The following is a 60,948-nucleotide window of genomic DNA, read 5'->3' as shown; positions in this document are numbered from 1 at the left end:
GCAGGGTAGACTATTGCTGATGGCAAGGTGGATGTGGAGCCCCCAGACAGTGAGTACCCTAATGGGTGGGGACAATAGACCCTCTGGTGAGCAGAAAGCATAGTGCTCATGTGCCCACGACTGATCACATAGAGTGCCAGACGATGAGTAGTCAGAAGGATGTGTCGGAACGCACAATACCCTCTCATCACTCTTCTTGCATATATAACCTGCAGGAGAGAGAAGGGACAGCCTTCCACCTGAGGAGGAGACCTCAGAGGATGCAGTGTCATATCAATCCCCTGCAGCCTACGCCAGTGCAGATACTCCCATATCACAGGGCAATCACACGCGAGTAGCAAAGGGTTAACAGTCTGGCGAGCACAGGCAAATAAATAAATCTTCTACCTTCTATAGACCTGTTGCCCTTCTAGCGCCAGGCTGATGACATGCCTCTGGAGTCAACAAGGCATCAGATGCTAGAGCTGCAGCATGAGGTTCACGAACAGAGCTTACAGATGCTATGGGCACCCATGTGCGAACGATGGCAGAGTCCATCCAGGCTATGAATCTAGCCACGTCTCTGGCGTGCGCACACATGGCATCATCCATTAAGAGAGTGGCGACCCTCTGAGAGCCGCATCTAGCATGCCACACAGTGGATGTCGAGATGCACGCAGCCTTGCATGCCATCACCGCCTCCATGAGCTCTGTGGAGCAATGCCTGGGTGAGAGGGATATGAGATACTTGGAGTCATCACCAGGTGCTCAAACTCAAGTGAACAGGGTGGGACAAGTGTGACCTTAAAGGGTAGAGGAGCAGCTGCCTGAAGAGCGTGGAAACGCCTCTCAGGGTGCTCCTGGCATGGACAGTGGATCCTCATTCCCTTTGACAGTGACATTACTGCCTCAGGAAGCCACAAAGACTGCACCTGTGTAGGAGGCCTGCAGCGTGCTGGCTCTAGGCCTCAGGTATCCAGAGAACAACTGCCATGGCTATCGAAAGTCATGGAGCAAAACGGTCAGCAGCCTGCCCCCACCTCAGCTGACAGCACAGGGAGAGCACCATGTTGGACTACCCGCAAGCACATGAGAAAGTCCACCTAGCTGCACTTGGGTTTTACAAGATTATATTATGTAGTTCGATGTTGCCTTACTGTTTATTTGTCTTTAATGAAATCTGAGATGCTGTGCCACAAGAAGAATCCTTTACTCACTTATCAACTTCTGAACTATTACCAGTTTAATGGCTCTTGCACAGTGTGATGGAAAGGACCACACATCAGGTCAATGCATTTCTCATGCTGTGGCCTGATGTAATGATCGGTCCAGTGAGATAGTAAGGGCATTCAAGAAAGGGCAACAGGGCGACAGAAGGTGCAAGGTTTATTTGTTTGCATGGGCATGTAAGGAAGGCTCATGAGAAATGTGTCTGTATGTGAGTTGTGAGCCTCCCTTGCACCTTGCCTGCCGTTCCTCAGCTTCTTCACCATATTACACCTGGTCAGCCATGCCCTCCATATCCTCATCATTGGAGGAGGCATCACACTCCAGGCTATCCTCATTGTTCAAAGTTTCTCCTGTCTGTAGCGAAAGATTATGCAGAGCACACCACACACCACAAAACACAAGACCCTTGCTGCAGCATATTGAAGGACTCTACAAGATCTCTCAAGGCATCTGAACCACATCTTCAGAAGCCCTACGGCCTGCTCTGTGTTTGTTGGAGTTGTCACATGGCAGCTGTTGTATTTCTCCTCTGCATGTGTTGGGATTCTGCACAGGAGTAAGGAGCCACATCTTCAACAGGTAGCCCTTTTCAACAGGCAGCCCTTTTCAACCAGTATCCACCTTGAAATTACGGGGTGGGTGGGGGGGGGGGGAGGAAGAGCCGGAAAAGGTCAGGCACCTGGTATTGCCCTGGTATGAAGGTGCGTGACAGCTTCCTGGGAACCTTGCACAGACCTGAAGGATCTATTTCTGGTGGTTGCAAACCAGTTGTACATTGAGTGAGTGGCAGCCCTTCCTATTGATGAAGGCCGCTGGCCAGTCTGTGGGAACCTTGATGGCCACATGCGTGCAGTCGGTGACACCCTGCACCTGGGGGAATCCAGCGATGGGTCTAAATCTGATTGCTCTCTCAGCCTGACTATCCAGATCAGTGCAAAATCACAGTACTGGCAGATCCTCTTGAACGTGGCATTGGTGACCACCTTGATGCAAGATTGAGCTGCAGCCTGGGGAATCCCACAGGCTCCCTGGAATGATTCTGCGACAGACATTCAGCGCCACAGCCAATGGGTGTTCATCACTTCCCATTGGGCTCAGATCCTCCTCCATCATGGTGATGGCCTCCCTGGAGAGGCGCAGTCGTCGGCAACACATTTGCAGGAAGCAAAGCTTGCGACGGCGAACACTCTAGTGGGTAGTGCCTTCTGCACACAAGAGGCTGGTTACATGCCCCTCTGTGCCCTCATTGTCTGTGCCCCCTTTCCACCCTCATCATCTGGGTGCTGCAGCCAGCTCCTGGAGGCTGCAGCTCTCTTCCTCTCTGATGCTCCTTCTAACTGGAGGTCTCAAAGCCTGCATAAATGAGATCCATTGCAAATTGCTGCACTTATTTCTCAATGCCTCTAACTCCCCTTACTCTGAACACACAAATACAAGTCAGAGAGGACATTCAATCAGAATGCCTCCGCTGTACTCGCCAAGTAATTACTTACAGATTGTTCTTAAATAAAAAAAGAAATCACCTAAGTAAATGTTACAGTGAGAATGTAACAAAGTGCATTACTTCATCCTGGAATCAAGTGTCCTTTTAATAGTTTGGTTTCTTTCCCATCACCAAAGAACTGTTTGTTTCATTTATAATTCTTCAGCATAAAATGCACACAGTTACACAATTATCTATAGTTCACCGAATGTGACTGACTGACGTTATTTAGCAAAAAAAAGTTTTTTAAATGAAAAAAAATGAACATTTCCCTTTTTATCTTGATTGTAACATCTTGTAAATTGCAACCTCACCCGGCAGTAGTTAATACTCAACTACTATCTCTAGATTTCAGGTGGGTTGAATCAACAAAGCTCATTTCCATTGCCACTTTTTAGACATTTAGAAATTTACAAGTATGTGCTGTGGGTGTGCACCTTTTCACACTGGGAGCACACACTAAAAAATTGTGCATACGCCTAAACACAATTTTCAGTCAGGAGCACGCATGCATAAAACATATTCAAGTCTCAATAGCTAGGTACTGAACGTTAGCTTTCTAACAATAGTCTCTCCCAATTTGACTCCTTATAAAATAGACTATTTTTCTTTCCTTTTTTTAAGCACGTAATCTTCAAAATTCTGAAAATGGGATACACTGTGTTTGTAGTTTCAGATGGGTTAATCACAAAGTAGAAAAATACTTTTTTTTTTATAAAAGAAAAGAGACACACTTCTGAAAGACATTAATTATGCTCTGGGTTTTTTCCTTGCCTCGTCTTCCCAGTCAAAATCCAGAATACAATCATCTTCCAACTCATCAGTAGAAAAGAGGTATTTGCTCATAACACCTGCTGGAGTGCCAGCTGATGGAAATCCAAAGGTCTTCCTTTTTCTAGAATATGCTGCAGAGTCAATATCTGCATGTTCTGTCACACTGTTCAACTGCTCAACAGTTACCTTCTTTTCATTTGTGTTCTTTTCAGTTTTCTTTTCAGAAGGTGGACTAAAAGAGAAACTGGCAAGTTTTGCTAATGTACTGGAGGACACTTTCGCCTGGCTTGTAGCTGAACTTTGACTAGTTTGTCGGTCTGTATTGGACTCTGTAGGAAGTGGATATTTTGATTTATGTAGTGTCAATTGTTGTACCTCGTGTGTGGCATTAAAACTCTTATGCAATTCAAGGGAGGGTTCGGTTCTACTGCAGTCTACAATAGGTGGCCCTTTGCTTGTTTTTTTGGGTGGGATTCTACTTTTAGAGCTGCACTCATGTGTTTGGGGATTTTTTCTGCGATTTCTGGCTTGTGTTAGGTACTCAGACGCATGCAGCAACTCAGTATTTAATTCTCTAACTTCAGTAGTCTCAGAACACAGGATCAGAGAGTCAGAAGTAGAATTATCTACAGCCGAATGGCTTAGCTTCTGCCTTGGTTTGAATGCAAACGTTTTCAGTTTGGTCAGTAGACAGCTAGAATTCCCATTAGTTTCGGAATCCGGGTAAGTGGTGCCACTGTCCTGCACTGCGTTCTTTGTTCCAAATGGATATATTGACTTATTTGCTGCAGCCTGCATTCCATATGAAGGACCTTGGTCTGAACTGCCACTATTTGATGTACAGAGGCCATCGGAACAAGTGTTAGCCAGATTCTGAAATCCACTATTTTCACTTAATTCAGTTGAATGACTTTTGCTAAAGATTTTGTCACTTTTGTACAACATTCCACTTTGTGAAACCCGGGAAGCATGAAGCTTTTTTGACACCCGCACTGTTACAGCGGAATTGGATATGTTTGAAGCACAAACCGCATTATTTGTCTGTCTTTTTAAGTGGTCAGTGCAAGCTGTTTTATCAATTTCTGAATTCTCGATAGCTGGACCAGCAGAATTCACATTAATTGGACCACAAGAACTTTCAGGTTGGAAAATCCTGTTAGAAGTGTTTGCATTTGCTGCAACACCTTCCGTACTTTTCATTGGCTGTGGACTGGCATTTAATTCAGGAAAAAGGCTTTGATAAGAATTATCTGCTGGTACTTCTTGTGTGGGGGATTTGTTCTGTACAGTTTCATCTCCCTTTGGCTCCATTTCATGATTTTCACTTTGAAAATCAACAAACCAGGTCAGACCACCATCAGTTTGATCAACATCTTGAACAGCACGAGGCTTCACTTCTTCATTTTTTGAATAAAGAACAGAATCAGAAAATTGATCAGATTTGTAACTTGAGTTTGTACTTTGAGTAGGCAGCTGGTGTCCTTTTTCATTGTGAACTCTGAAAGGAAACAGTATCGTACTGTTATAAAATATATTTATAGGTGTAAAAAAATCATAACTGCATTCACAGAAATTAATGTCCAATCAAAAACAAGGACATCTCCCCCCCCCCGCTCACCCCTCAAGTTACTCAGGGTATTCCCTGGTGAGCAGAAATTACTTTGTGGTGCATTGCAAAGCTGTGTTTCAAGTTTTTGTTTGAAAACATTATAGGCTGGATTTTACAGCCCCCCCCTGACGTCGGGGGTCATGGTGGGGGGGCGGGGGTGGAAAATGTCTCCAGGAGAGGTCCGTCACGGGCCTCGACGCCGGGAAGGCCCGGCCTGATACTGCTAGCGGCGGTGAGGCCTCATGGCAGCCCCCATTCCCCACCCCCCGCTGACCGCGACGGGAGGCCAAACTAAATATGTAAATTTATTAAAATAAATGAATTAAATATTTACCTGCTCCCACTGTCCGTCCCGTTCTGATATTGTAGCCAGTGGCTAGCACCCCCGCGCCTTCGGAGATCCGATTTGCAGGGCACTGATGGGGAGGGGGGAGCAGGCAAGTATTTCAGTGAAGGAGGGGGAGAGTGGGTCAAAATAATCTGACAGGTGGACGGGATGGTGAGAAGGGTTAAAGATAAAAGTATGAGAACTTTGGTGGGGGGGGGGGGGGAAACAGGTCAGGTACACAAGTTAAGTATTTTAGGGCGGAGGGGAAAGAGGGCACGGAATGAAGTGTATATTTATTGGGGGGGTGGGAGAGGGGCTAGAAACATTCATTTTTTAAAAAATAAAGCTTAATCTGATGTTTCTTTAAATATTTAAATTGTCATGTCGGGCTGAAAGCCCTTTAAAAATGGCGTCAGCACCTTCGCAGTGGCGCCTGACGCCATTGCTGGGGACGTACTGCCCGCCCCCTCCATGCCATCGGCAGGGTGGGCAGTCCACCACGGCCATTTAAATGAGCCGCCGCGTTTAATATTACCATCTCGGTGGCGGCGATGTAAAATTCAGCCTTGTGTATGTAACTTTATTAAGGAGGTAAGTAGCAACTGACCACCTCCAGGCGCGTATCCATTGTCTCTCGAGATAAGGAGGCCCAAAAGAAAGAAAAAGAAAGAAAAAAGAAAGTAGCAAAGTATATTCACGATCGTGATACTTCGTTTTCTCTGATTCTAAAGCAGTTTCAATTCTGGATGCAACATTTTGATGATGTTTTGTCAGCTTCAGGGTCATTAAAATAGCTGTTAATCAAACCAGATAAACAGTTAATAGATCCTGCTCTGACAATGTTACATGCTTATGAAAGATACAGCGGTTTTGTTTTCCTTGTTTTTGATAACTAGCGAATTTACTATTTCATAACATTCGAACGACCGAATGGCCTACTCCTGCTCCTATTTTCTATGTATAATCTTAAAGAAATAAAGTAAATCTTTGTAATGTTCCTCAGCCTCCTGTGGGCTGAGTCTGACATTTTACCTGTCAAGTCTTTGTAGCTCTTGATGGAGAATATCATTTAGGCCCAATCTTTCTAGCAACAGCTCACATTGCATTTTGTATTGCTCTTTCGGGTTTTCTGGAAAGGAAGTGTGCAATGCATTCACACCACCAAGCAGAGCACCTCCCTGGAAATGAGAAACATCAGAACATTTACTATTATGATCATATAAACTATATAAAAGAACATCCAACCCTTCAAACCCATCCCGTCTCAGTATGTTACAATCCACCTGCACCATTTAGATCCACCTCCCTCCCCCAGCACCCTGCAGTTTATCATAATAATCAGTTTGGTCTGAATCCAGCATTCTTATGTTATCTTTATATGCGCCTTATTGAAAATGAAAAATTATCATAGATCACGAAAAGTGGATACAGAAGGAAATAACTTTCTGTTGATTTGACTTTATTGGAATGAATCCGATTTTCAATTTCACTTCTGCTGACCGTTCGACTTTGTGTCCTTCACATGGGATGACCATTTTTATTCTCATTTCTACAAAAAAATGTTTTTAATCTTTGTAACAAGACCATACCTGCATGGAAGATTCCATTACAGAGATAACAGTGATGGCATCTTCAACAGTTACCGTATCCCTAAACATCAGCCTTGCGTGAGCTGAAAAACAGTTTTTAGAAATTGCAAAGAAATAGAAAACAGATCACAATTACAACGTAATTGAACCTACATCACCTAAATTATACCAGCAAATAATTATGATTTGAAAATGCAGTGGAGGGAAATTGTCTCTATCTGCTAGCCATAATTAAATCATAAACCCATTTATAAAAATGTGTACAATTTCACTGCATCTGAATACACAGAGGAAATCTCCCCACAATATTGTTGATATTAAAAATAAAAAAAGCCCGTAAGGCTTTCATTACTTTTTTTGGGGATCCTGGCAGTTTCCAACATGTTTTGCTATATTGAAACATAAATTATTAATCACTTCACCTATTTGAATAAACCCTTTCTACACGAGAACCCAAGCACATAGGAAATAGGAGCAGGAGTAGGCCATTCAGCCCATCGAGCCTGCTCTGCCATTCAAACAGATCATGGCTGATCATCTACCTCTATGCCATTTTTTCCCATCAATCCTTTGGAGGCTTAAGAATTACACAAATAATGATGAACACATTTGAGGGAGTTTATCTCAGTTGCAAGTAATCTTGGATTCGTTTATTATTTTCCCTTTTATCCATTTTGTACAGAAGCGTTTTCTCAGAACTAATGGGTCTTTACTAATTATAGGTGTCATTTCAGTTCATGAATGTAACTCAAGAGTGCTTACAAGGCAGCCGGCTCTTCAAAGGACTCTGATAACTATGTAATCTAAAAATGGGACTACTGAATAGAATTTAGTAGCATCTGGAGCTGATGAGGTCAGTTTTAGTTAATCTTATTTCCTTCAATGTTGGCCTCCAAACAGGTCTCATGGGGGACACTGGTAGCTACAATGACCATGTAGTTCATGCATTCCAACATTTATAATGAAGCATCAATGGTGATGTAAATGAAGCAGTCCATACCTAAGCATGGCTTAGACAGCATCGAGGCTTGGGATGGTAAGTGGTAAGTAATATTCCCATCATACAAGAACCAGACAATCACCATCTCCAACAAGAGAGAGCCTAACCACTTCTCTTTGATATTCAATGGTATTCCCATCACCAAATCCCTCACCATCAATATCCTGAGGGTGTTGGTGACCATTGACTTGAACCTCAGCTGGACCAACCACTTAAATTTGATGACTCCATTAGGTCAGAGGCTGGGTATTATGTGGCGAGTGGCTCACCTCCTGACTCCCCAAAGCCTCTCCACCAACTGCAAAGCATAGGTCAGGAGGGTGATGGAATATGTTTTTGCTTATATGGGTGCAGCTGCAACACTCAAGAAGTCTAAACCATCCAGGACAAAGCAGTCCACCTAATCAGCACCAAGCTTAAACATCCACTGGTGTACCATGGCTGCAGTGTATAACTATCGGTAGGACGCAATGCAGTAACTCGCTGTGGCTTTTTCCCAACCCCTGACCTCCATTACCTAGAATGGGAACACCATCAGCTCCAAGCTTCACTCCAAATCATATTGCATCCTGACTTGGCCATCTATCAATTTTCCTTCATTGTCACTGGGTCCAAATCCTGGAATTTCTGAGCAGTATTGTGGGAGTACCTTCACCATATGGAATGCAGAAGGCCCACCATCACTTTCTCAAGGTCAACTAAGGATTGGCATAAGTGACGGCCAGCAGCATAGTTCTAAAGACCTAGTTGCACATATTTCAATGATGCCACCGAATGTATACCTTAGGAAGCTCCATTCACATCTCATTGCTTTAAATGTGAAGGGCATGATCAGTGATCTCACCCTTATACAATCAGCAAGTTTCCCATGTTAACCTATTATGTAGTAGGGTAATCTTTGCTGGCCCTCCTTCTTGTTTTCCTCATTTCCTCACCACCTCCAACATTACAGCATTTTCTGAGTGCTGCACTCAAGTGTCTACCTAAACGACATGGAGTGAGGCATGGATCCATAACGTTTTGACTCAGGAGGTAAAAGTGCTACCACTAAACCACGCCGACATCATGGTCGCCATGTGCACTGGCAAAATAGCCAGAGGAATGGTATGGCTGAGGATTCATGGTCAGCTTTTCATAAACTACTCCTTCATTCACTACCTCATCCAATCCAACCACATCAGAGACAAATATTAATACCTAGTCTGTCATTCCTTTGGTGTACCTCCTGCAGCAGCACCTCCAACACTATGGCAGTAAAGGGCATTGGTTGTTATTGTGAAAAATTAATATACTTCTTTGTCAGCATCAAAACTTACCCTTTTACAGCAAGCAGCAGCCCTATATGATCTGTAACTTCAGTAAATGTTGTGTTCCACAGCTAAGCGTGGTACAGGCAAACCTCCCTGAGCCATCATGATATGTGCCAGCAGCCCATTTAAGTTAGCATGAGGAATTCTCCTTGCAAAGTCTGATGTGGCCAACCCTCTGAGCTGCTGGTGCAGGTATGGCCAACACAACCACACTTTGCTGGGCTTGCAGAACAGGGCTTTGTAGCATAAAATAGATTAAATATTACATAAATATATTGAGTTAATGTGAGAAGTTTTAGATTCGGCAAAGAGAAAGTGAGAAGTAAAATTAATGCTTGTACATGCATTTGGAGCCCGGAGTTGTGCTCTTGACAGCTAAATGGGCAACAGTGGCATTTTGCAGCAGCACCATGCAGAACATGACAGGAGTCGTCGTTGCACCAGCAGGATTTAGTGGTCTATTCTACAGTTGTGATCTTTGCAGACTGCACAGTAATAAACTTTTCTTTCAATGTTCACGTGACTAAAAGCTCTTTTCAAGCATCTTTACTACAAACCTGGTGTTCATTTTAAAAATGAATGACCCATTGACATTTCATAAAATGAAACAGCCTCAATTTAATGTTGGGAGAAGAAAGGCTGTTGCATGAAAAACTATCATAACTTCAATCTTATCAATGTACATTTTATATCCAGGATTTGTTGGTGAAGCTATGTAACAGGCAGTTTTCAAAAACTCCATTAAGGTAGTAATCTCTCAAGTGGCTACAAACTAATCATTTTTGCATCAAGACCAATTTATTTTTATACAGAGGAAAAATTGTACCTCATAAGCTCAAATTACTGTCAGTTTTCCTATGTACTATATTTATTTTAAAGTGTAATTCAAACATATTCAGAAAAACAGTTTGTACATCCACAAAAACTGAATTGATTATTAAAAATCCAAAGAATCTTACCTTCAGCTAAACGGACCAAGCTCTCGAGCATGCGTATTGTGGTTCTTGCTGCATTTCTGAACCCACTTTGACGTTGTACTTGATAATATTTCACAAGGATTTTATCTGCTTCTCCAGAAATTTTAGGTTGTAAAGTTTTGATGAGACAGAAGTAAGTTTTCATTTTCTCCATGCTCCACAATTTGTCAGAGACTGTTGGGCAGGCTAAATAATTTTATGAAAATAAGATATATTGATCGAGAATCAATACCAAACTATTTTATGCAACCTGCAAATATATGTTAAAATAATTAAAATGTCACTGCAAGTGTATGAAATATAAACCACAAAAAGGAAGAAAAAAAATGTTTATTTTAAATGCAGACCTTTGTTTTCCAGAATGAAAGAAGCTATGACTTTGTCCCATTCTTCATTTTTGGTATCCAGCAGTACCAATACCAGATCAAATCTGCTCAGGAGTGGGCTAGCGAGTGCTGTATTTACAGTAATAGATTCATTGGGATCATACTGGCCTTTTGGATTTGTAGCTGCTAGTACAGTGGTTCTTGTGTTGAGCTTGCATACTAGACTAAATGTGTAGAAAAGATAGTGATGATGTTAGAATATTGCAAGGGAAAAAAGTCCTGTTCACACTTTTTAAATACAGTTTTAGTGGAATTGTTACTCACCCGAGTTCTTCTATTGGACCAGTTACAACTACAGACACAGTGTTTTTTTCACATAGTGCTTCTCATATAGAAATAATGGGCTCCATCTGAACCTGCTCGTCTCCAATTAATGACCGGTTAGGTTCCTCGAGGGGCTTGTTAATGAGCTGGTGAGGGCCAGAAGGCAATTTTGAAACTGCAGATCGGCAAACCCGAACATTAGTGCACAGTTGTCGGGTGCAATGCAGGGAGCCATCAATTCATGTTAACGGTGAAGAAAATGTTTTGACAAAAAGGGTTACTGTCTCAGAGTGGATGCAGCACCTTTTCATTGGCCATTTGGCCACTTCTCTACACTGTGATGCTGCTGGCCCTCTGATCTCCTGTCTCCTCTATTTTGCAAGGCAGCGGCATGCACAGTTATGGCTGCTGTCTGCCTTTGAGGATTCCTGACCCGGACTGAAAAAGAAGCCTGCACAGACCAGGACCGAGAAGGAAGAAATTTAATATACAAGACACATCACATTATCGTGACATAGAAAAGCTACTTAACCAAAATATATCTTTTAAACTTCCAGCAAGTTGTCCTGAACCACCCCAAGGCCCTTCATAAATTGAGGCTTAAGCCTGGGTATGAGTAGAGGGTTGAATCAGGCAAGGTCACCAAAGATATAATCAAAGAGGTAGGTTTTAAAGGGTATTTTTAAATGTGAAGAGTAACGTAGAAAGGGTAAAGGTTTAGGAAGAGAAATGCAGAGTGTTGTGATTAACTACACTGCTACTGATGGTGGAGAGAGGAAAGAAGAGACCCTGGTGGCCCAGAGTATGAAAAGCAGAGTATGCGAGCAGGGATGTAGAGCTAGAACAGGCTGCAGCAGTAGGCCAGAATTAAGTTATGCAGGAATTTGTAAATGAAGGCCAGAAAAATCACAAGGATTGGGCGGCGATGGGAGAGGTGGGTGGTGGGGGGAAGCAGGAGTAATAGGCATGCAAGATTAATAAGTACAGGACGTGACCATGAGAATGCTGGATAAATTGGAGCATGGGAATCCAGCACGCAGAATGTTGGAAAACTTATGCCTGGATGTGGCAAAGGCATGGATTTCAGCAAGGTAAGCGCGAAAGTGAAGCAGAAACAGAGACTGTAATTAGGGTTTGAAGTGCAGCTCAGGGTTAAATTGGATGCTGAGATTGTGCAAAATCATCTTCTACCAGTAAGCAGCCAGAAAGGGGGATACAATTGAGGGATAAGGTGCAACATTTCTGGCAGGAGCCTAACAGAATGGTTTTAGTCTTTCCAAATGTTATGTTGCACAAGGTGCTAATTCACCTATGTTTTGATGCGGGACAAGCAGTTGGTTAAGAGAGTTTGCAGTACAGTTTCACCTCCTCCCCCACTATTAAAAGCTCATCTCTCTGCCCAATCAATCTCAAGATGGAGTGATTCCAAGATGTCAGTTTTCAAAATTATTTAGAATTACTGGTAGGAAGGGAATGGAGTCCAAGTCAGACAGGCAGAAGAGAAAGGGCTCTTTTTCCATTTGTTCTCAGGATATAGGTGATACAGGAAAGGCAGCATTTATTGCCAATGCCCAGTTGCCCTGAAAGTATTTAGAGTCAACTACATATTATGGAATTGGAGTTCCCTGAAAGATATTAGCAAACTAATGGGATTTTTACAACAATCTGACAGCTAGCTCACAGATTGATTGAATTCAATTTCACAATTTTCCACGATGGGATTTAAATCTTCAATCTCTGAGTTGCTAGTTCAATATCGTAATCACTAGGCCACTGTACATGCAACATCACTTCCAGATGCATGATAGCCGTAGATCAGAAATGCACTGTTAGAGCCTTGCATGGAAAGTGTGTTCAGTGGTCGCCATGCCAGCTGAGAAATTGTAGTAATATTAAAATAAGTTACACAGTAAATGGATCACATAGCACCAAATACCAATATGAAATTTGGGCAAAATTGTTTTAATGGCTCTTCATTCTGCAAGTTAATTAAATAATCAACCATGAATAAATTGTATGCATATAATGAAGTTAACTTTGCAAAAATTCTGTACAACATTCCACCTTTTAATCCAAGATCATTTAGGATATGTGGATCAAATGGTGATCATACAATTGCCTTCAGAACTGTCCTACGTTTATACTACTAATATTTGGCTGGTTATCCAAATGACCATACAAATAGTTTGTAGTTATATTTTCATTGATTGATAATTTTTGTGCTGTCAGATATGCTGATTGCACAGATACTTTAAGATTTTGAAGACCAATCTGAAAGCAAATGTGACAGTATTTTAGTCTTTGAAGGAAACAACCCCAAGAGATGGGAATAAGCATCTTACCCTGCCTTTGCTACACTTATAGTTTGCTGCTCCATTGCTTCATGGATGCTGCTTTTATCATGCTCTTTAATACTGTTAAACTCATCAATACAGCACAGACCTCCATCTGCTAGAACCAGTGCTCCCGCCTCCAAGTTCCACTCACCAGAGTCCTTTACTGCAGTCACAGTCAAACCTACAAGAGAGGGACAAATATATACACTAATCTCAGTGGCAATTCACACAGAGAGTGAAGGCCAATTGTCAAACAGTTCCTACCAACTTTTTAAAAATTCATTCATTCTCCAGATGTGGGCATTGCTAGCAAGACCAGCATTTATTACCCATATCTCATTGCCCCTGAGGTGGTGGAATGAGCCTTCTTCTCAAACCACTGCAGTCCATGTGATAAATATACCCCACAGTGCTGTTAGTTCAGCGTTCAGGTTTTTGATCCAGCGACCATCAAGAGTGATAGACGTCTAACTCGGGATGGTGTGTGCTTCGAAGGTGAACCCATGCAGCTGCTGCTAATAAACTTCTAACCATCATGTTTAAATGGGGGATATAGCACTAACTAATTACCATTATTGCCAATTACAAAATCACTGCTTACAGTGTATTAAATGCACTGGTTATTTTGGGCAGAAGTAAATGCTCAATAATTAGTACAGTTTAACAAAGCGCAAACTAAGTAAAGTACACGACAACAACCAGCTTTTCTTAACAGTCAATTTTTATCTTTGGTATTTGTTGTCTGCCTGATACTGATGCTACTGCCGCTGCTGCCCTTATTGCAAGCAATCATTGAGAGATAAGAAAGTTATGACAAATAAGCAATACAGATTAAATCAGTTTATGCCTTTTCTGTGCGAAGTGCCAATGGCACTATGCAGTTTCTCTTTGTCCATTTCAAGGTTTAATTAGCGTCCGAATTTTTTGATCACATAAACTATCCAATGTATAAAGGGAGCAAATTGTGTTAGCAATGTGCTCGCTATAAGCAGTGGGGTGGTATTCAGAATATAGGGGTTTGGATAACTGGACCAGACTGTGCAACGGTAATTCTTTCCCCATTTTAAAGTCATACATTGACATTTTTATACAATACTTCCACAAAACTTACAGAAATTTAAGACACAGAGAAGTGGAGGTGATTGTTGTACAGGCTGAGGGGATGGGAAATGGAAAATTGAAGCACTACAGTAACACTGCTGACAGGAGGGTATAACTACAGCACGACAGTCTACGAAGGCAGTGCCTATTGTAAATATGAACTTAAGACAGGAAGGCTGGAAATTTATGGTAGGCAGGAGGTCCCGCCCACCAGCCAAAATGTCAGGGCCGGGGAGCCACACTGGGATTTTATGCTCCCTAGGCCCTTAATTGGCCTTGTGTGGGACTTTCGCTCCTCTGAGGTGGGAAGTCCTGCCTAATGAAGCTATGGAGATGCTGACCAATCAGCGGGCCAGTAGCTCTCTGTCCCAGCAGCGCCACCAGGAGCAGTGGTCACTGCTGGGACTGCAGCCAGCCAACAGCAGGATTGTGGATGTCGACCCCAGAAGAGAGGAAAGATTTGGGGCCTTGCCAGGTACGATTAGCCAGGCCCCAGCAGATGGGGGGTAGGCAGGGGAAGTATCATGCAGTGAGGCGGTTGGGCCATGCGGGTGGGGGGGCCCCTCCATGGGCACAGAGTGTCCGATCAAGAGGAACCCCCCCCCCTGCCCCACCCCCACAAGCCCGCAATGAGGTTGCCAGGTTTTACTTGGCAGCCTCCTGCGGGACCTCAGCCACCCACCGGTCGCTGGTAAAATACCAGCGGCGGCAGAAGGAGGCCTTAAGTGGCAGTTAATTGGCCAGTTTAGGGTCTTGATTGGCCTGGGGCGGGCGGGCCATTTCACGCCACCGCCCCAGTAAAATTGCAGTGGGGCGGGAAGGCATTGGGAACAGCACCTCCCAGCTTTCCACTCAATTTTACGATTTCCCATGCTACCAGCCTGCTCCTGTGGGGTGGTGTGAGGGGGTGGCGGTGTAAAATTCCAGCCAAAAGCTGACAGGACATGTATGCAGGCAAAATGTTTTTTTAATGTACAGATATTATTCATTTTCCTTAGCTAATTTATTTTGGTACACAGGATAACTATTGTAGGAGCAGGACATTAGGGTTTGCTGGCTAATGAACCAAAAGTTGAGAATCTCTGCAATTAACTATTCCACTGCATGTTACGGAATACACCATGATATTGTATTTCCTGTAATAGTCTGCACATAATAATGCAGGACATAATACTAACTTTGGCCACTGACAGAGTCTTGAAAAACACAGTTGTAAACATAAGGGTAAATGTTCTGAATAGAAACAGTCTAGTAAACAAATAGTGCAAAGGAGATAAATAAATGTTTCAGCCCCAGTATTGTCTGATTGAAAGGAATGATTTATAATTATTAAAAAGTGAGTTTTTCCAATGGGCAAGTGCAACACATATACTGAAGCATACAGATTAGGAAAGTCCCAGATTTAATTACTGGCCTGTGTTGTATCAGTCAATGTCACGCAGGGCAAGTATAGAAATTGCCTATATTGAAAAAACAGCCAGTGATCACTGCTGGAAAGTATACATCATGTGAGAGCAGGCGCAGGTTTTGCTGTGGGACGGACACTGTCCAGACTCTCAGGTGGAGAATGGGTGCTTGGGCAGGATTAAAGATGGCTACTATACGAGTACCCCAGCTTTCACGAGAGGAAGTGTAACAAAAACACTAGGGAGGAGGAGAATACGTGCCAACAGCTTCATCAAACTCTGGTCAAAATAAGCATTCTTGCATAATTTGGTATCTGTCTGAAACAGTTACACTGCTGCCACTCCTTGCAGAAGATGCATGCTATTAATCAGTAGCTCAGAGTGGCACTAGCAAAGTTCATCGGCCATGCCAACTCACTGTTGGGAAGTGTGTGTGGGGGGGGTGGGTGGTGCTGTGGAGAAAGATGAAGTAAAAGTAATTGAACCAGTAACGAGTTAAGGTTATGTTTTCATCCTTGAATAACAGTTAGGCTCATCATGTCTGACAAATGGTGATAATCTTATAAATTGGCAAATGGAGCTTTTTCTCTCCCTTTTCCACAGTACTGATCCAATTAGAATAAAACAATTTAGTATGAGTGGTGTCTACCGATATGCACTGTCATTACTGCAATAGTGATACCATTTGGCATTTCTCTGAAGTCCAGATCACACCAAATGAAAAATGTAGTAAATCAGGGAGTTCAAATAACTGAAAATTAAAATAAAAAGCACCTCAAGCCATGCAATTCACAAACAGAACTACTTCTTGTATAAATTGGATACAGATGGGCCATGAAGAGGTTACTCTGCAAGTAATGTCTTCAAACCAAATGATCTATAGCTAAAACCTCAGATATAAAATAAATCAAATCTGTAGAATCTCAGGGATTTTAAGTTCATAGTTGATGGTGTCATGTTCTATGCAGCTTTCGCTGCTGGTAGTTCAATGTAATTCTTTTCCCCAAAACATGTCACAAATTATCAGCTTTAAAAAGCTATGCATTCACAATGAAAATTAGATGACATAAAGCTGTACATGGGTTACACTTAAGGAATTTCAGAAAATCCAATTGAGTTTGTTCTTTCCAACAAACCACATACAATTTTGCTGACATCAAATTTTAAGGAATGAATACAGGCAAGAGGTGGGAGGAGGTTGATGGTTGGAGTGGAGGGTAGTGCAAAGGAAATGAGTTATTTCAGCCAAACTACTGGCGTGATTGAAAGAATCATTTGCAATACGAACACAGTAAACTCTATGATGTCTCAGTGGATAACTGCACCCCCTCATGCAGAACAATTTAAACCAGGAAAGCCCAAAATTTAAGCAGTGGTACGTGCTGGGCTAGTGTAGCAATAGAAGCTAAAATCGATCTTAAAGGTGCAGGGGTGGAGAGGGAAAGAAAAAGAAAAAAAGCATTGATGTCCCCAACATAGCGAAACATGGAAAACATAATCTGGCTTAAGGTCAGAAATTAACCCAAAAGCAAACAGAATACTCGAAAAGACCTGACCACCCACCAAAAAATAATGAGAACCAAGATTCGAACAAAAGTCAGATGCAAAATTTATCTTTCAAGAAAACACCTGTTTCACTCAGGAATTAACAATCTAACAACAAACTGCATTTTTGCAAGACGCACCTTTGCATAATTTTTGGATCATTAATCGTAGAGAAAGTCAGCCATCCTGATTTTATTTGTTAAAATAGGAATTTGAGGTCCCCCATTATACACATCTTACAAGGCTTTAAATGTGTTAAAAGATATGCTTCATGTTCCTTGTCAATCTTTCTCCCAAGAGAACAAATTCAGGCTCTCAACAGAAATAGTCATTTTGAAACTGGAATTATCCTTATGGCCGCCATACCATATTATCCTCATCACACTCCTATCAACTTTTGGCAATGCATCAGTATGCTTTTGTAGACAAGATTACAATGATTTCAAGTTTCCTTAATAATAGAAGGCTAAAATAACTTCTTTTGACTTACAATCAAGGACTCTCAAGTTCCATCTCAGGACTTCACTTTCATTTTTAGCAACAGTCTAAAACTGTGAACAATTTCCGTGCACTATGAATAATCACACTCAAATCTTACTTCTTTCTTCCATATCTATCACTTGCATACCCATTTAATGTATTCTGTATTAATTTGCATTACCTTCCATTTTTCTATCATAATATCCATTTACCTAATTTTCTAGACTGTTGAACACTACCAGTCTCTCCTATAATCATCATAGCTTGATGTAATACACAAAACTCTACCTCACAAAAGTCCTAGCTTGCATAATTGAAAGCTAGTCTCCGTAATGGTGCCATGAAACTATCATCGATTGACATAAAAACCCATCTGGTTCACAGGCGCCCTTTAGGGAAGGAAATCTGCCGTCCTTACCTGTTCTGGCCTCTATGTGACTCTAGATCCACAGCAATGTCGTTGAGTCTTAACTGCCCTCTGAAATGGCCTAGCAAGCCACTCAAGGACAATTAGGGATGGGCAACAAATGCCGGCCTGCCAGTTACACCCATGTCCCATGAAAAAAAAATTATTTCTGTACGTACTTCTCGCAATCAAGTCTGGCAACGCCCTTTATTAAAGTATACTATGTCATCTTTACATTATTCCATTTTCCCTTTTATAATTATCAGACTCATTTGCTCCATGCTACACAGAAAATCACAACTAGTAAGGCCAAAATACAAGCAAAGCAAATGTCAAAACAAAATACTATAAAAGTAATTGAGAATATTGGATATATCATGTAAATTTCTTAATATTAAATTGCAAAATACATTGTTAAGATCTTTTTAATTGCATAATATTTAAATATTTCACTTGCCTGCACTGGTAGATCCAATTCCAGCTGTCAGTACTGACCGGGGCACAATTTTTGCTGCATATTTAAGAAATTGCGATTTCCCAGTACCAGGATCCCCTACCAGTAAGAGATGGGGTTCCCCTTCAAAACAAAGGTCGAATATTGATGAACATATATTCGTTTATTAATTAGACACAATCAAACTGTACCAGGAAATTAAACATGCATCACTTATTGAAGGGTGAAACAGTCAGGTGAAGAACAGATAGACGAGTCGGTGATCAAAATCTCCAGAAGGGAATAACAAACGTGGGCAAAACATCTCGGGAAATCAGGGGTTGCACATGCCTGCAAGTTTCCAAAAAGCAGTATGTACATAGACCACTCCTCTCTGGGAGTGCCAGATTGTGGAATTACCACTCGTACTCAAATTTTTTTTTGGGGGGGAAAACAAAAAGAGTTGCAACAATATACTATTTTGTACCACTGTGGATAGTTAGTTCAGAAGAGCAGTCAAACTGTGGATTTATATATCTAATTATATTTGAATCCAAGAACATATTTTTGAATATATCACAGGGCATTTTTATTAGGTCACAAAACACCAGATAAAAATTCTTGAATTACACTCATTTTAAGTTTTTAAAAGACACATTTACAAATGCACTGAAGGTCACCTTTTGTGGGCTATCAGCAAAGAAGTACAGAAATAAAGACAAGGCAAGCATTGAGCCATGTGTTATGGCCAATCACTAATCAGGGTCAGAGCTAAGGAATCATTCATCGTCACTGGCCAAATAGATCAACTTAACATTTCTTAGAAAAACACTCCGCCATAGAAATCCCTAACTATCTTTCCAAGAATCAACATTACAAGGTTCAGATTCTAATTCAGCTGCACACTTCAGAAAAGGTTTGTCAAGATGCAGCTTCCTAAGCACTAGCCATTCACTCATATATACCAGATTCTGCAAGGAGCTCTTTAGCCACAGGGTGGAAGTGGTTGAGAAGGATTCTTGCGATGACCTTCCTTGTGGCGGACAGCAGGGACACCCCTCTGTAGTTACCGCAGTCGGTCTTGTCACCTTTTTTGAAGATGGTCACAATTACGGTGTCTCGGAGATCCCCTGGCATGCTCCCCTCCTTCCAGATGAGGGAGATGAGTCCATGTATTTGTGTCAAGAGTGCCTCTCTGCTGTATATTTCAATCTCATGTCGGGCTGGGGTTGTGCTGAGGTTGTGGCGGGTAGCATGCTGTGGAATGTGGTCGAGGTCACTCGCATCAAGGACTGAGTTGCGATTGAGGAGATCTTCGAAGTGCTCCCTCCAATGAGCACTGACTGCCTCTCTGCCCTTGATCAGCGCTGCTCTTTTGCTCTCAGTGGGATAGGTCCTTGGGTGCTTGGGTCATAAATGGTCTTGACCTCGCTGAAGAATCCACGCATGTCGTGGCTGTCGGTAAGTTGCTGTATTTACTGCGGTCTTTCAGCTCACCAGCTGTTCTTTAGGTCACGGGTTTTTTGTTGAACCTCAGCCTTCAATTATCTGTATAGCTGCTTTTCTCCCCCTCGAATTCTGGTGATGCTTCCAGTTCAGGAAAGCCTTGCGCTTGCGATTTAGTAGCTCCTGGATCTCCTGGTTGTTCTCATCAAATCAGTCTTGATGTTTCCTAGTCGAGAAACCAAGAGTATCTTCGCAAGTGCTGATTATGGTAGCTTTGAGGGCAGACCAGGCATTGTGGACATTCTGTGGTTCCTGTTCATTGAGCGTCGCCAAGTTGCTTGTAAGATGCTGCCTGAGTAGGTCCTTCTTCGCAGAGTCTTTGATGCCATCGACATTGATTTTCCTATGGCAATGCTTCGGCTGCCACTGTCATTTTTGGACTGAGTTTATGGAAATAGTAGCCCGGGATTAGGCGATGGTCAGTCCAACAGTCATCAGCAATCACAATGTGGATTCCATCCATCACGAGGCACAGTGGACATGATCTTAAAGCAAGACAACTCCAAGAAAAATGTAGGGAGCAGCAGCAACCTTTATATATGGCCTTCTTTGACCTCACAAGACCTTCGACTCTATCAACCGGGAGGGATTATTGAACATCCTCCTCAAATTTGTCTGCCCGGAGAAATTTGTCACCATCCTCCGCCTGCTGCACAGCGACATGCAAGCTGTAATCCTTGCTGACGGATCTGCGACTGACCCAATCTGAGTGCAAACTGGGGTCAAGCAAGGCTGTGTCATCGCACCAACGCTCTTTTCCATCATCCTCGCTACAACCCACCACCTCACCTCCAGGAAGTTCCCTACTGGAGTAGATCTACTCTACAGGACGAGTTGGAAACGATTTAACCTACTTCGCCCCCAGTCCAAAACCAAGGTCACCCCGGCTTCCATCATCGAGCTGCAGTATGCTGACGACGCTTGCGTATGCGCACACTCAGAGGCCGAGCTTCAAACCCTCGTCGATGCATTCACAGAGGTGTATGAAAGAATGGGCCTTAAGCTAAACATCTGGAAGACAAAGGCCCTCTACCAGCCTGCTCCCACAGTGCAACACTGCCCAACTATCAAAATCCACGGCAAATCACTGGAAAATGTGGATCACTTCCCATACCTTGGGAGCCTCTTCTCAGCAAGGGCAGACATTGATGATGAAATTCAGCATCACCTCCAGTCTGCCAGCACAAAAGAGTGACGACAGAGACCTCAAACCTGGCACCAAGCTCATGATCTACAGGGCCGCAGTGTTACCTGCCCTCCTGTACGCGGCGGAAACGTGGACACTGTACAGCAGACATCACAAAGTCTTGGAGAGATATCGCCAGCAGTGCCTCCGCAAGATCCTGCAAATTCAGTGGCAGGACAGGTGCTCCAATATCAGTGTCCTCTCCCAAGCCAACATCCCCAGTATCGAGACACTGGTCATGGCTAGTCAGTTACGCTGGGTTGGCCACATCGCCTGCATGCCTGACACAAGACTCCCAAAACAAGCTTTCTACTCCGAGCTCCGTCACGGCAAGAGATCCCCAGGAGGGCAGAGGAAACACTACAAGGATGTCCTTAAAGCCTCCCTGAAATAATGTGACATCTCCACCGATTCGTGGGAATCTCTTGCCAGAGACCACCCAAAATGGAGAAGAAGGTGCCAGTTCGAACAATGTCGACACGCACAGACAGCAACTAAGCGCAAACAGCAGAAGGAGCATTCGGAATTTCGAGCATCCCATTCACTTGCCTCACCAAACACCACCTGTCTCACCTGTGACAGAGTGTGCGGATCCAGAATTGGACTACTCAGTCATCCAAGGACCCACAACCCTGGAGTGGATGAAAGTCATCCTCGTTCCCGAGGGACTGCCCAATAAGAGAAGATATGCTAGATATGATGGCTGCCTTATATCACTTGCAAAGAATGTATGCAGGCCTTCAGACATCCAGATTCCCCACAATTTCTTCACAATAAACAGTTAACAATCTATTAACTCCTATATTTCTTACTTGATGAAGTTAGATTAGGCCTCTAGGTTTCACAGCCTGGGAACTATTCCTCATCACTGACTATCAACTTAACAGTTTGTTTGCTTCTTTGATACATCACATTGTTAATGCTGTTTAACTCTAAATTATGGGATGTTGGAACATTCTTTGCCAACAGAGTCCTGGAATAAACATTTTTTCTTTATACTGACATTAGGCCTCCTCAACCTGACCCACCATCAGGTCTCCAGGTGTCTAAGTATTTGCAGCATGCTTGACAACAACTCTAGGGTAATTTTTCAGCTGGTGCAGTCTTCCACTTAAAAATAATCCATAAGCTTCATGCTATCAACATTAATATACATGCCAATGCTATGGCAAAGTTGGTCTGTTATAGGGCACTGGTTACTACCAATTTCGTGGTGCAAAGCTCACTAAAATTCTGTCCCTTTTTATATTTTCCTGATTGAAACTGATGCTTTCCATGTTCTGTAAAACTGAGCTCTGAAAACTGGTCATCATCTCCAGATAGTCAGGTAGCAATAGCAGGCACAGTAACCGAGTATGAACTTTCAGCCCATTCTTCAAAAATTGAAATAAAACCAGGCTGGGTTGCAGCTAAAACTTGAGGTTCATCTTTGTAGCATGCAGTTACATTTTGGCAGTGATAACTGATGTTTCCACCAGTCTTTTTATCGCCACTTAGATTAGTTTAGATTAGATTAGAGATACAGCACTGAAACAGGCCCTTCGGCCCACCGAGTCTGTGCCGAACATCAACCACCCATTTATACTAATCCTACACTAATCCCATATTCCTACCAAACATCCCCACCTGTCCCTATATTTCCCTACCACCTACCTATACTAGTGACAATTTATAATGGCCAATTTACCTATCAACCTGCAAGTCTTTTGGCTTGTGGGAGGAAACCGGAGCACCCGGAGAAAACCCACGCAGACACAGGGAGAGCTTGCAAACTCCACACAGGCAGTACCCAGAATTGAACCCGGGTCGCTGGAGCTGTGAGGCTGCGGTGCTAACCACTGCGCCACTGTGCCGCTCCAAATGACTTAGTCCATCATTTTCTTTTTCAGGTCATTTTTTAGACCATTTTGAGCTCGTTCATGTTGAACTGATATGTTGTTGCTCTCTGTTCCTTTTCTCAGCTGCTTCTATTTCCTCCTCAAAGCCTGAAGGTCGAGTACCTCCTTCTTCTCTGGGCCAAAATTTAAATCTTGCACTGCGCATAAGCATTATCAAATGCCCCCATTTGTCTTCACATTGTGCTGTGCAAAAAAAAATTGAAGTACTATAGATGTCTGCAGCAAACACCATGGGAAGACACATGAGCTCTATATGTGAAATTGCTTTGATTAAAATGCTCACAGATTGCAAATATTCATATATCAAGCATACCTAGACCTTGTACCCATTTAACCAAAATAGAGTTATAGATGGGACAAAGTAGGGCTATTCACCCTTGAAAGAAAGAGACTAAGAGGTGATCTTTCAGATATATGCAAGATAATAAAAGGTATAGATAATAAAAAGTATAGATAAAGTAAATCTAGAATATTACCTTGAATCACACTGTATCAGTAGGACAATGGCAGTGAAGTTTCAATTGGTGAACTATGACAATTTAGGAAACGACTTTTGAGTAAGGGATCAATGCGTGGAATAGACTTCAGATTCAGGTAGTGGAAGTAAAAACCAGAATCATTTAAGAAACAGCCAGATAGGGAGATTGTGTTTTTTTTTGTTGCATAGGCTAAGCCCCATCTCCAACCTCCCTTTCCTCTCCAAAGTCCTTGAACGTTTTGTCGCCTCCCAAATCCTTGTCCATCTGTCCCAGAACTCTAAATTTGAATCCCTCCAATCAAGTTTCCAGCTGTCACATAACTGAAACAGCTGTCACCAAAGTCAAAAAAAAATTCTATGTGACTGTGACAAAGGCAAACTAGCCCTGCTCATTCTTCTCGACTTGTCGGCAGTCTTTAACACTGTTGATCACACCATCGTATTCCAACACCCCTCCACTGTTGTCCAGCTAGATGGGACTGCACTCGCCTGGTTCCATTCTTATCTATCTGATCATAGCCAGAGAATTGCCATCAATGGCTTCTCTTCCCATTCCTGCAATTACCTCTGGTGTCCCCCAAAGCTATCCTTGGATCTATCCTTGGACCCCTATATCTCATCTACATGCTGCCCCTCGGCGACATCATCCGAAAACACATCAAATTCCACAGGTAGGCTGACAACACCCAGCTCTACTTCACCACCACCTCACTTGACCTCTCCATTGTCGCTAAATTGTCAGACTGCTTATCTGGCATCCAGGACTGGATGAGCAGAAATTTCCTCCAATTAAATATTGGGGAAGACTGAAGCCATTTGTCTTTGGTCCCCGCTACAAACTCTGCTCTCAAGCCACTGACTTCATCCGTCTCTCTGACAATTGTCTGAGGCTGATCCAGGCTGTTTGTAACCTCAGTGTTATACTTGGCCTCAAGATGAGCATTCAACCGCATATCTGGGTCATCACTAAGACTGCCTGTTTCCACCTCCGTAACATCGCCCATCTCCGCTCCTGCCTCAGCTCTTCTGCCGCTGAAACCCCCATTCATGCCTTTGTTACCTCCAGAATTGACTATTCTAAAACACTCCTGGCTGCACCCCCCCCCCCCCATATTCTACCATCTATAAACTTGAAGTCATCCAAAACTCTGCTGTCCCTATTCTAACTCACACCAAATGCCATTCACCCTTCACCCCTGTACTCGCTGACTTACATTGGCTCTTGGTTAAACAACATCTCGATTTTAAAATTCTCATCTTTGCTTTCAAATCCCTCCATGGCCTGGCTCCTCCCTATCTCTGCAATCTCCTCCAGCCCTACAACCCTCAGAGATATCTCTGCTCCTCTAATTCTTGTCTCTTGAATATTCCAATTTTAATCGCTCCACCATTGGTGGCTGTGCCTGCAGCTGTCTAGGCCCTCAGATCTGGAATTCCCTCCCTAAACCTCTCTGCCTCGCTTTCCTCCTTTAAGACACGCCTTAAAACCTACCTCTTTGACCAAGTTTTCAGTCATCTGCCCTAATATCTCATGTGGTTCAGTGTCATATTTTGTTTTATAATGTCTCTGTGAAGCACCTGGTGACATTTTTTTATGTTAAAAGTACCATATAAATATAAGCTGACGTTGTTGTTGCAGGCTGAATGACATTCCTCAACAAGAACTATTTCTGATCTTGTGACTTGTACTTCAAGTGCTGCATTGAACTTGGCAGATTAAATAGAATATACATCGATAGAAATAGTTTTTAAAAAAGTATGTTCCAGTCTAGATGTGTGTGATAAATGATTAGACTAACTAACAGGATTTTAATTCATTAAGATTTCATGTCTATTGCTGCAGTACTGACCTCTAACCTTTGTGCCTGCTCCATCAGTTCTTTGCACTCCGCCTGCTAACACCACAGCAACAGCTAGTTTGACCACGTACATTCCAAATACCTGTGGACAAAGGCTGGCCAGAATTTCATTTCTCCCTTGAAAATAAAAATATAAAGAGCTTCTATGATGAAAGGAAGCAGCACATGCCATTAGTTACCACCAAATAGAACATATGCAACTCTATATATACACAAATCCTACTGTAAATATCTCGATCAGTGCCAGCACTATAAACCACTAACACCCAGTTCTACTCCTTACATGCAGGTTGGACCTTGGCTGCATGCAATTGCTTTGTCCATTCCAACTTAGTCCATCTAATTTGTTCATTTAGACTTAGTCCGGCTATTAATGTACTTTATCATTTTAAAAACTTAAACTTAATTTTAAAATTTAAAATTTTAACACTGCTTGTTGCACTGATGCGTTAATGGAGGTGGGGGAAATGTGAACATATTTGGTTCAGTTTTAAAGACACAAGATACTTTCTAATCAAAATTGCACCATATTCAATTTGATTCGTTGATTTAGCAGGCCATGCACAAAGACACCTAAGCTAACTCTGTGTCTAGGATAGAAATGAGCAAGGACAGGAAATACTGATGTGCTAAAGAGTACCCTTCACACACACAGCTACAGATCATAAGCCCTGGCATAAAGTGAGGAATTCATACATATAGCCAGATGTAGTCAGCCTATTCTAATTTCAAAGAACTTCTCCTCAAAACTAAACCAACTCTTTGAAATGTTTTCCTTCAGTTTCCCCACTTATCTCCTGCAGGCACAGACTCTTGCTGGGTTATGGTAACACAGGCAGCAGCAGCTCTCTGGTAGCTCACTCAAATACAGTTTTCTCATACATCAACATAGAGAGAGGATAGAAGGATTTAGGAATAGGCCACTCAGCCCCTCAAATCTGTTTCGCCATTCAATTAGTTTCATGGCTGATTTTAACGCATTTAATCTATTTTGATCCATATCTTGATACCCTGACCAAATACAAATAATTTTAAACTGAAGGTAAGAAAAGGCAAGTTCATAAAACCTGTTGTCACAATTTAAGCCTTTTGGTCCTGGTATCATTCAAGTGAGTCTATGCCCCCATCAAGGCCAATATATCATTCCTGAGGAGCGTGCCCAAAACTCAATGTAATGCTATGGACTGTGTACAACTGAAGCACCACTTCATCAATTTCGTATTCCAGTCCCCCTTGAGATAAAGACCAAGATTCCATTAGCCTTTCTGATTACTTTTTTTGTCTGTGCACAAGCTGTTAAATGATTTGTGTACAGGGACAAAATTCCTAGTCCCTCATCATTAAGAAAATATTCTGATTTGTATTTTTCAAATCCAGAGTGGATGATCTCAGTCTGCCAGTTCTGCTAACCCACTTAGTCTACCTATGTCCTTATCCCATGTAACTAACTTCTTGCATCCACATAACTTACATTTCCTCCTGACTTGGTGTCATCTGCAAACTTGGATTTAACACTCTATATTCCTTCATCCAAGTGATTAATATACATGGTTAAAATCGGAGGTACCAATACAAATGCTGAGGAATACTATATAACACATACCATCAATCAGAGAACGAACCCTTTATCCCTAATCTACCTCAAAGCCTGTCCACCATCTACAACTCACAAGTCAGGAGTGTGATGGAATACTCTCCACTTGCCTGGATGGGTGCAGCTCCAACAACACTCAAGAAGCTCGACACCATCCAGAACAAAGCAGCCCGCTTGATTGGCACACCATCCACAAACATTCACTCCCTTCACCACCGACACACAGTGGCAGTAGTGTGTACCATCTACAAGATGCACTGCAGCAATACACCAAGGCTCCTTAGACAGCACCTTCCAAACCCGCGACCTCTACCACCTCGAAGGACAAGAGCAGCAGATGCATGGGAACACCACCACCTGCAAGTTCCACTCAAGTCACACACCATCCTGACTTGGAACTATATTGCCGCTCTTCACTGTCACTGGGTCAAAATCCTGGAACCCCCTCCCTAACAGCACTGTGGGTGTACCTACCTCAAATGGACTGCAGCGGTTCAAGAAGGCAGCTCACCACCACCTTCTCAAGGGCAATTAGGGATGGGCAATAAATGCTGGCATAGCCAGTGACGCCCACATCCCATGAATGAAAAAAAGTTACCAACCCATGTCATAAGGTTACCTCCAATTCCATTTTTGCCAATACACTTTCATGCAGAGACTTAACAAATGCCTTCTGAAAGACTGTATAGATAGCATACTAAGATAGCCCCTATTCACTATGCTTGTACTGTCTCTAAATACACAACTAGATTAGTCAGACATTTTGTATCTTTCATAAATCCATGCTGACTCTCTTTGATCAACTGGTACTTGTCCAAGTGCTCAATCACTCTGGGGAAATCTTAACCCCGCCCTCCCCCCCCCCCCCCCCCCTCACCAATGACTGGCGAGGGAGGCAGGGAACAGGAGTGGGCTTAAATCGGCACACACGCAAAACTGTCAATCTAGCCATTGAATTCAACAGGACCTCCACATTCCTGAGTGTCGCCCCCTCCCCTCCTCCCCTCCCCCTGCCCCCACAAACACATGCCCCCGCTCCCTCCCCGTAAGTGTCAGGCCCTCTGTCTCTGATGCCAGATTCCAGTAACTTCCCCACAATTGATGTTAAACTGAATGTCTGTAGTTGTCTGGTTTCTTCCTCCCTCCGTTCTTAAATTATTGTCATATTTGCAAATTTTTCCAATCCAAAAGCACAATTCCTGAATCTGGAGGTCTTTGGGAAATTATGACTAAGGCATCTACAATTACCTCACATAATTAATTTGATACCCTGGGATAGAACACATCAGGTCTTGCAGACTTAGCTGCCTTAAGTTCCATAATTTTCTCCATTACCTTTCTTTTAAAACTTATATTAAATCCACAAAGTTCTTCTCATTGACTTTTTTTTTTAGCTTCCCTTGTAATGATTCTATTTTGTCCTTTTTCTCCATAGTGAAAACTGATCTGAAACACTCATTTAACAAGCCTGCAATTTTCTAATTATCCATTAAAGTCTCACTTTCATCCATCTGTAATGGGTCCACATTCTCCTTTACCACTCGCTTTCTATATATACTTATAAAAATTTTTGCTTTTGGCAAGTACAAACGTTTAAAATCCATATTCCCTTTTTGCACCTCATTACTTTCTTTATATCCCTTTGATGCTTTTCATAGCTCTCACACTGGGGGTTGAATATTACCAGCTCCTTGACGCCATGGGTCATGGCGGGGGGGCCCGTAAAATTCAGCGGGGAGAGGCCCGCCTCGACCCCCGGCATCAAGAAGGGCCCGCCGCATATTACTGGCAGCGGGGGGACCTTAATGCAGCCCCCACCACCAGCCCCCCACTCCCCACCCGCTGGTAGCGGGGCCTTCATCTAAATATTCAAATTAACATAAATTAGACTTAAATGAACCTACTGGCTGGCAGTGGCCGTCCCATGCCGATTTTATGGTCGCCAATTGCAACTCGCCTGCCTTCGGAACTCCGTAAGGAGTTCTGTGGCGAAAACCTGGTGGGGAGGGGGGGAGGGATAAAATTTTCAGGGCGGGAGGGGTGGGGGAGTGGGCAAAACAATTTTTATTGGCTGTGGGGATGGTGGGAAGGGGCTGAGAGTCAAAGGGAACAAATTTTGGGGGGAAAGTCCGGGATGCCAAAAAAGGTTTATTATGAGGGGGGGGGGTGGAGTGGGGAGAATGAGAGCAGTTTGTATATAAATTACCCACTGCGGGTGGGAGGGGGATTTAGAGCGGAAGTAAAATTTTGTTATTTCCCGGACACCGGGACCTTTAAATATTGAAATGCTACTGAAGGGCTTGAAGTCCTTTAAAAAATAGCGGCGGCACCGGACGCCATTGCCAGGGACACAGTGTCATCGGGGGCAGCTGCTCCACCCCCTCTATTTAAATGAGCCCGTGTGCAATATTGCGTGGGCTCGGCGGTGGCACTTCCGTGTCGGAAGGCCGCCAAGTTCAAAGCGCACTGATAAAATCCAGCCCTGGAATTCTACTTTTCTTTGCATTCAACCTGTGTGCATATTGCTCCACCATGCTGTCCTGAATTTCAGTACTTTTACGTTCTAGTTTTAGAAGCTTTGGTAACAAATTAATAAATACATGTCCTTTCATTGTGGTATATTTACTGTTCACCTCTTAGCACTTACCTTTTAGTGGAATTTTTGCAAAAGGGCTCATGATTACCCTCTATCACATTTGAACAGCGACCTTTTGGTAGCACTGGTGACCTTTATGCATTGGTTTCAATACATTCGCTACAAGTGAGTGTCAACTACTGAAATGCTTTAGCCAGCCCAGCACAGCACAGCAATGATTTATTGAGGCAATTACTGCGCTTAATGCAGTGACATTCTTTTAAGACTTCTGGCAAAAAAAAAAATCTTTTTTCTTAAAATCAACTGCTTTAGCTGTTCCAGTCTATTACCTTTAATAGACGTTCTTCCATGTTAATAGCCTACATTTCTCTGACAAAACTAAATCAACCATCGCACAGCTTTGCATAATTTAGTTAAGATTTTGTCTACAGTCCACATAATGGAATTATACCACCGCACAGCGGAAGACTTGAAGAAGCTATTTACTTGGCTTAAACAATTCTATACACAATATATTCAACTGCACCTGCTAGAGGGTCATCTTTGTAGTTCTCCCAGAAGTCTTCAAATTCTTTCTGGACATCCTCATCAATAATAACTCCAGTCGGCTGCTCGTTGTTCACCTCCAGGTTATTGGCTTTCACGACAAGTTCTAGGTCACAACGGAAGTCTTGACTGAGAGGTTTCCACCTCTGCATAACCACACCGTAAACAGTAATATCATCACCTAGGTTAAAAAAAGCCACATTCGTTATTTGTAAGCATTTGGCTGCTGGTCATTTTCTGGGACAGAAATGTAAACAAACTATTTAAAAATCTGTGGTTAATAATCCCTGAAGTGAAAGGAGGTCATTTGGCCCATCGTGTCTGATAGCATTTTCCTAGAGCAATCCAAAATCAATCCCATTGACCTACTCTCACCCCACAGACCTGAAATAAATAGTAAACACAGATTAAAATTTACAATGGACAAATAAGTGGAACTTAATGTTCAGCATAGGAGTTTATATATCAGCAATATTTTTGCTTGAAATTATATTTACATAACATTCAGCAAAAATATTTACATACTGATTAACTATGTACACATTTTTTATTCCAACATTCACTGTCTTACAGCTGCTCATATTAAAATGATTCTTCCAGTGCATAACCCATCTTTTCAACTGATTCAAATCACTACGAATGCTTTCAATGTGTTACACTTGTAAATTAGTGTAATCTAACTTGGTGTCCTCAGCAGATTATACATTACAAATACACTCCTGCTATATTATTTATGAATAGGATGAACAGAAGAGACATAATAGAATCCTTTGGAGTTCAAAAGTCATTACCCCTCTCTGAAAGAGCTTTTCATAAATATGCTTTCATTTTCTGGTTGCTTTTTAGCCCAGCTGGCCAATTTGTCATTAATTTCAAAAGGCATGAAAATCTTAAAAGTCTCACACACATATCCTTCTGAAATGATTTCAAAGACTTCAATATCAACTGCACAACCTTCATCCACTGATTTAATTAACTCTTTGAAGTTGCTTCTACATGCATGTGATTATTCCTATGGTCTCCACTTGTTTGGATGAACATTGATATTATTGTAATAATCTGTAGATCATCCGTCCAGCCCTGATAACCAGCCTAATTTACTATTTCATGTCTTATTCTATGTTGAATAACTAGCAAATGGAAAGTACTAAACAGAAGTTAGAGCCTACAATAAAGTCAACCAGCACAGCACATATACGGGAGTTATCTTTTATAGAAATGCCACTTGCACATTTTTTTTTCTCCTTTTCTGTTTTAGATCTTCTGAAGCTACACAAATATGGCTCAGGGTGATTCAACTTCCAATTTGTAATTGTTTTCTATGGAAAAATGCCTTGCCTCTGTCAATTCTCCTGATAGCACAAACAGGATAGGGAATTCACTGTGGTGAAATGCATGCATTAAACCACATTCCCTATGGTACAGTAGAAAAATATATATTTAGCCTGCAATAAACATAAAAACCTTTTATATTATTTCAACATTTATGTGGTGTTGTTCTATAAAAGCAATAAATAATTGTCTTCTCTGCAATTTCATGCAATGAAGTAAGCAACTAATGAAGAAATACAAGTGGAATCTTTAAACGTTGGGGCTATTGGGGCTAAAATAAAACAGAGTGCAGGATTGAAGTGTTGCCACAATCCAGTGGCAAACAAAAGTTCCTGGTCTTAGTTATGTTGTTCTAGTGTTTCCTCACAGAGGCAAAAATATTGAAAATTGAGTCACTGCAGACCAATTCCTAGGATACCTTGTGGTTGATTTCATTCTTCCCCTACTTCAAATCCCCAAAAAACCCTGGTATCTCTCCCAAACCTGTAGACGTGGTTGCACCTGTGTGGTTGCAGGCCGTGGGCTGAATTTTACGCCACCCAAAGAGCGGGATGGTGGTGGTGGGGTGGCGTAAAATGGAGTGGGAGGCTCCCGGAGCCCTTCCCGACCTGCTTCCGCCTCCGCCGCCACTTTGCAATGCGGAGGCGGCGAAAAACAGCCCCCCCACCTCACCCCAGGCCAATCAAGGTCCTTAAGTGGCCACTAACGGCCTTCGCCAGCTTCCACGCGGATTTTATGCGTGGCAAGCAGGCATCCTAGATCCAAGAGAAGCTGCCTGACAAAAGCAGGCATCTCTTGAATGTCCCAGAGGGGCTCTCATGATCGGGCCGCCCGTTACCCCAACATGCCTCTCTTCCCCCCAACCAACCACACTTGCCTCGCCAGGGCCCCACCAATTACCCCCGGCGAGGCAACCAAAACTTACCTTTGCTCCAGGCTCCCCGACATCTTCCCTTCACGCTGGGCTGTAATCCTTGCAGTGGTCACTGCTCCCGGTGGTGCTGCTAGGACTAAGAGCTGCTGGCTCGCTGAATAGCCGGCAGCTCCATTAGGCGGGACTTCCTACCTCAAGCGGGTAGAAGTCCTGCCTCACACCAATTTAAGCCCGGAATCCACAAAATACGGGTCAGATCCCCAGGCGAAGTAAAGTGGGTTGACCACCGACTTTTCAGTTGGCAGCTGGCTCCCGTCCGCCTGGGGCAAAATCCCGGCCAGAATTGCGGAAAGGGAAAAAACTATTTTAAATGAGAAATATATTTAATGGCGTAAAACCTTAAAAACCAACAAACCTTTTGATTTACTGATTGACTGTATTTTTACAGATTCATTGGTTTTTAACCAATGGTCAGATATTACCACAAAACTGATCAATTTTTTAAGAAGGAATTATGCGTACGTACTTAGTTTGCTTAAATAAAATGATTGGGATACAGATTGAGTTTTGTTTTAAATCCACATTTCTGGGCTTTATATTATTGATAGTTCTGTAATCTATAAATGAATTTGAACTCATGTGTGAAACAGCTGGAGATTGGAAATACAGAAGTATAGAGTCAACTTTACTAGTGATGAAATCCAAAAACATAGGGAGTGATTTTCAACTTCCAGCCGCTCGTTTATTGCCTGCAATTGAAAATCAGAGCTGGGGCGCTGGAGGTGATGGGGACCTCAGCTGATGTGACACTGATCCTAACTTTTGATGCGATCGAGCCTGTAAACGGGCAAGCAATCCAAATGTCTGAAACCGGCGAGACGTTGCTAAGATATGGTAGCTGGGGTCCTACGTCAGTTATAGAAGTGCAACTGCAAGTTTTCAGGTTCAAGTGCTCTGCCCTTTTACAGCAAACGTTGAGCAGCCCAATTAGCAGACTTAAACGGATCACTGGTGGTCCCTTGGTAAACATCCAGGAAAATTTTCTTCATTTTGGTGGACCCCGGAGGAGTACTCCTGCTAGAACCATAGAACGATCGAAAAATTACAGCACAGAAGGAGGCCATTCAGCCCATCATGTCTGCGCCGGCTGAGAAAACTAGCCGCCCAATCTAATCCCATCTTTCAGCACCTGGTCCATAGCCTTTCTCTCAGACCCCCATCCCATCCCACCCCCCCCCCCCCCCCCCCCACAAAAAAGCTCTTCCCACTGCTGGCCCATTCAAAGATCTCAAGAACCCTCACCACACCGAGGCCAAATTGAACCAGCTCAGCATGGGAGCCAGCCACTTTCCTGCCTCCCGAAAAGCAGTAAGCCCACCGGTGGTACGTTAAAGGGCTCAGGCACAATTAGACAGGCCACTCTGCCAACTTTTCCCCCATTTTGGGTACTACTTGAGAATTGTCCGCACTTCCTTTGGTATCCATAGCAATGCTATATGCAATGCCTTCAATAGCATTGTAAGTCTTACAGATTTTGTGCACCTATAGTTTGCTGTTTCTGTGTTTCCAAAATTCTCACTAAAACTAAAAATAACCCAGGAATACTACACTTTGTCGCAGGGATTTTGTCAAATTAAAATAATCTAAACATCCAAATTAATGTTGGGTTAAGAATTTATGTATCTGTTGTAGACATAATTTATGTGATGTATGATAAGGTGTCTGCATTCTTGTCTCGGAGTCAGAAGGTTGTGTATTCAAACCTCACTGCTGGAATTCAACATGTAAACTCAGCTGACTTTCCAGTGTAGTACTGAGGAAGTGCCACTTTGTCTAAGATGCAATCCTTTGGATAACTGATTATGCGACCTGTCCTTTCAGGTGATACATCCCAGAACACTATTTAAAGATGATCAGGAAGTTCTCCCTATGTATTTGCCAGCAGTCTTCCCTCGACCAGCCTCAGAAATATTAAATGCATTCTTCAAAATGTGATAATATAAACCACCTATTATTCGAATTCACAATAAGATAAATCCTTAATTTTAATACTGAACAATGCTCGACAAAGTTCTTATTGCACCAAGTAGAAATACATTCTTTTGAAATACAGCAGGCCCAGTTTGTAATGGTGATTTTGAGAATGATATAAAAACAATAATTTTCAGAAAGTAAAAGGAATTGTTTGTAAAATTAGAATGGCCCTATATTAGCGAAAATTACAGATGCAAGCTATCTGACTATTATAGTTTGGGATGAAATCATAGACCATCCCACCCCTTATAGAAATGGTTTGAGGGTTGAACGGTTTGACAAGATCAAATTTACAAACATTGTCAGGATGTAACTATGGAGACTGGTCTTTTGCTGTAAAGGGGCTGTTATGATTTCACTAGTTAGCTTTCATATGTTGGCTCCTGACTGTTTGCATGCAACCTATTCAATGACACTTACCAGATTTGCAAGTGTCCACAAGGTCATCTTCTAATACAACCAACAAAGATCGAGGTATGCTTCCCACAGACAGCCTCTGAACCTAATATTGAACCAGGAAAGGTACGTAAGGAATAATGCAAATAGCTATTCTGTACACAAGTCTAATCTCGCTGACCTGTTCACTTCACATACCCATTAATACTCCTTTGCTTCAAATAACTAATTTTCTTTATAAAGATCTTATGACTCTGTTTCAGCAGTTTGCGGCAAAGAATTCCACATTCGAACCACACTCTGAAAATATTTCTAAGCACTCTTTTAAGTTATTTTGCAATTATCTTCAACTTGTGCCTTTTTGTTATGATCTCGTTGCCCAGAAGAAACAGTCTATGATTATTTACCTCAATGTAACAGTTCATAACTTTGAAGACTCCACCGGATCACTCCTTAACCCTCTCAGTTTTAGTGTAAACAGTCCAACCATAATTGTAGCCCTTTGTTCTGGTTTAGTCCAAGGAAATTTATACTGCAGTTTTCCAGCATTTTTATATCTTTCCTATAAGGTAGGTAGCTGCAGCCTAATTAAGGTATTACACAAATTTGATATTACCTCATAAGCCTCGAAACAGAAAATTAATATATTGCAATACAATGAAACACTGGAATGTTTAGATGAATCCACCTTCCTTTGTTCTGCTTCAATAGTGGAACAGAAGAATGGCATAAATGGGCCTTCAACTACCAAGCTGAAGTTAGTGCAAAACAGGACTTGGAACACAATAATGGCCCAGATTTTGCAGTAGCTATAATGGTGAGGCTGCCAGCACTCACTTATTATGAAGTAAATCTGACAACAAATTCCAGCATCTGCACGTGCACAGTTAAACTTGTAGATCAGGAAGTTGCTGTCTGAGTTGCCCTGCTGCTCCTGAGAATTTACACCATACCAGTATCTCGCCAAGAGACGCGGCATTCACATACATGGAATTCCAGGTGTGAATTTGCAGTACACACCAGAAAATGTTCAGGCATGTCCACTCAAGGGTAACTGAACTTTTAACAGCATTATAAGTTTTAATTACTTGAAACAACTTCTCTGGCACTGAAAATTAACAAGTGTTGAGTCTCATTCTTTCACATTTTAACTATTGTTGGAAATTTAAAAAAAATGTACATTTAAATTTTTTTTTGCTTTTTATGTCTCTCATCTCTCTCTCTCTCCCTCCCTCGCTTAATCCCACCTTTCTTTCACTTTATTTCATTTCCTGTACAGTATCTGACATTGCATCAAATATTCTAACATACACTTCCTGGTTTAGACTCTGTAACTCAGTAAGGATTCTTCAATCTGATTGGTTAAGGAGACACGCCATTGCTTGCCCTGTTCACACAGGTCCCAGATGCCCTGCACTGTTGCCTTGGTCAATGTTGTTAGCACTTGATATGAAGTAAAGCCATCTATTCAGCAAAATTTCAAAAAATAAGTGAAACAGTTATTGTAATTTCTTTAGCTTTTCCTCCATGCTTCCATCTTTTTCGGTCACAAACTTTCCTCGGAAGACAGCACAGGCTAGAGACCCAAGAGCCCAATTCAACTCTGCCAGCAGGTGAGGCTTTCTGCTGGCTGCACATAATCGGAAATTTGCAGGGGCTCTGCCTACAAGTTTCCATCCATTAAAACACAAATGCAAACCTGTGTGCAGTATACCTGCAGTGTCCCAATGTATGTGTGTGTGTATGCATGCGTGTGTGTGCATGCATGTATGTGCGCATGGGGCCAGCAGGTAAGACTTTCAGCCAGCAGGGTATATTTATACATTCATAAAAATTAGCCCTCTGTTATCAAGCCTTCGCCAGTGTCACTTTATAAGCAGCTGCTAGATAGTATACGAAAACACTTCAGGACTGGCTCTTGCACAATTGAAGTTAGAATCCAAAAATTGTATTGAATATATACCATGAGCAAAAAAAAAACTAAGATTCGGTTATAAAAGTGTCTGATTAATAGAAAATTTCCAACATTACATCCCAAAAGGGTTCCAGTTGGGGGAAAAAAACTACAGTATTCAGTTGCAGTGGGAAGGATATGAACTTGAAACCTGCTGGCACTTTCAAATGTTCTTCATGTAGGACAGGTCAAGAGGATTAGTATTTAGAGAAAAGCAAACTGCGCTTGAGTCAGGGTGCAATTACACTACAACATTGGGACTGCTGTAATGTGGCATTGCTGGGCTGACAAAGCAGCTACTGGTCTGAGACTGGGATTTGGAGCATCAAATTATGGGATTGCTCATTCTAAACTACCAACAATGTTCAACAATCAGTTTTGAACGCCAGAAACGATGAATGAAATCAAAGTACAATCTAAGACCATAGTGTGTCTTCTATTGCTCAGTCAGCTTTGGTTTTCACTTCTCAGCAGCGAACCATATCAATTTGCAAAATTATTCCAAACCAGCATGGGTTTCACGGTTCAGCTCCACACCATTGTTACCCCTACTTGCAATACTTTTTTCATTTAACTTTCTCTAACGTACCCGCTGACATTTTCTCAATAAATTTGTAATTGTTCACTGCCATCATGTAGTCACATAGCAGGACTGGGACTATCTGTCTGCAGCTGTCTTCCATACTGTTAAATATGAACCAACAGAAGGTGAGTGCTGTGGAATATGGGATGGGATGACCCTTCCCAAAGTCCTTAAAATGAAATGCTAGTGTTCCATTAAAAGCTTCATTGAGGAATAGTAAGGAAATGATATAAAGAATTTGAATTCAAACCCTCTGACTCAACTGCAACAGTTACAAGTATTTGGTTTCATATTCAGATTTAAAATACACTGTGAATCACACTTAAGCTATTATATTGCATTTTACTGACCCAAATATTTGTTAGCTGAATTTTTTCCATTGATGGAAACATCGAGAATCAGACGACACTGATATAAGGAGATTGGCAAAAGAACCAATGACGACATGAGGAAAAGTATTTTGACGCAGCGAGTTGTTAGGATCTGGAATGCACTGTTGAGCGTGTGCTGGAGGCAGATACAATCATGGCTTTCAAAAGGGAATTGGAAAAGCACCTGAAGGGAAATAATTTGCAGGGCTACAGGGAGAGAGTTGAATTAGCTGAGTTGCTTTTGCATGAAGCCAGCAATGGGCACAACAAGTCAATTGGCTTCCTTCTGTGCTCTAACCATTCTATGATGACGTTGACAGCAATCAATCAAAGGAGTAGCTTTTATGTTACCTGTTCCTGAATTTTGATTTCTTGGTAATCTTTACAACTTGCAGGAGAAGACGAGGACCCAGACAGGCATGTAAATTTCACTGAGTTGCACCCTTCTGGATTAGGGCAGGATGTAGGACGGCAGATGGTGTAATGCTGCTCAAAGTCTGCAGTCACGGTGAAAATGTGCCGGCATTTGTTACACATGTAGTCATGTTCAAATTCCAGCACCTTCACCATTCCAGTACGTATAACTGTCCCAATGACTGAAAGGAAATGGCTTACATCTCTAGTTTTTGGAATACGATCCCTTGTCAATTCAGGACAAAGTGGCAATCCTGACAAGTAAAGAAACAATAAGATTCGTGCATTAATTAAAATATGAAACTATAAATTCATCAACATTGACAACCGTCTGTCATTTTCTGTAAAGAAAAGGATTGCACTTATATAGCACCTTTCTTGACCTCAGGACATCCCAAACCACTTTACAGCCAGTGAAGTACTTTTTAAGGAGTGCAGTTTAAGAAGTGTTGTAATATAGGTAAATGCACTAGTCAATTTGGTCCTACGAACACCACTGAGATAAATGACCAGATAATCATTTTTTTTCAAGTAATATTGTTTGAGGAATAAATATTGTCCAGGACAGCAGATCAAATCTCCTGCTGTTCTTTGAATAGTGTCACAACATCTTTTACGTCTATTTGAGAGAGCAGGCAGGGCCTCCATTTGCATATGCAAAGGGGCTTAATGCTGTTTCCAGCTCAGGCCCTGGTCACCTGTGCAGAAGCCTGTACCAATATGGTGGGCAGTGTACTTCTGGGTTGGTATTTATATGATCACGCCACCCAGCATAGTGGACACCTAGATGTATGTTTAAGACCTGAATGTGGCATAATAAATTTCTAAGCTTAAAGCTCTGCTCAAAGCCACTCGCCACAACTGGGAGCAATTTTGAGCCAGTACAAAAGAAACAAAGAGAAATAAAACTAACTACGGCACTCAGATACCTGCCTTCCCCTCCATCCTGCCACAGAATAGTCATGTAAGACAGACCCTCCAGTTGAAGCATAATTGGCAGACCCCCAGATTCCTTCCACTGCCACTCCCCCCATTAGCATAAGAAATGGAATATGAAAATTCAAGTAATAAGTCAACAAGTAAATGATCACACTGTAGTAAAAGTTGCAGTTTGCTAAAGATTTTATGGCGTTGTAATTAACCTGACCTGAAATTCTCACGTGAAGGTTTTGTTTCATAACCAAATCATGTGGCTCTGGATAGGACTGCAGAATTGTCATGGTGGCTCTGTGCAGTGCATTGTCAAATACTGGAAACAGTTCATTCGGAAATGCATTTAAGTATTCGCCAATCTCCATACTGATCTCAAACAGTGTCAGCGCATTCACAGTGACTGGATAGTGAGCACCATTATCTGGCTCTTGCAGAATATGGATGATATCATTTTTGTGGAGTTCTACAACATAAGATTCAAATACTTGTCCAATTAAGGCAACTTGTTCTGGATTCAGATGCATTCTTCCTGTTTGGAAAACAAAAAGATAAAGGAAATTATAAGAATGAAATGTTGTTTACCTAACTATGGGCAACAAACTCACCTCCTGACTCCCCAAAGCCTGCCCACCATCTACAAGGTACAAGTCAGGAGTGTGATGGAATACTCTCCACTTGCCTGGATGGGTGCAGCTCCAACAACACACAAGAAGCTCGACACCATCAAGCAGCCCGCTTGATTGGTACCCCATCCACCATCAACGCTCCTTCCAAACCCACAACCTCTACCACCTAGAAGGACAAGGGCAGCAGATGCATGGGAACACCACCACCTGCAAGTTCCCCTCCAGGTCACACACTATCATGACTCGGAACTATATCGTCATTCCTTCCCTGTCGCTGGGTCAAAATCCTGGAAATCCCTTCCTAATAGCACTGTAGGTATACCTACCCCATATGGACTGCAGTGGCTCAAGAAGGCAGCTCACCACCACCTTCTCAAGGGCAATTAGGGATGGGCAATAAATGCTGACCTGGCCAGTGACGCCAACATCCCATGAGTTAATTTTTTTTTAATGTTGATCCAGCACTGGTAAATCAGTGCTTTTGGGATCCAATAATGTATAAAAGTGGCATTTGCCTTTAAACCAAAGGGGATTAAGAAACTGTATAATGGAAGCAATATGTAGCCCAATATATATATTCAGTCTCAGACTATCAATTTACTTTCAACCCACTTTATAATATTCATATGGAACTTAATCATGCAGTGTCATGAATAAATTTAGTAATTACCATTAAAATATAGTAGAGAAATTCTTCACAAGCAGCAGATGGGCTGAAGTAGACTATTATACATTTGGATTGTTCACAGCCCCACCAAGATACTGCAGCTAGAAAAATTAAGGTGCGATCATTCAAATAGACTCCATGTTGATTTCAAAGCAACCATAATTGCTTTTTTTTCCCCCTAGAACCGTGAATATTTTGTCTAATGGTAGCAGAAGTACTCTGTTTAAAAAGGCAGTTATACTGCACACTCTGCCTATTGAATCACATATCTAGAATCAATTTAGTGTCAGTTCATTATTTACTACCTGCTGTGAGACTGGGTAAAGCACTTCTGCCTGCTACTGGCCACAATATAGGTCCAACCAGTCCAAAACCAATTTTCAAACTTTCAATGAGTCAACAAGGCATCAGGTTCTTTTCTACTCTTAAAGGTCTAACTGGCTGGTAAGCAGAGCTGTGCATATGTGGGAAGTGGTGCAAGTACAGCAATGTAACTCAGTGACTTCCCTCCCTCAATAAAGCAGGTGCGGGAGCCTGAAATTCAACAGGAGCATTAAAAAAAAGAGCAAAATCAAAAGGTCGTTCATAAATGCCACTTTCACAAGAGTAATCATGAAATGGTGTAATCATGCAGCACTCTCATTACCAATACCCACTGGAAATTGGAGTTCATAAACCCACAGTGCCAAGTTCTGCAAGTAAATTTACTACATCTGGCCATCTGTGGACTGGCACCAGAGAAAAATGATCATGAAAGCTACCAGACTGTCATAAAAACCCAACTGGGTTCACTAATGTCCTAAAGGAGGCATGACACCCCTAGTATGGTCTATATATGACATCAATCAAGGCAATACAGTATTGATTCTTACTGTCCTCTTAAGTGGCCAAGCAAGCCATTCAGTTGTAAAATCAACTGCTAGAAAAATGTCCATGATAGTCTTCTCAGGGCAACTAGGGACAGGCAACATAGGAGGTCTTGAAATATAGGTCTCATTCCACAAACAAATCTCTGTACTCTTCCTGTCGACCACCCTTTATAAATTTATATGTCCACATTTATAACAGAAAAACCCTGCAAACTGGTCACACTGTAATTACACTTCCCGCCAGTGGAGGCACTGTAACATCACTGGCAGAAGGGTACAATTACAGTCTGACAAGTTTTCAGTGGCATTATAAATGTGGAAATAGGAACATATATATAGTAGAAATATAAAAATAAGGACAGAATAAAAGGACTAAAATGGGAATGAAATTGGATCTACACTCCCTGGTTCAATTATCCCCTTACTTTAACCCCACTTCACCTGAAGACGACATTTGGTCTTACCCCCTACAAACAATGCCAGAGAAAATGGATTAGGAACAAAAAAAAAATCCACCGTTCTACCCAGCCATTGATCACAGTTTGTGTAAACAGTATCTCTGCAACCTCCTCCTGCCTTGTATTTTCCCCACACCTTCATTCCTCCAACTAGGGCCTCTTCTCCATTCACCCCTATGAGTGGCACACCATTCCTGTCTCTGGAAGTGCTTCTGAAACCCCTCTGCCTCTCCAAATCATGCTCCACTTTAAAGACCTTCTCAGAAACCATGTTTTGGTTCATATTTTGATCACGTCTCTAAACTCTAGCTCCACAGTTCAGTACAAGTTTCTTTATTCACTTTGTTTTCTATTTTCCTCCACAAAGCAGCATGGGATATCTTTTCTGAAGGTGCTATCTAAATGCAAACTGTTGCTTTGCCTCATAGTTTCCTAAACTGTTAAGTTCCATTTATGTACTGCAATATTCACACTTCTACGTGCAAGTTCTACTTTATTTCAATAAAAGCAAAATACTGCAATGCTGGAAATCTGAACTAAAACCAAAAAAAGTGCTGGAAATACTCAGCAGGTCTGGCAGCATCTGTGGAGAGAGAAGCAAAGTTAACGTTTCAGGTCAGCGCGTTAACTTTGTTTCTCTCTCCAAAGATGCTGCCAGACCCGTTGAGTATTTCCAGCACTTCTTTGGTTTTATTTCTACTTACTTCAGTTGCTTTTGTCATTGGACTCAAATCATTTTACCCGTGTCCAGTAATGTGGCATTATTCCTAGTTTACTATTTGAAATAAACCAATTACCCCGTCCCTCCAAGGACGCGTGAAAATAATGAATGTGGGTCGCAGCCTTTTCCCAAAGTGCAGACACAGTCTATGCTGAAATAAAAACAAGAAATGCTGGAACCACTCAACAGGTCTGGCAGCATCTGTGAAAAGACAAGCAGAGTTAACGTTTCGGGTCAGTGACCCTTCATCGGAACAGTCTGTGCTGAGGTCGCCACCAACTGCTGGTTCCTGAAATGACACAAAGCAAAGAACCTTCAATCGACAGCCACCGCCCGCTGGAACAGGGGAAGAACCCTCGCCCCGTGACATCACAATATCGAACCCAAGCCTCCTGGAACTCGGTGACGTCACAACATCAAACCCAGGGCTCGGGGTGACATCACAATATCGAACCCAGAGCTCTTGGAACCTGGTAACATTACAATGTCGAACCCAGGGCTTGAGGAACCCGGTGACGTCACAATGTCGAACCCGGGGCTCGGGGAACCCGGTGACAATTATCAACAGTAACCATGTTATTAATACGGTATTAATTGAACAGCAGGTTCCACAGACATTACCTGGAGCGGTCACCCAGCAACAGCGACTAAATCCCCTCCTCCCATTCACATCTCCCGCCAGCCACGCCACCACCAAGAGTGACAGGGGCCGGGGTAGGAGTGTACAATGGCACCTCTTACTTCTTCACCACCTGTTTAATAATTCCGATTTAGGTGAAAAATTAATGAAGTTTCATTCATGTGTCATCTCCCATGGTGGATACTCTGTACTAATATTACATTGGAAGGAATGAAACTGGCAATGGCTTCCCCCTGCTGTCACAGTGGTAGGTTCCCATCTGTCGCACTTCAGCGCGCGCTGAATAAGACGTTGGTTTAATTTTTTTTAAAAAAACGATAACCTCTGATTATTTTGTTGCAAAAATGTGCATTTTGTACTTTAAAGTGTATTTCCGTAATACAACGTGTTTCTTTGCATACAAATCGAGAGTTGGTTCGATAAAGTAAGAAGGTATATTTTTCTATAGTGCGTTTAACCTCAGAACGTTTCAAAGGGTATGCCAGTACTTATGAAGTATAGTCACGCTTTTAATGTAGGAAATGCAGCAGCCAATTTGCAACTAGCAACCACCCACAAGCAACAATGTAACCAGATAATTATTTCAGTGATATAAAAACAGAAAATGCTTGGAACACTCAGCAGGTCTGGCAGCATCTATAGAGAGAGAAAAAAAAAGAGGAGACAGACAGACAGACAGACAGACAGAGTTAATGTTTCAGGTCTGTGACCTTTCATCAAAGACCTTAAAGGCCTGCTACCCAATCTGAACCTGATGGGACTGGATGACATGTGGCGGGTTCGGGTCGCTCTTCCGGTTCTAGCATTCAGGTTTGTGCCGGGTCGGGATCGGACACACAAAGTAAGTATTGTATTTTGCTCTGCAGTTGTGTTAAAAGTTGAAAAGCCTACCTGAGCTGGGAGTCCGGGACATCAAGGAGGGAAACTCTGAGTCTGTGCAGTGAGTGAGTCAACGTCTCTATGACGTCATTACACTCATGCTGCAGCTTCCTGCAGATTTGGAATCGCGAGGTAGGTAAAGGGAATATTCTGGTGGTCGGGTCGGGCGCGGGAAAAAGTGGAGGGACTTGGGCCGGGCCGGGTCGGGCTCGGGTCCGATGTGGTTCTGTCGGGTTTTTCTCCCCTGACCTGAGCAGGCCTTTGAGAGACCTGAACTGTTAACTGTTTCTTTCCCCACAAATGCTGCCTGACCTGCTGAGTGTTTCCAGCATTTTCTGTTTTATTTCAGATTTCCAGCATCTGCAGTATTTTGTTTTTGCTTGTGAATCTGTTGCTTGAGGGATAAATATTGACGAGGAAACCAGGGAGAACACCCCTGCTCTTCAAAATAGTGTGACAAGATATTTTGGGGCTTGTCAGAATGACAGCACCTCTGGCAGTGCAGCACTCCCTTATTACTGCACTGATTGTCAGTCTAGATCTTTTCTCTGGAGGGGGACTTGACCCACTGTGATGTTCTCAGGACTGGAGCAAGGTTTAGCTGAGTTTAATAAATATAAGAGAGAGACTAAAACTCAGGCAGCATTCTGTTGACATAATGGAGTCTTTTTATTGTTTAATTTCACTTTTTCTTTCTGCTCCCTCTGCTGTCTTATGTGTGCATGGTAGCCTCAAGTGAACAATATGTACAATGCAATTCTCAAAACATTACACCCATAACCTTCTGCCTCAGAGGCATGAGTGCTACCACTGAGCCATGGTTAACACCTGAGGTGGGGTGGGTGGGCATGAGAAGGAAGGATTGGATTACGGGAGTGAGAAGGAGGGGGGAGGAATAGAGAGGGAGGTGAAGGGGAGAGATATGGAGATGGAAGAGAAAAAGGATGGCAGGGAAGAGAGGAAATGAGAAAAAGGAGGATGAAAGTGGATTAGAGGGAGAGTTGAGAGGAGGGAATGGGAACAGCAGAGTATGGGTAGGAGAGGAGAGGAAGAAATGGTCAAAAGCGTAGAGAGGAGTGGGGGGATGGAGGGGCAGAGAGAAAGGAGGGTAGGTTGATATTTCTACTCAGTGAGGGGGGAATGAACTGCTACATCAATTTTTTTCAGAACTGGAAGATCGGTATATTGGCATTTAATTGTCGTCCTGTTTGCATAGAGGTTCCAGTTAAAATCAGCCGAATTTCAAAAAAATATCCTTTTCTGAAGTGGTCAAGGTACAGTTTGGCTGTTCGTACAATCACCACACACTCGGCCTGCATGTCAGAGAGACCTCATAGTGTTTTTGTATTTGTAATTTCACAATCCGTCACGGCTCATCATACCAGCAATTGGGCGGATCAACTATTTCAAAAATGGCCAGGGTGGAGGCGGGGGGAACTGTGTCTTCCTTACAGTCTGTAAAGTGTGGTACTTGGGATTTCTTGTGTTTAGAATCCTGTTTGTGTATCGAGGACAGTGTGAACTTACCGTTGGATGTGTCCACTTTTCTGCATAGAAAGGCTCGGTGCATCAACACCCAGTGGGCGAGGTTCTGAATCACACCAGGATCAGCCAATTGACAATCGGGTAGTGATAGATGGGGAGTAATTTAAGTTAATGAGTCACGTTATGTTACCCTGACAGTGCCAATTACAGGCACAATACCATTAAACTGTCTCAACCAGACACACTGTTTAATGGGCCAGAATGTGCTGGAGCGGAACATCTGGAATGTGCCCCCAAAAGTTGGATTTTTTTTCTTCAAAATATTTTCATGCCATAAATTGCTGGAAGGGGGCATCTAGGAACTTGATAAAGCATGGAACCTGCTTTTGAAGGATTCAGTTAAAAATTGTGTGAGGTTTTGTTCCCATCAGGTTCATTAAAAACTCTGCGACATCTACCCTTCTTAATTTTAAGATGGTTCACCTGAATAATCCTCAACTTTAAATCTCTCCATGGCTTCAACCCACCCTACCTCTGCAATTTCTTCCAGTCTCTCAGATCCCTCATCCCAAATATCATTCCTGTAATTCCACCATTTGTTATAAAATGTGTGTTGGAACAATTTTTAACTTTATTGCTTTTAATGTGTACACCTGAGCAATAAGCAATCAGGGCAAAATATTTTATTTGCATTGGATTATTATTCAATCGAGTTACAAACATCATATTACACATACAGAAACATACACAAAACCATCCTATCAGGGCAGAGGTAAGTTGTTTTCTTACCTAATAACACTCTGCATTTCAAGTACACACCAGTTCCCTTAACTAATTTGCTTTCCAGATGCATATCTATTTGGGGAATCTTAAAGGGGATTTTTTTGCTGATCACTATAGAAAGGTTGTATATGATAGAGGGGCAGAGCAGGAATTGGAGAAAGTGATACACCACTCTGAGAGAAAGCAAGGATGAGCAGCCAAGTTTAAATCAGAATAGGAGAACAAAAAAAGGAGTGGAAGCAGCCTGGAAAAGATAAATAGCAAACAAGATCAGTCCATAGCAGAGAGTGGGAACAGTAAAGAGGGGGACCTAGAGCGAAAGGGAGAATACAAAAGTAGAATGAGGCCTGTGGAGAGAGAGTATGCATAGTGTCAGATGGTGCCAGGCAGATTAAACTAGATGTAAAAGTCTTTTTAAAATCCCATGTCAATACATATGTCTAACACTACAATCTCCCATTCCTTTGAGACTTTTGTGATCTGTGCTAATCTTGAATCCAGGAAATGGCATATGAACTGTAGGATCACAAAATTACACAATCACATTTTTATGTTCAGATTTTCAAAAAAAGGTTGTATTTGTAACAGGTTGATCATCCTCTTTAGTAGTACTCTTCAGCAATTTCATAACAAAATTAGTTGCAATTAACAGCAATAGAAATTGCAACAGTGGATGCAATTGTTATGATCCTGTAGTTTTTTTGGGGGTAGAATGAGGTGTGCCTTTAAGGCTGGAAAAGGAACAGTATTGCTTTTAGGCAACAAGCTCCAGAAACTGAGTCAAAGATTGTATTCTCGTTGCCATAGGATACAGCCATTCAGGACCAAAGACACGAGATACATTGTTGCCGACTGATATTTGAAACTAGTTGATAAACTGGCTTTTGAGACACAGTTAACAGGAAACAGACAGACAGCTGGACCAGCATATACTGAAGGAAATGAGCGCTCTCTTTCGGTTTATTTAAACCCTATTTATTATACCCTCAGAGTTCTGATGTCAAGCCAGATTAATTTCTTAATAGAAAATAACCAATTCCTTTAACTACTGAACTGTAATTGTCAAATTCATTGCTGGAAGAAGGACATCATTTCAACTTCTGAACGTGACCACTGACTATCCTACTTTTGAAGAAGCTTTTTTTCCCCCTGTCTGATAGCTGTGAGGACTTCAAGCAACCTTGGACTATTCCACATTGGAAGATTTCACTTTGGCAGGAGCGTAAATATGCAAGGACTCTAATTTTTTCTGTTTTTAATGTTGTTTATATCTTAGTAGTATTTAAGAATTTAGTTTTTCTAATTAAACAGTTAATTTATTGACCTAAAGACACCTGGTTTGGTTTGCCTCATTCGGTGGTTAATAGATGGTACAATTTGGCTGAGTCTTTAATTAGGAAAGTTTAAAATTATATGTTAGGCGATCTGTGGAGGGACGGGACTAAACTAACGGTGCATTTCTCCCACTGCAATCAGAATCGTATATTTTGATTGGGGGCTTTTACTTGAGCAGTCGGTCATAACACAATACTCCTTTTTTAGTCCCTACATAGATCTTGCAGTTTATAACAGGTCAGCATCATTGTGAACTATCCACCCTGTGTGCAAAGATCAGCATTTCCAACTTGTATTTGCAAATCAGACAGAATACCAGCTATTTTCAGAAGTCTACTCATAATGTACCTGTGACTCATCTCTTTTATGTGTGCACTGAGACATTGCAATGAGCTTTTCCTGAGGGGTCATCATTCCATCTCAGAAAATCATAGATACACAGCCCACAGTGTTCTGAAATAAAAACAAGAAATGCTGGAAATACTCAGCAGGTCTGGCAGCATCTGTGGAGAGAGAAGCAGAGTTAACGTTTCAGGTCAGTGACCATCAGAACTGGCAAAGGTTAAAAATGTAATAGGCTTTAAGCAAATAAAGCGGGGGTGGGGCAAGAGATAACAAAAGGCAAGGTGTTGATAGGACAGGGTCACAGAGAATAACTGACAAGAAGGTCATGGAGCAAAGGCAAATGGTATGTTAATGGTGTGTTGAAAGACAAAACGTTAATGCAGAGAGGGTGTTAATGGGTTAGTGCAGAGAGGGTGTTAATGGACCGAAAAATGAACAGCCCTCACCCAAAGCACAAACATGAAAAAAAAACTGTGGGCAGGCACATGGTAAGAAAAATGAATGATGAAATAAAATAAACAGAAAATATAAAAAATAACTGAAAATAAAAAGGGGGGCCTGTCATGCTCTGAAATTATTGAACTCGATGGTTCAGTCCAGCAGGCTGTAACGTGCCTAATTGGTAAATGAGATGGTGTTCCTCGAGCTTGTGTTGATGTTCATTGGAACACTGAAGCAAGCCCAGGACAGATAGGTGGGCATGAGAGCGGGGGGCGGTGTTGAAATGGCAAGCAACCAGAAGCTCGGGGTCATGCTTTCGGACTGAGCGGAGGTGTTCTGCAAAGCGGTCACCCAATCTGCGTTTGGTCTCTCCAATGTAGAGGAGACCACATTGTAAGCAGCGAATACAGTATACTAAATTGAAAGAAGTACAAGTAAATCGCTATTTCACCTTTAAAGGAGCGTTTGGAGCCGTGGATAGTGAGGAGAGAGGAGGTCAAAGTGCAGGTATTACACCTCCTGCGATTGCATGGGAAGGGGACGAGGTGTTGGGAGTAATGAAGGAGTGGACCAGGGTGTCACGGAGGGAATGATCCCTTTGGAATGCTGACAGTGGAGGGGAAGAGAAGATGCGTTTGGTAGTGGCATCATGCTGGAGGAGGCAGAAATGGTGGAGGATGATCCTTTGGACGTGGAGGCTGGTGGGCTAGAAAGTGAGGACAAGGGGAACCCTGTCGTGGTTCTGGAAGGGAGGGGAATGGGTAAGGGTAGAGTTACGGGAAATGGGCTGGACACAGTTGAGAGCCCCACCAACCACATTGGGGTGGAATCTTCATTTGAGGAAAAAAGTAGACATATCAGAAGCACTGTCGTGGAAGGCTGCATCATCAGAGCAGATGTGTCGGAGACGGAGAAACTGGGAGAATGGAATGGAGTCCTTGCAGGAGGCAGGGTGTGAAGAAGTGTAGTCGAGGTAGCTGTGGGAGTCGGTGGGCTTATAATGAACATTAGTAGACAGTCTATCCCAAGGGATGGAGACAGAGAAGTTGAGGAAAGGAAGGGAAGTGTCGGAGATGGACCATGTAAAGGTGAGAGAAGGGTGGAAACTGGAAGCAAAGTTGATAAAGTTTTCTAGTTCAGGGCGGGAGCAGGAAACTGCACCGATTTGTCATCAATGTACCTGAAAAAGAGTTGGGGGAGGGGGCCTGAGTAGGACTGGAACAAGGAATATTTGAAATATCCCACAAAAAGACAGGCATAACTAGGCACCATGCAGGTACCGATAGCAACCCCTTTTACTCGCAGGAAGTGAGTGGAGCTGAAGGAGAAGTTGTTCAATGTGAGAACAAGTTCAGCCAGGCGGAGGAGGGTGGTGGTGGATGGGGACTGGTTGGGCCTCTGTTCAAGGAAGAAGCGGAGAGCCCTTAAATCGTCCTGGTGGGGAATGGAGGTATAGAGAGAAGAAATGCTGGAACCACTCAGCAGGTCTGGCAGCATCTGTGGAAAGAGAAGCAGAGTTAACGTTTCGGGTCAGTGACCCTTCTTCGGAACTGCTGAGTGGTTCCAGCATTTCTTGTTTTTATTTCAGATTTCCAGCATCCGCAGTGTTTTGTTTTTATTATATGGAGGTACAGAGAGATTGGATGTCCATAGTGGAGGAGGCGGTTGTGGCTAGGAAACTGGAAATTGTCAAAATGACGTAGGGCATCAGAAGAGTCACGGATGTAGGTGGGAAGAGACTGGACCAGGGGAGGAAAGATCGAGTCAAGATAGGAAGAAATAAGTGCAGTGGGACAGGAACAGGCTGAGACAATGGATCTCAGGACAGTCCTGTTTGTGGATTTTAGGAAGGAGGTAGAAGCGGGCTGTCCGGGGTTATGGTACTATGAGGTTGGAAGCTGTAGAGGGAAGATCTCCAGAGAAGATGAGGTCACAGTGTTCTGATTTGGGCTAGGGGGAGGCCGGGAATGAGGTTCCTTTTCATCAGTGTATACATGGAAATTTACTACCAAATATTTTCCAGAAATCTTTATTGTTATGATTGGGTATCAGTAACTACACTTGCACATGAAGACAAGTGCATTAAATTAACATTATTTTTCTTCAAAATAAAGACTTGATCATTAATTTATATCTTCCAGAAACTAACAATGAACAAAACTCTAGAATGAATAACAACTTTTTTGTAAAAAATGAAAGTCATTATTGTATTCAACATGCTTTAAAGTTAATGCACAGAATGAAAAGGTGAAATAAAACAATGGGATAAATATTATTGCAGTTTAAAATTGGTCGAATGACAGCACAAATTATATTTTGTACAGTCTCAAGTATTTAAAATTAAATCTGTTTTCACCAGTCATTTCAAAACTTAGAGACTGGGGAAGAATTTTGTAGGAAGCTTACAAGATTTTCTGTTTGTTTCCTCCTTCTAGGACCTTCTATTACAATATGAATTCAAGATATATAATCCATCCAAACTCTACAAATCTAGAACAGCCAACAATCCTAATTAGTAATATTAAAAACTCTTACTGATTTACTGAAATGAACAATGTCAACCCTGTGTTTACACTTGACAGCAACCAAAGAAGCTTAAAACCTTCCATACCAACACTTTTGATATATCTTCCTTTTTCCTCAACCAAGGACTCCACCTACCACCATGGTTAACAAGGTCCTTGATGGGGTCCGTTCAATTTACCGCACTCCTGCTCTTACCCCTTCCCCTCCCTCCCAGAACCATGATAGGGTTCCCTTTATCTTACCATCCACCCTATCAATTGAATGGATTATTTTTCGCCATTTCCGCTATCTCCAGTGTGATGCCACCACCAAACACATCTTTCCCTCCCCTCCCCTTTCAGCATTCCAAAGGGACCATTGCTTCCGCCACACCCTAGTCCACTCCTGAATTGCCCCCAACACCTCCTCCCCTTCCATGGCACCTTTCGATGCAAATGCAGGAGATGCAACACCTACCCTTTTACCTTTTCCCTCCTCAATGTCCATGGCCCCAAACACTCCTTCCAGGTGAAGCGGCGATTTACTTGTACTTCTTTCAATTTAGTGTACTGTATTCACTGTTTACAATGTGGTCGGCTCTGCACTGGGGGAGACCAAACCCAGATTAGGTGACAGCTTTGTGCAACACCGCCGTTCAGTCCGCAAGCATGACCCCAAGCTTCCTGTCGTCTGTCATTTTAATTCGCCACCTTGCTCTCACTCTGACTTTTCTCTCCTTGGCCTGCTGCAGTGTTCCAATAAAGTTCGACACAAGGTTGAGGAACAATATCTCGTCTTTCGATTAGGCACTTTACAGCCTTCCAGACTCAACATTGATTAGATTAGATTTTTTTATATTAGAGATACAGCACTGAAACAGGCCCTTCGGCCCACCGAGTCTGTGCCGAACATCAACCACCCATTTATACTAATCCTACACTAAACATCCCCACCTGTCCCTATATTTCCCTACCACCTACCTATACTAGTGACAATTTATAATGGCCAATTTACCTATCAACCTGCAAGTCTTTTGGCTTGTGGGAGGAAACCGGAGCACCCGGAGAAAACCCACGCAGACACAGGGAGAACTTGCAAACTCCACACAGGCAGTACCCGGAATTGAACCCGGGTCCCTGGAGCTGTGAGGCTGCGGTGCTAACCACTGCGCCACTGTGCCGCCCTGAGTTCAACAACGTCAGACCGTAACCTCTGCCCTCATTTTATTTCCATTTTCTTTGCAGATTTTGCTTTCAATGTCTTGTTTTTTCCTCTTTTGCTTTTGTGCGGCAGCTGTTCATGTTTCTTCCATCCACGTCTCTTGACACATCCTTCCTTTCTTAACTCATCACATTACCATTGCTATCGGCTTTGTACCACCAACCCTTTTGTCATTTAATCTCTCCGGCCCTCCACCCTATAACAGACCTTGTTCTTTTTCCCACCATCCCCCACCCTTTCACTTGCTTAAAACCTATTACATTTCCACCTCTTCCCAGTTCTGATGAAATGTTAACTCTGCTTCTCTCTCCGCAGATCTGCTGAGTATTTCCAGCATTTTCTGTTTTTATTTCAGTTTTCCAGCATCTGCAGTATTTTGCTTTGAACTAAAGGAGCTTGCTGGATAACTTCAAGAATAACAAAATGATTTGCGAGTCTTTGGAGCTTGAATTGCAGGAATTTGTAACAATAAGAAACTTAAATATGGTTTGCCAGTAATTGATTATAACTTTGTGTGTCTAATGTGGATTATTTTTGTAACTGATTTTGCAAGTTGACTCTCTCATTAATAATTCTGAAATTCATCACTGTATTGATCTTCTTTAGGCTACTGTACAATTTGGAATTCACTAACTTCTTAATCTTTGTGTGCTGTTTCCACACTAGTCATTATAGTTTAACCACTCTTGGTTGCTGTCTTTTGCAAAGTTTTTATAGTGTAACCGTTGGACTTGTCTAAAGCTTCTGCCAACTTAAAACACTATAAAGAGTTCTTTCTTCACATTAGCTATTGTTGGATTTTATGGGCTGAATTTAACCCTGACTGCCTGACCAGATTGGGGCAGAATCTGGCTAAAATAGTGGTTGTGTATGTACTGCAGCGCTCCACCTGCCAGCACTTCAACCGCACACGTTTCAGAGGTTGTCAAGGCACCCACTACAGGTAGGCAGAGGCTTCATGAGCATAGTTAAATGGGATCCTATGACACAATTCACTGATGCAATTTTAACCAAGAATCGTGCCAGTCTAGCCCAGTGCCTGAGCCACCACTGAAACCTGACATCAAGCCAATCAGAGGCCAAAAGAGATGCAGAACAGTTGGTCATTTTAATTTTTTTTTTATATCTCCTTGTGGTTTGGGGAGTTGTTGGAATGCTCCTCTGGGCACCACAGGGAAACCTTGAACCTCCTCTACCCTGGGCTTCCCTCCTCCTCCCGGACCGTGATGCCCTCTGACCCTCCCAACCCCCAACCATTTACCTGAGTGCCATGGATCATTCTGTCAGTCTCCTACCACCTGAAATCCTGTTCCTGCTGCTGCTGTTTTCCATTGGGTTTGGGAGGGAGACTAACTGTCCCATCCAGATGAGGCTCTGGAGTTAAAATCCTTACCTGGTCTGGCCAACATGTGACTCCAGACCCACAGCAATTGGGTTGACTCTTAAATGCTCTATGAAATGGCCTAGCAAGCCACTCAGTTCAAGGGTAATTAGGGATGGGCAATAAATGCTGACCTAGCCAGCGACATCCACATCCCATGAACGAATAAAAATAATCACCCAGGCCTCACACTAGTGGGGGCTTGCCACCTCCCCTGCCCATCTGACCCTTGTCCTGAGTTCAAATCAAGCCTTTACTGCTGGTGTGATCTAACTGTAAGCAGATGTAATGTCTCCTCTCACCATACATTGTTCTGGTGGAAGGGTAGACACCAAGGTCTGGAGAGTTGATGGAAGCTGAAGAAACATAGAGGGAATGATTGAATCCCCATTCCTTATAAAATCTCTGCCTGAGACTCAAGTAGGGACAGTTTTTATGAGACTTTGTGGTTACCAGTTGGGTATCATCTGACAGGGAACATTTAAAGCCAAAACCTTGATGCCATTTTCTTGTTTCCAAGGTGATCTGCTGGGGCTCAGTCTCCTCAAATATGTCCAACAGCTTCTCTGTGATCAGAGACATTAAGTGCAATTCTTGTTGAATTTATTGATTTTTTGACATCTGTGCTTCATTATCATCTTTGGCAGATTCAATGTCTTCTTCAATGTGAATGCAATTGATTATTCTGTTTATGGGGAGTATGAGTGCATCAATGGAAGAAGTAGCACGTGATTTGGTGCCATTTAGTCCCAGCATTTTCTCTTTCAGTGACACTGATTCTGTGTCTGCAAATACTGAACAGTGTCTATGATAATATCTTGTTGTTCTTTGGGTCAAGTTCTTGCTGTTTTGGAAAATAATTGTCATTTCCTCTTGTGCTTTTCATTAGATCAAACTTTTCTTATGCCGTCTGCAGTAGGTGCTTGACAGGAACCTTTAGCCAATATTATTGCATCGTAAGAAGATGGAGACTTGAGATTGTCAATGCTTTTGCACTGCACATAATTCACAAATCCATTAAAAGGACCATATTCTTTTTTCTTTCTACTGTGAATATCTATCACTGTGGAGTAAATATCTTGCATATTAATCACCTTAGTTTTCTTGTCTCTGTTTTCATGAAGAACTGCATTAGCACAGATAAAGAGAAATATCCCAATTCCCAGAACCAGTGGTCCGAAAACCTTCAATTTATCAGAATGTATATAGCTGGCTACCAATTCAGAAATAATCTCCAAAGTTGTACTTTCTGCTGTAGTACTATTGCTCGTGGTGTTACAAGACACTGCATCTGTTTCAGAAATCTTGTAGGCCATGGGCCAGTAGCCTATTATTACCATTGCAATCCCCCCCAACATCACCAAAATCCCAAAAGCAGTAATCAATCCCGAAATGGAACACAACTTCAATTTGGCTTTTACCATTACTACATCATTCTTCCTTTTTTTGAACACTTTCCTTCTGTGTTTATTTGCAAGGTCACACGATTGGAAGGAATCATTTGTCCTGGCTGTGATACGCAGAAGACCTCCTGTTGCTATCATGATTCATTCACTTAACCGCTATACCTGAAAGAAAAAAGATGTTAATTAGTGAATTAATAATGTGCAGGCTGTGGAGGAGAGGAAAGACAGTTCATGTGGCATAATGAGGAGCCTCTGCTCTCCTAATCATCAGAATTCTATTAAAAAAAAACCTTTAATTTATATTTTTTGTCAGCCATATTTTAAAAAGAAGAGTTAACAAAGTGAGTGTTGATCCTATAAAAAGTGAGTCTGGGGAATTAATGATGGATAATAAGGAGATGGCAGATGAATTGAACAGTTATTTTGCATCGGTCTTCATTATTGAGGATACAAGTAACATCCCAGTATTAGCTGTAAGTCAGGAAATGGAAGGGAGGGAGGAACTCAAGAAGATAACAATCACCAGGGAAGTGGTACTGAACAAATTGTTAGAGCTACGGGCTGACAAGTCCCCGGTTCCTGATGGACTTCATCTTAGGGTGTTAAAAGAAGTGGCTAGTGAGATAGTTGATACGCTAGTTTTAATTTCCCTAATTCCCTAGATTCGGAGAAGGTTCCATTAGATTGGAAAATAGCGAATGTAACTCCTTTATTCAAAAAGGGAGGGAGACAGAAAGCAGGAAACTACAGTCCAGTTAGCTTAACATCTGTCTTAGGGAAAATGTTAGAAGCTATTATTAGAGATGTTATAACAGGGCATTTAGAAAAAATCAAGGTAATCAGGCAGAGTCAACATGGTTTTGTGAAAGAGAAATCATGTTTAACCAATTTATTGGAGTTCTTTGAGGGAGTGACATGTGCTGTGGATAAAGGGGAACCAGTGGATGTATTGTACATAGATTTCCAGAAGGCATTTGAGAAGATGCCACATCCAAGGTTATTACAGAAAATAAAAGCTCATGGTGTAGGGGTAACATATTGGCATGGATAGAAGATTGGTTAGCGAACAGGAAACAGAGTAGGCATAAATGGGTCATTTTCTGGTTGGAAAGAGGTAACGAGTGGTGTGCCACAGAGATCTGTGCTGGGGCCTCAACTTTATACAATTTATATAAATGATTTAGATGAAGGTATGGTTGCTAAATTTACTGATGGCACAAAGATAGGTAGTAAAGTAACTTGTGAAGAGGACATAAGGGGGCTACAAAGGAATATAGATAGGTTAAGTGAGTGGGCAAAGACCTGGCAAATGGAGTATAATGTGGGAAAGTATGAAATTGTCCACTTTGGCAGTAAGAATAAAAAATAAGTATATTATCTAAATGGTAAGAGATTGCAGAGCTCTGAGAAGCAGAGGAATCTGGGTGTCCTAGTGCATGAATCGCAAAAGGTTAGTATGCAGGTACAGCACGTAATTGGGAAAGCTAATAGAATGTTATCGTTTATCGCGAGGGGAATTGAATACAAAAGTAGGGAGGTTATGCTTCAGCTATACAGGGCATTGGTGAGACCATATCTAGAGTACTGTGAACAGTACTGGTCTCCTTATTTAAGGAAGGATGTAAATGCATTGGAGAAGGTTTACTGGACTAATACCTGGAATGGGTGGGCTGCCTTACGAGGAAAGATTGGACAGGTTAGGCTGGAATGTAGAAGAGTAAGAGGTGACTTGATCAAAACATATAAAATCCTGAGGGGTCTTGACAGGGTGGATGTGCAAAGAATATTTCCCCTTGTGGGAGAATCTAGAACTAGGGGTCACTATTTAAAAATAAGGGGTCGCCTATTTAAGACAGAGATGAGAAGAAATATTTTCTCACAGAGGGTCATGAGTCTTTGGAGTTCTCTTCCTCAAAAGGAAGCAGTCTTTGAATATTTTTAAGGTAGAGGTAGATAGATTCTTGATAAGCAAGGGTGTGGAAGGTTATCAGGGGTAGGTGGAAATGTGGAATAATCAGTTCAGCCATGAACTTATTGAATGGCGGAGCAGGCTCGAGGGATCAAGTGGCCTACTCCTGCTCCTAATTCATATGTTCGTATGCACTCAAGAGACATGAACACAAAATATAGCTGACATACCAGTGCAGTACGAAGGGAGAGCCCCACCATTGGAGGTGCTATCTTTCAGATGAGATGTTAAACCGAGGCCCAATTTGCCCTCTCAGGTTGATTTAAAAGCTCCAACGACTCTGTTTTGAAGAAGAGCAGGTGAGTTATCACTAAAACAGATTATCTGATCATTATCAAATTATCATTGATCGGAGCTTGCTGTGTGCAAATTGGCTGCCACATTTCCTACATTTCAATAATAAGTGCAGTTCAAAAAGTACTTCGGCTGTAAAGTGCTTTGGGATGTCCTGAGGTTATGAAGGGTACTATAAAAAGGCAAGTCTTTATTTAATTCTGTAGTGGAATACATATTGAGGAATAATGAAATAGCCATGATATTTTGCAGAAAAACATGCTACAATTATTTGTTCAGTATAGCCCCTACATAGTTTGGTTGTTTATTCAAGATACTATTGGTATCTGTTCAAGAGATCATGAGTCTTTTCAGGAGACAGTTAGTAGCTCTGACATTCCATTTGACTCTTTTTGGTAGTTTAGATTAGAGATACAGCACTGAAACAGGCCCTTCGGCCCACCGAGTCTGTGCCGAACATCAACCACCCATTTATACTAATCCTACACTAATCCCATATTCCTACCAAACATCCCCACCTGTCCCTATATTTCCCTACCACCTACCTATACTAGTGACAATTTATAATGGCCAATTTACCTATCAACCTGCAAGTCTTTTGGCTTGTGGGAGGAAACCGGAGCACCCGGAGAAAACCCACGCAGACACAGGGAGAACTTGCAAACTCCACACAGGCAGTACCCGGAATCGAACCCGGGTCCCTGGAGCTGTGAGGCTGCGGTGCTAACCACTGCGCCACTGTGCCGCCCTGCCAACAATGCAGCAGAGAGCAAACAGAATACACAGAAGACTAGAGTGGAACGGGCACGGGCTGGGATGTTGTGCTGAAAGACGTTGCACAAGTAGGGTGGGGAGATGCCATGGACGGATTTGAAAGTAAGGACAAAGATTTTGAGTTCAACATATTGAAATTTGAATGACGGGATGATAGGCAGGTGGGACTTCATGCAACACAAGATGGACTTTTCAACACGCTGGAGGTTATGTAGGGTGAAGGTTAAGGAGCCCAGTAAGGAGAGGGTTGGGAAATACTCATCTGAAGGTAACGGTATGCAAAAAGATTTTGGTGATTGTGGGTGTGAAGTAAATGCAGAGGTTTCATTTAATCACTCCTGCCCTTTCCTTAATCCACCAACCACCTCTCCACCAACACACACTTTTTCCCTGGTTCTGTACTTGATAAAGAAAAGTTTATCTCTAGTTATGATGAAAGGTCATTGACTTGAAACATTGGATTGGATTTTTAATTCTGACGCACTGGGAGTGGGGATTTGGGGTGGGTACTGCGGTGGGAAAGCCTGATAGTGCGCAGAAAATCCAGAAGTTATTGCAGCATGTCTATCAGTGGCTTTTTAATCCAGCCATTGTATTAACATATCATTGCCATGTTCCTCGATCAATTAGATTGAGCAGGCATGAGGCCGACCCACATGAGGCATTTTCAATTCCAGTATTTAAAGGGACTTTGCAAATATGAAATTTGATGGATTCTGGAGTTGGGAGCCGAACACAACAAATTGACACAATAGAGTGCACATGTTAAAAGGCTGCACCTCTTTTAGTGACACCTCCCTGGAGTGATGTTGGGGGCTGGAGTGGACCACAAGGAGCTGCCATTCCTCACTGGCAGGAAGAAGAAACATGCCAGTGAAAATAAAAAGGCATAGCTGGAGAAATCGGAGGAGGTCAGCAGTAGGAGTGTGGTCCCTCGCTCCTGGATTCAGTGCTGAAAGCAGTTTAATGATCTAATCAGGGAAGGAAAGTGAGTACAGTGGCCCATTCATCTACACTCTGATGTGTGTATTATCCCAACGCCCTCACTCTGCCTTGTCAAGTCCACCCATGCACATCACTCCTCACACCAACTTACCTTGCATGTGAACCCATCCCTCTCTGTCTAGGCATTTCCTCACATCCCCATCTGCCCATCCACCACAGACATTTCCCCTCATCTTTACCCTTACAGTCACCCCAACAAACATTCTCCATCCATTCATTCATCTCATGCTATTGCTCTCACTCATAAGTTTCTTTCCTTCCTGGTAGAAGAAGAGAACACAGAACAACAAGGAGAGGCAGAGTGCCAAAGGTGGCCCACCAAGCAACTCACAAATGACAGCTGCAGAGGAGGAGGTGCTAGACATCAGTGGAGTCTTGGCATGCTCGACCATCAGAAATAAGGAAATGAGGCCCTCCCAGGAGCTGGTGCCACAGGGCATACAACCATCCTAATGTTGACTTGATCTCAGCAGCCAGCGAAATATGATCATGTGCATGATGATCAATTAAAACATCTTACCTTGCAGTTCTAACTCATGTCTTCAATCTCCCACAGGGCATGCGTGTCTCCCAGGAGGTGGTCCAGGAGAACGATGATAACATCTCACTCTGAGGATGCACCATCACATAACTCATGCAAACTGTGCACCAGCTCAGATACTCACACTCAGGTGGGACTAGTAAGGAAGAAAACTGGGTTTTCACCTGGTGACTTGCACTTGACAAGTGAGCAAGAGCAGATGTTGGAGACGGGAGCAGCAGTAGAGAGTCCACATCGAAGGCAGCAATGGGCACTCTGCCTCCCATCACAATTCTATGGGCCCCACACCTCCTAGCCTGTCTTTTGGGGGGCCCATTAAATCCAGCCCTCTGAATGCCACCTTAAACAGGATAAATGATACCCCAGCCTTTACCATTCATTGTTTTATCTGCAAAAAAGTGTACTCCAGCTCACTGCGAGCAGGGAAGTGCAGGGGGGCAATGAGAGGGATGATAGTGAAAGGGGACATGGAAGTGGGGACTCAGCTCAAAGTGCTTCCACTTCTCACCAATAACACCCTTCTCAGTCAGTGCCTCATGTCTCAATGGCCAAATATACCCCTGCACAGGTGGAGGAGTCTTTGCTGGCTCTAAGATTCAGAGGACGCCAGCCAAGAGCAGCTCAACAGTCAGAACAGGGATCTGAACAGCATGCCTGTTCCTCTACTGAAGCCACAGGGGTTGCACCATGCAGAAGTGCTAGGAAGAGGAAAAGTAAAGATTTGTAGTTGGACGAGGGAATGTACATGTGTGTGCTACACAATGTTAGACTGGTAAGTTTATGTTTCATTTTTGAGCCACTTAACTAGTATTTCTTTCTACCACTTTTTCATGCTGCTGATTTTTGGTTGCTGCCTGGCATGTGACCATTTCACTTGAGGAGAATGATAAGACATGAACTGACGTCAAGCAATGTGGTGGCTGTGAAAGAGATTCTTGGTTGTTTGTGGGATTGCTTTGTGTTGGGGGTGCAGTGGGGATGTGGGCGGGAAGTGGCTTTTGCATGTGACTGTCATGCTGGTGGAACTTAAGTGAGCCTTGCAATAATGAAGGAATCCTGAACAACAATGGGCAGCAACAGGCTCTGTAGTTCATGCCTTAGCCGCATCACAGTCTGCCTCCTCTTCCTCCTTGGAATCATCTGAAGAGATTCTGTTCTTTGCACCTTGTTCCTCCTGCAGCTCCAAACCACAATGTTGTGCAGAGTGCAGCACACCACGATCATTCTGGAGACCCTGCCTGGTGAGTACTGAAGGGTGTCACCAGATCTGTCCATGCACCTGAACTCTATCCTCAGTTTATCAATGGTTAGCTTAATGACATATTTGGTTGTCATATGGCTTTCATTATATCTCTTCTGGGCTTCATTGGTTGGGTTCCTCACAGGTGTAATTAGCCATGTTTTAAGGAGTAT

The 60,948-nt window shown here is 42.5% G+C and overlaps 1 protein-coding gene across 3 annotated transcripts; it reads right to left on the bottom strand.

Moving 5' to 3' along the window:
- Positions 1–2,795: 2,795 nt before the first annotated feature.
- On the bottom strand, positions 2,796–43,215 carry mcm9 (minichromosome maintenance 9 homologous recombination repair factor). Of its 3 annotated transcripts, XM_068025455.1 has the most exons (13): positions 43,153–43,215; positions 39,405–39,719; positions 38,195–38,511; positions 34,960–35,041; positions 30,280–30,480; positions 25,555–25,680; positions 18,661–18,780; positions 13,272–13,446; positions 10,627–10,829; positions 10,262–10,465; positions 6,993–7,075; positions 6,436–6,581; positions 2,796–4,964 (listed from the first exon to the last, which is right to left on the bottom strand). In XM_068025455.1, the coding sequence occupies exons 2-13, from the start codon at positions 39,712–39,714 to the stop codon at positions 3,443–3,445; spliced, it is 3,489 nt and encodes a 1,162-aa protein (XP_067881556.1). In that variant the 5' UTR covers positions 39,715–39,719; positions 43,153–43,215; the 3' UTR covers positions 2,796–3,442. The 3 variants fall into 3 exon arrangements, with proteins under 3 accessions (XP_067881556.1, XP_067881557.1, XP_067881558.1); XM_068025456.1 differs by lacking the exon at positions 25,555–25,680; XM_068025457.1 differs by lacking the exons at positions 38,195–38,511; positions 39,405–39,719; positions 43,153–43,215 and adding an exon at positions 37,823–38,151.
- Between the last annotated feature and the right edge of the window lie 17,733 nt (positions 43,216–60,948).

Source organism: Heterodontus francisci, chromosome 3, assembly GCF_036365525.1.
Source record: "Heterodontus francisci isolate sHetFra1 chromosome 3, sHetFra1.hap1, whole genome shotgun sequence".
Lineage (NCBI taxonomy): Eukaryota > Metazoa > Chordata > Chondrichthyes > Heterodontiformes > Heterodontidae > Heterodontus > Heterodontus francisci.
This window is presented reverse-complemented; position numbering and strand designations above follow the sequence as displayed.

Bases quoted from the DNA above. Each gene is read 5' to 3' on its own strand.
- mcm9 (XM_068025455.1), bottom strand. From the start codon at position 39,714: ATGCATCTGAATCCAGAACAAGTTGCCTTAATTGGACAAGTATTTGAA. The intron at 38,512-39,404 runs GTCAGGTTAATT...TTTACTTGTCAG, and splicing joins CCTTCACGTGAGAATTTCAG to GATTGCCACTTTGTCCTGAA. The intron at 4,965-6,435 runs GTAAAATGTCAG...GTTTCCTTTCAG, and splicing joins GAGCTACAAAGACTTGACAG to AGTTCACAATGAAAAAGGAC.